General features: G+C 50.6%; 2 protein-coding genes across 2 annotated transcripts; both read right to left on the reverse strand.

The window, feature by feature from the left end:
• Positions 1-5,563: 5,563 nt before the first annotated feature.
• Positions 5,564-17,396, reverse strand: MATN1 (matrilin 1). Its single transcript, XM_049878549.1, has 8 exons — positions 17,303-17,396; positions 14,953-15,299; positions 11,162-11,384; positions 9,883-10,008; positions 8,050-8,466; positions 7,304-7,456; positions 6,431-6,511; positions 5,564-5,784 (listed from the first exon to the last, which is right to left on the reverse strand). The coding sequence occupies exons 1-8, from the start codon at positions 17,394-17,396 to the stop codon at positions 5,735-5,737; spliced, it is 1,491 nt and encodes a 496-aa protein (XP_049734506.1). The 3' UTR covers positions 5,564-5,734.
• A 13,860-nt stretch (positions 17,397-31,256) lies between these two features.
• Positions 31,257-59,575, reverse strand: LAPTM5 (lysosomal protein transmembrane 5). Its single transcript, XM_049878550.1, has 8 exons — positions 59,415-59,575; positions 41,592-41,685; positions 40,789-40,865; positions 39,402-39,530; positions 37,963-38,085; positions 36,683-36,778; positions 33,975-34,067; positions 31,257-32,712 (listed from the first exon to the last, which is right to left on the reverse strand). The coding sequence occupies exons 1-8, from the start codon at positions 59,499-59,501 to the stop codon at positions 32,623-32,625; spliced, it is 789 nt and encodes a 262-aa protein (XP_049734507.1). The 5' UTR covers positions 59,502-59,575; the 3' UTR covers positions 31,257-32,622.
• Positions 59,576-70,809: the final 11,234 nt, after the last annotated feature.

Genomic DNA, 70,809 nt, shown 5'->3' on the forward strand with positions numbered 1-70,809 from the left:
AACCCGCTGCTGTCAATTCCAACTCAAAATGACCCTGTAAAACGCCCCCTCCATTTCCTGCTTTCATGAAAAATTTGGAGGCTCAATTCCAGAGATCCCAGATCCCAACCCCCTTCAGCTCAGCCCAGACTGGGGCCTGTGCCGAGCCTGGCCAGGGCAGGAGGCACAACCACAGCCCCAGGCCACCAGCTCTAACCCGAGTTGTGGCTTCCCCTAACCTTTGCAGGTCCCTGGCACTGGGCTCTGATTATGTTACCCTGCTCAGCCCCTTCTCCAACCCCCAGCCTGCTTGGTGGGGCCCTCACTTCCTGCCTGGCCCCCAACAGTCTGGTCTTTTAGGGTCAGCTCCATCTGCCCTCAGGCACTGGCCCAGGTCCAGCTCCAAGCTAGAGGCTCCTCCAGGACCAGGTCGAACCTCGGCCAATGCTAACTGCCTGGAAGGGGGTTGGGGAAAGAGAGAGGTCCCTGGGATCTGTTGAACACCTACTATGTGCACAGAGCTTCACGTTCATTATCAATGGCAGCAAAGCCAAGTACTTGTTACTGTTGATACAAGTCTCGGCATTAGAGAAACTCAAGGATCCCAGCTCCTCCACTTACTCAGACAGGTTCCATCACCTGTAAAATGGGCGACACTAATGCTACCTCATAGGTCACTGGAAGGATTACCCAGGGCCCTCAGTGCCACCACCAGGAGAGTTTCTCACCTGTCTCTGCATATGAGGATATAAACCCAGACCTCCTGGTGGGTCAGCCACACTGCACATGGCCCAGCAGGGCCAGCCTCTAGGTCACCACACCTTCTTGAATGAGTGATATGGATGTTTGGTCCCTGTCCATCCCAGTTGCAGCCTCTTCCAAGGCCACCTTACACCCCATCTGAGTGTGGGAGCTGAAAGCATTAAGTCCTATTCGTAATAGGAGAACGTGGTCAAGTCACATCCTTGCTTAAAACCCTTCAATGGCTTCCCACCACCCTCTGGATCAAGCCCAGGCCCCTTAAAATGATGACTACTGGTCTTGAGTCTGGTCAATCTGCCTTGGGTCTCCTCCCTTGATGGTCTCCAGCCATGTGGAGGCCGGTACAGGCCCTCCAAGGCCGCACTCCATCCTGCCTCGGGGCCCTCTCACACGCTGTTCTCTCCACTTAGCATGCTCTTCCCCTTCACCCCCTGCCCCTCCCTAGCCCCTAAACAGCCCACACTTAGATCCACTTCTTCCAGGATGCCTTCCCACCCTCCCATTTTCCCACTACTTGATTAAAAGCCAAACCCATTGCCATCAAGTTAATTCCAACTCGTGGTAAGCCCCTGAGTCCCTAGATAGCACAAACAATTTGTGCTTGACTACTAACCTAAAGGTTGGCAGTTCGAACCCACCTGGTAGCACCAAGGAAGAAAGACCTGGCAATCTGCTTCCGTAAAGATTTGTTGTTGTTGTTAGTTGCCATAGAGTTAATTCCAACTCATGACAACCCCTCCAGCCCTCACACTCCCCACATACCCACCACTATCCATCTCCAGGGGCCCTGCAGGACGGTCACACACTGCCAAACTCCTCACTTCTCCAAAAGCCCTCAGCACGCATGGTTAATCCTCCAGACCACTCTAGGAGGATGGCATTAGTGCCCCAGTTTGTCCAGGAAGCTGAAGTCAGAATAGAGCACTTGGTCCAAGGCAAGAAGACACTGGGGGATTCCCCAGAGACGTGTGACTCCAAAGACAGGGCTCCTAAGCCCTCCACTATCGTCTCTGAATGAACATTTCCAGGAAATTCAGAGCCTGGTGGCTGGTCTCTGCCGGGTGGCCCTGGCACTTCTCTGTTTTATTCCATAGGGAAGCATTAACAGCTTTTAGTCCTTCAGTAGGCACCATGGGCCAGGCCCTTTGGGGATTTCCCCTCGCTCACTCCTCACCTCTGCATCATTCTCTCCATTTAACTGATGAAGCGAGGCCCACAGGGAGATGGAGTAACTGCCCAGGGTCACACAGTAAGTGGTGGAAGTGGGGCTGGAATGTCAGCTCCATGAAGACAGGGACTTGCATCTGCTTTTCTGTTTCGTCCCCAGTGCCTGGAAGAGGGCCTGGCTTAGGGGTAGGCCAAATGTTTGCTGCCTGAGTGAGTGGTGGAGCTAGGCTGGCTGTCCCCCAAGCTTGCACGCTCACACACCCTACACATCTTGCCCCTGAGCCTGGCACACTCAGATGGCACCGCTAAAAGCAGAGACAAGGCTGTTCTTGCTTTGCCTCCTGGTGAAGCTGGGGGGTAGGTATCAGTGAACACAGAGCAGGTGGGCCCAACTCCCTGTGGAGGAGCAGAAGACTTGCAGAGGGCTGTCTGCACATTTGGGGTGGTCTGCCCACAAGTCACCATGGGTAGCACAGTCACTGGAGGCCAGGTGACAATAGCATCTCAAGGGAAGCCAGCACCAAACAGGGGCAAGAAAGTTGCCAAGAAACTGATGGGTGGGTGGATATGTCCCTGAGGCCAGGAAACGACCCCCAGAAGGTGGCAGCGATGCCAGCCCCACTCTGGATGCAAGGTGTCGGGGGGCACCAGGCTGAGTGCTTCCCATTCATTATTTCATTTATGCCCCGCAGCCTCCTGGAACGCAGTATTAGTATTTCTTTTCCTACAGCCTCCTGGAAGTTGGTACTGTATTTCTTTTCCACAGGCTTGGATGTAGACTGTGAGACTCAGGGTGGTAAAGGGCATTGCCAAGCCATCAGTTAGCAGATGGGTGGGGTGGGGGCTGGAACCCAGGTTGATCTGGTCACTTTGCAGGGCTGAGAGATGAAAACCGGGACACCAAGGCCACAACTGACTCAGATAAGTCCCATCGCCTGTAAAAGGGTGACACTAATGCTACCTCATAGGGTCACTGGAAAGATTAACCAGGGCCCTCAGTGCCACCATCATGAGCAGTTTCTCACCTGTCCCTACAAGTGGGGATTTAAACCCAGCTCACCTGGGGGGGTCAGCTGCTCTGTATATGACCCAGAAGGGCCAGCCTCTAGGTCACTGCACCTCACTGGGTGTGTGACATGGATGCTGGGTCCCTGGGCGGAAGGAAATGCAGGTGAGAGGACAGCTGAGCCTGAGTGCTCACAGTGCATGAAACAGAGGCATTCTCAGCCCAGCTTAACTTTGCTGAGGTCTCTTGGGTTTCTTGTGCATGTCAAGGGCAGGGAGTACAGCCAGACCCAATGAGTGGGACCAGGGAATGACCCCATGTGGTGGATTAAAGATGGCCACAAAATTTTTATCACTGTCTCCTCATCAGGAAGTGGAATTTACCTCCCTGCCCTTTCAATGTGGGCGGCCCATAACTGCTTTGACAATAGGATGCAGTGAGAGTAACACTGGGCCACTTCTAGGCCTTAACCTTAAGAAGCTTGTGGAAGCCCAGAGCTGCTACGTAAAAAGTCCAGAACCCATGTGCAGAGGGTGAAGCCCTGAGATGACATGGAGAAAGAGAGGGGCCCAGTCTTCCAGCTGTCCCCACCAAACCACTAGTCTGTGAAAGAGCCTGGTTGGAGTCAAACACCATATGACTACAGCCCAGTCAACACCATGTGGAGCAGAAAATCACCCATCTGAGCCCAGTTAACCCACAGAATCATGACAATAATAAGTTGTTTTAAGCCACTGTTTTGGCATCATTGTTACACAGTACTAAATAACTGAAACACCCTTAGACTGGAAAGCCACCAGCAACCCAGGTAAATGCTGTTTTGCTCTTTCCTGGGAATGGAGGCCTCCAATCTCTGCCTTTTAGCACACCTGGAAGAAGACAGAGACCTCGCAGCTCTAGCACCACAGTCAGGTAACTAGGGTCCTCAAGTCTAAAACCCCAGGAGAGAGATGCTGATTGGCCCAACTTGGATCAGGTGTGGTGTCCACTGTGGACCAATCACCTGAAGCCAGGAGGCAGAGTTACACTGCACCAACATGGTACTGCCCCCTGCCCCCTCCTCCCACCATGTGTGAGGAGGGGAGGAGAGTGAGGAGAATTTCAGGAGAAAGGCGGTATGGGCTGAGCAGCCACACAAGGCGGGTGTGACAAGGAGCCGCCTCAGACAGCAGAAATGCCCTTAGCACAGGACCTGGCAGAGAGAAAGGGCTCAGTGGAAAGTGCACATAGTGGCGGTTGAATCATGGGGGCAGAGGGACGGTTGTGTAATTGTTAGGCTTCTCTTGTGCAGTTGTACTGTTGTATTGCTGTGGTTCTTGGGTTATTGTTGGTGTTGTTATTCTGCCTCCCTCAACTGCATCTAAGCAGGATTCTTTGGGATGCTCGGAGCTTCTTGTGAAAGGCTTTTACATGTTCTCAAATGTGAATCTAGTAATAACACAAAAAATGCTCCATTAAACAAGGATGGGTTCAGAAAATCATGGAAGCGCCCACTCTGAGAGGCGAGGCATTGGGAAGCCGGGGGGCACTCTCCAGAGGGCCCTGGGAGAGGTGGTGGGGGGAGGTCTCAGTGTGTGGCCAGCAGACCCGAGGCAGGGTTGGGAGGAGGGGAGTATGGGGTCAGGAGTCTTTCCCTGGTGCAGTCCCTGAGGTGGGGGCTGCAGCTGAGTCAGGGAAGGGGGTGAAAGCTGCTGATGCCCAAGGAAACAGCAGAGAGGACTCCAACAGGGGGAGCCAAAAGGAGGTACAAACCCCTGGCAAAACCTGGGCCCACTCTTCTTCTCTAGCTGGGATGAGGATGACCTGGGTGCCCTACTCAACTGTAAGTCTCTCAAGGGCAGGGACTATGTCCAATACACCACAGTCTCCCCACGGCCCGCATGGAGTATACACTCTGTATTTGTTGAATGAATGAATGAACAAATGAGTGAATGAATGAACAAGTCCTATCTGGTGCCATTGCCCTCCTTCTCGATGACTTTTTTTTTCCCCTGCAGTCCTTGGTTTAAGTCCTATCTCTCCAACCAGCCCACCGCTAGGCAAGTCATATCATCCCTCAGGCTTAGTTTTCCCATCTGTAAAATGGGAATGATACAAGTCTGTTCTGCATAAGGTTACTGAGATAATGAAATGAGATCATGTAAATGAACCTGTAATTGAAAAGGCAGAATAAACATAAGCTGTTTTTCATGTCCTCATTGTCATCACTGTCCCCACCACTGTCACCATCACTGTCCCCACCACTGTCGCCATCACTTTTCCCACAACTGTCATCACTGATCCCATCACTGCCATTACCTCCGTCACCCCTACCTCACCAATCCTTTCTCCTCATCCCCAAATAACCACACTGCCTCTAGCCCCATTCAGTGCTTATGTTATATCACATTTAATTGTTTTTCAAAGGGGAATAGAGAAATCGGGAAAGAGATTCACAGCACTTGGATTCAAGAAAGGGTTAACTAAAAAAATAGGAATATATTAAGCTTTTGATCAAAAAAATGCAAACACATTCCCTCTCACACTCATCCCTGCATTCTCACTCATACACACGCATTTCTCCTGCCATATACATGCCCACCCTCAGCCTCACACACACACACACACACACACACACTTCTCCCCTCCCCAAGGGTCCCCAGGTGCTCACACAACGGCAGAGGCTTGGAAGGCCTGTCCCAGGATCTTGCCCCTCCAGAGCCCCCCACACTAAAATGGCAAAGCTAGACTAAAGTCGGGGCTATTGAGGACACACGCAGGACCCTCTGAGCCACGCCAGGGTCAGGGAGATGGCAAGGCCACAGGAGGGGGCAGGAGGTCTTAGATGATTCTGTTCTCCAGGATGGCCAGCCGCTTGCTCACCGCTTCCAGTGGGCCCCGAGTCAAGGAGAGGCACAAGCTGGCCAGTGCAGGGCGGTGCCGGGAGTGGTACCTGTGCTTCCTGTTTCCCCTAGATTGCCCCTCTTTCAGAACCCTCTCCCACTCCCCAGGCTGCCCTATAACCCGTGTTCTCCCCTCGGTCAGAACTTACTCATCCACTGTCTCCAGAATGGTGCCTCCCAAAGGAACAGCCAGTTACGGTGAGCCCTGATGCCCAGCTCTGGCAGTAGCTGGGTCCCCCGCCTAGTCCTGACTGGGCCAGGGGAGCTGTTCACCTCAGCCGCACCTCTGAGTGGGGGCTGCACTAGTCATTGTCACCGTGAGCCTGAGAAATGGGAGTCCACAGGGACCCATGTGTTCCTGAACATGTCCAGGACTCTCTGTGTATGTCCAGGCCCTGGATCTTACCTTCTGCCTCAGTTTCTGTGTTCACCCTCCAGAAGTCTCTGCTCTTGGTAGGGTCAGTACTAAAGCTGGTGCCAATCTATCTGGCCAGATCCCAAACCTTCTTCAGCAGGAGACAGGCAAGGAGGAGCCCACCTAGCCCCACCACAGAGGGCATCCTCCCCTGCCCTCTCCACGTGCCTGCGCCTCCTGCTCCTCCCCATCCCCACAGGGGCCTCCTGCAGAGGATATACTTCCTGGTCAGAGCCTGCAGCAGTCCCTCCACTGCTGCCTGGAATTTCACAATGGACTCGCAGGCACACGGGTCCTCCTCTGTGGCGGGAGGTGAAGCAGGGACAGAGAAAGAAGATGGTGAGTGGTTGCCCTGGGTAAGGGAGGGGAGGTCACTGTCCAAGGTCAGGACTAGAGAGTTCTGGGGAAAGGGGCACTGGGAATGCTGAGGAGGCAGAGAGACATAGAGTCCTTGAGACAGAGCTCCTAGGAGTGAGGGGGAAGACATCCCAAATGTCTTCACAGTTTCCTCCAAGCCCTGATAATGAACCCCAAAAATAGCACCCAAGCACTGAGCACCTACTATGTGCATGACACCGTTGGGGGCCTCTATGTTATCTTAGTGAATCCTCACTCGAACCTTTGAGATTGAAATCATTAACCCCACATTACAGATGAAAAAACTTGCCCGTGGCCAACACTAGCTAGTGTCAGAGCAAAGACGGAAACCCAGGAGTGTCTGGCTCTGGAGCCCATGCTCTTTACCGTTAGGAACCAGTGGTCAACAGGGAGGATCAGGAGAGGCAGCAGGGCTTGAATTCCAGCTCCCCCAGTTATTAACAATTGCTCTACCCCCGGCCTTGGTTTCCCATCTGTAAAATGGGGATAATAATATTCCTACCAAATAGGATGAAACACTTCAATATTTGGAGAGCACTGGAGTAGTACTGATGGTAGTAACCATTGTACTGGCCAGGCCCTCTCCTGGGTCTGCCAACTCTTTGGGTCACCCAGCCTCTGCTTTTCCCTGCTTACACCCAGTCTCAGGATGACCGCAACCCCCACACAGCCCCTCCTGCTCCTCCCACTGATGCCAGCCCTGGCCTCACTCACCCACACAGATCTTATTCTGCAATTTCTTGCGAATCTGGTTGATGGTCTTGAAGTCGGCTGTGTAGAAGTAGTGCTCTGCCACAGGCTCTGAGGCGATTTCCCTCAACTCGTCCTCCACTGCATTGCCCACACCCACAGCAAACATCTTAAAGCCTGCCAGAACAAGATTAGTAAGGCTGACTATGTGGTCAGGCAGCCACCGCTGAGCCTCCTGGGGAAGACCTAGATGTTAGTCCAGATGGCTGACACCAGACACCTCCTGGTGGCAGCTGCAGGAATTGCAGGCACAGTGCCTAGGACAAAGAAACTGAGCAAATCAACATTTGTTGAGGTTCTACTACATGTCAGACCCTGTTCTAGAAACTTTGTAATACCACTTATCCCCTGTAACTATCTGGTCAGTGGTTATTATTACCCTCATTTAATAGGTAAAAAAAAAACTGATATTCAGTCTTGCCCCAAAGTTGGATTGCCTTCCAGCAGTTGATATATTCTTGGGAACAAACATTCGATCAGAAAAGTTGCAAGCCCTGTCTACAAAAGGATCAGCAAAACAAACCACTTTCCTGGGGCCTCAGTTTTGTCATCAGTATAAGAGACAGTTGGACTCAACAAGCCCTCCCAATTCAAATTCACCTGGGTTTAGGGCGCTAATCAGAACAAACACCAGGATAAATTACAATGTAGCTGTGCAGTGTGTGTCAGTGCCCATCAGTGGAGTCCAAGGTCAGGCAGGCAGCACCTACCGAGGTCCTTGGCCTTCTTGGCAGCATCATTAATGTAGTCCTGGCTCCGGCCATCAGTGAAGACAATGCCCACCTTCTGGGCACCAGGCCTAGCCCCACTGGACAGAGTGAAGGAGTTGTCAATGAGGTACTTGAGGGCAGCCCCAGTCATGGTGCCCTTCTCCATGTAGGACATGTTCCGCACAGCGGCCTTGATGTCTTTCTTGGTGTGGAAGCGGCCCAGTGGGAACTCCTGGCGCACAGAGCTCGAGTACTGCACCAGTCCCACCTGAGCCAACTTGTCTGACACGTCCAACGTGTCCACGATCTGGTTGATGAACTTCTTCACCAGCTCAAAATTCTCTGGTCTCACACTCTTGGATCCATCGATGAGGAAGACCAGGTCGATGGCTGAGCTGCCACCACCACCATTACAGGCTGGGGAGGGCAGAAAGGCAAGGGGATGAAGCTTAAGGGCATGGTCATCCATCCACACCACTTGCTTGGCACCCCCACCCCACGCTGTGCTGGGTGAATCACAGGGATCATCCTATTTTGTCCTCAAAACTCCCTCTATGTGTGAAATGAGTCCCTTTCTGTGGCCCTTGACTTAGTTCTTTGGAGAAAAACTGCTTGAGGGATTTTTCCCCTAATCCTTGAGGAGTTACCTTTGCCCTAGTTTTTTAATCCCAGAGGGTTTGTTACCTTTCCTAGGTAAACTATAAACAACTTGGTTTTATACTTTTTATCTGGTTCCGGGCTGCAGCCTGCCCTGTGATTGATATACACCTTGCAGGGTTAGTCAATAGGCTATGCAGATAAGGTGAGTTGTAGTCTACTACGCAAATGAAGTGTCTGAGGCCTACCAAGAGGGGATTAGTCAGTTTGTGGCCCCAGCTGGGAGGAGCCACGTCTTTGACAAGGAGTTCTGTATATAAGCAGCCAACCTCACAGAGGTTTTTTTGGAGACAGAAAGAAGCAGAAAGAGAAGGCAAGGAACCTCCTAAAAGAGCTGTAATACGGGTTGAGGACTAACACTGAAGACAGCTTGGGGCCCACCTACAGAGCCAGCAGCAACAGACAGCAGGGCCGAAAGGAGCCTATCCTGAAGGGGCCAAGAGCAGCCAGTACTCAGGGGTCCAAGAGGGGGACTGCATGGTCGAGAGGAGCTGAGAGAGCTCTCCTGCACTAAAGAATGGGAGACTGCCTACATGCTTCCCGATCCTGATTCCTGTTGATCCTGATCCCAAGTTGTACCCTGTTATTTCTTTAATAAACCACTTAACTGTAAGTATGCTCTGTAAATTCTGTGTGGCCATTGCGATGGATTACTGAACCCAGAAGACAGGTAGAGAGTGCCTTGGGAAGATGGCTGGTGTCGGAATTGGTTAAAAAAAAAAAAAAAGTTGGAGTGTGGAGGTATGTCTGACCTCCACCTCATAGGAATCAGCTTTGGGCAGATCCTGGTCATTATTCCCCCGAAAGTTAGGTTCTAATGCTATTACTACTCCCACCATTTTATACTCTATAAAGCCAGGGTTACTGTTCCCATTTTATACCACTAGAAACTGAAGGTCTGGAAGCTGTTAAATCACACAGCTCAGAAGTCATGGAGGCCAAGATTTGAACTCCAGACTGTGTGACTCCTCCCACCACACTAAACCCACCACCCACTGTGATAAAAAGAGAACTTTGTGCAGACACCAAGCTCTAGAAAGCATCTGTTGCTTTTGGAGACTGATCAGAGGCAAAGGGCAGGGAGGCTCAGTGGGCCTCTTGGGGAGTGGCCAAGGCCCTATCCTCCTTCCCTACCCCCGACCCTCCCCAGGGCTTGCCTGCGCCCAGCCCACTGACCACTGCAGGTCTTGCCATCACTGTTCAGGGTGAAGCCCTCGCGGCAGGTGCAGGTGTAGGAGCCCGGGGAGCTGATGCACACCTGCTCACAGTCATGGTCCCCCGTGGCACATAGGTCTGACACCACTGTGTGGACAAGGGAACCTCAGAATCATGGGCCTCGGGCCTCAGACATCCCAGCCAGTACCCCTCACTGACCGTAGAGACCAGGCCCCCTTGCACACTCAGGGAAACTAAGACCCCCAACTGGGTAGGGCCCAGGTCCTAGTCTCTCAACCCAGGGCCTGGCCATACTAAGGTCCCTGAAGAAGGTGACAATGCTAATGATAAAAATAAAACTTTCCCTTAAAAAAGGTAAAGACCACAAGGACAAAGCCTTATGGTGGTCCCAGCAATGAACGCAGCACATAGTGGACCCTCAATAAATATTTGTTAAATGCCATCTGTTGAGCGCTATATCATGCCTGATCTCCTTAAATCCTCAATAAGACACATGCTCTTCTTAGACCTATTTGATAAAAGGGGAAAAGTCCTTGCCCTGGCCCTGCCCTTGACCTACTCGAGACGCCACCCACCCCACCCTTTCTCACTGGTCATATCCCAAAGACCTCTCCACAGGCCCACCTTCCTTCTCCGAAGGACTCAGTACCTTCTCCTTTCCAGTGCCTAGGTCCCCCAGACCCTCCCGTATATCGGAAGATTTGGCACCCACCACCATCCGCCCCGAAAATACAAACACGCATAGTTTTTTGAGGAACCTCCCTTACTGAGCTCTGGCCTCTCCTTGACCCCTGACCGGACCCTGCCACATAAAACGTCTCTGGGCATCACCTCTCCCCACCTCCCTAAACCCCTGCCTGACGACCTGCCCCCAGCTCTGGCCCCGCCTCTGATGCCGGCTCTCTAAGTCCCCGCCCTGTACAGACCATCGCCCCGCCCAGCCCCGCCCCCAGCCGCTGCCTCACTACGGCTGGGTCCGAACCCCGCCCAGTCCCCGCCCCCAGCCCTGGCCACACCCCCTATCCGTTTATCTCAGTCGGGGCCATGTCTGAGCCCCGCCTTGTTCCCACCTCCAGCCCTGGCTCTGTCCCCAGTGCTCAGTTCCAGTCAGAAGCAAACCCCGCCTCGCCCCGCCCAGTCCCCGCCCCCAGCCCTGGCCACACCCCCATCTGTTTATCTCAGTCTGGGCCCTGTCTGAGCCCCGCCCAGTCCCCGCCCCCAGCCGTGGCTCCGCCCCCGCCCTCTCCAGCCCCACGCGCCTTCCCCCCGCCCCCCGCACCGCAGAAGGCCTCCTGGAACTTTTTGGATAGCTTCTCGATGACGTTGTAGCTCTCCACGTAGTCGACGTGCTCATCCTGCGGCTCGCTGGCGATCTGCTGCAGCGTGGCCTTGTCCACACGGCCCACGCCGATGGCAAACAGCTCGATGCCGCTGGCCTGCGCCTGCGCAGACACTTCCCGCACGCTGTCCTGGGGCCTCCCATCGGTCACCACGATGACCACCTGCGACACGCGGGGCGCGCGTGAGGACCGGGCCCTCCCCGCCTCGCTGGGCTGGGGCCGCCCTTATAGCAGGCCCTGCGGGACTGTTGACAGGAGAGGAAACTGAGGCCTGCAGAGGCAGAGTGACTTGCCCAGAGTCACACGGATAGTCCGTTGCGGGCAGATCTGATTCCCTGGGAATTCCCCCGAGAAGAGAGCTTGGCTAGCCGAAGAGGAAAGATGGGTTTCCTCTGAGGGGGAGACGTGGCTGAGGTGTCTGCGAACAGGGATGTCTGCTCCCTGGGGCAGGCAGCTGCAGAGAGCAACTGTGATCGCCTAAGGGCAGGGTCATGTCAGTCCCTCCAGATTGGGTACCTCTGACGGCAGATCTGTGTGTCCCTTTTCACAATGGAAGGGCCTCTGAGGGTAGGATCATGTCTCCTCTCTCAGACTGGGGGCCTCTGAGGTCAGGTGTGTGTCTTCACCCTTAGACTGGGTACCTCTAAGGAGAAAGCCATGTCTCCCCCCTCGGACTGGGTACCTCTGAAGTCAGAACCATGTCTCCTTCCTGAGGTCAAGGCCATGACTCTCCACTCAGACCAGGTACCCCTGAGGTCAGGGCCATGTCTCCTGCCTCAGGCTGGAGCCTCTGAGGACATGTATGTGTCTGCACCCTCAAACTAGGTACGTCTGAGGGCAGGGGAGTGTCTCCCTCCTCAGACTGGGGCCACTGAGGGGAAGTGTGTCTCCATCCTTAGATTGGGTACCTGGAGGTCAAAGCCATGTCTCCTCCCTTAGAATGGGGATCACTTAGGACCCGAAGCTGTTGGAAGACTTGCCTGAGTGAAAGCAAGCCCTCTTGTGTGGCTCAATGCAACTCCTTGCCCTGGCCTGGCAAAGTGGATCCCTACTTACCCACCCAGGCTACAAGGCTGGTTTACTCCCTGTTTGAGTCAAACATGTGCATCCAATACCATGCAGTTCTACACTTTGGCCACCAGAGAGAGGCCAAGGCTCAGGAATGGTGGCTGATGCCTCCAGTCTAGCCTTCCCTCCGTCTCCATGCCTTGGGAAGGAGGAGTTTCTTGGTTCAGAGGGTACGACACAGAGTTGCTCCCACATAGCTGCTCAAAGAACAGTAGTTCCACCTTCTTCTCCCTCCACTCCCCAGTGTGGTATATGCCCCTTCCACAGAGAAAGAGAACCTGTCTGCTCTCCCACAAGGTTCCTCTGCTTATACACTCTGAGAAGAGCGCAAGAGAAGGAGACCCTGACTCTGAGCCTCTCCCTCATCACCCCCTGCCAGAGCATGCCCTCATGACTCTGGCCCCAGTCTGGGCTTTGATGCCAGGCCCCCTTTGCTGCTTCCCTGCTTCTGACTTCTAGGTCTTCTCTGACTCCTGGGTCCCTTCTCTTGGCCCAAGCACCTGAGCGCTGTATCTTGGTGACCTGCAGTAGAGTGGTTAAGACAGTCCTGGGTCAGAAACGCAGCTCCACCAGCTACCCATCACGTTCCTGAGCCTCAGTTTCCTCGTCTGTAAACAGGGGTTATGGTGAGGTTCAGGGCAGGATAATTCATGGTAAGGCAACTCTTATTTTTAGTATCATTACCCTGGACCCCCTGGGGAGGGTTTCTGCACAACCTCTTTCTCTCCAGAGGCCTGGGGTCCTGGCACTGAAAACCCAGCTGTGACTCTCCACTCCAAGTGCTGCCACATGGACCGCTGTCTCCCTGAGTGCCCACTGCCCCCTCACCCCTGGCTTTGAGACTTTCATCTGTCTTGTGGATCCTCCCACAGGCTGAACCCCCGATGTCTGGTGCCGGCTCCCTCACCTGCTCACCCCTGGCACTGGCCTGATCTCAGACGAGCTGGTTAACTGGAGATGTGACAGCTATAGGTGCCATCGCCATCACCTTCACCCCCCCCCCCCAATTAGGATCTCCCAGGCCACCACAGCCTCCCAGCCACCACCCTCATCTACAGCACCTCACCTTGGAGCTCATAAGTGGCTGCCACAAAATAAGATTGCTAGGCCGCCTGATAGGTCATTTCTTTGAGGGGTGGTAATGGCTGGGATTACATGCTATTGTTGGTGTGACTGCTCCAACTACTTAGCAGCTGGACAAGTTGCTTAAGCCCCTCTTGTCTCAACTTCCTCATCTGCAAAATGGGGATACCACCTCCAAGCAGGAGTGTATTCATCCGGCACTCATCTCATGTTTCAGGCATCTGCTGTGTGGCAAGCACTGTGCTAGAAAGTGGGGGGAGGGGGGAATAAGGAAGAGTACTTCGCCTGGGCTGGTCCCTGGACGCATGAATAGTGACTCCTCAGGCCAACAAGCGCTGTGCTGGGGAAGTGCAGGGACCGGTGAGAGGACCTCGGGGGAGAGAAGGCACATGACCTCCAGGCCCTGGGCTGAGTCCTTAAAAACTAGAATGTGGATACCAGGTCTGTGAAAACACTCAGCACCTCGCCTGGAGCCCTCGCTGGCTATGCAACTTGGGGAACGTTGCTTCGGCCTCCTGAGCCCCTGTCTTCAAAGGATTACTAAATAAAAAAATTAACTAATGCTTAAAAATAAAAACAATTGCCACCAGGTCAGCTCCAGCTCATGGTGAGCCCATGTGTTTCAGAGTAGAAGTGTGCTCCATAGAGTTTTCAATAGTGTGATCTTTCTGAAGTAGATCACCAGGCCTCTCTTCTGAGGTACCTCTGAGTGGATTTGAACTGCCAACCTTTCAGTTAGGAGTGGATTGCTTAACCATTTGCACCATCCAGGGACTCCTAATTAATGCTTAAAACTTGTTGCCATCGAGGTGATTCCAACCAACAGCAACCCTACAGGACAGAGTAGAACAGTCTCACAGGGTTTCCAAGGTCGTAATGTTTACAGAAGCAGACTGCCACATCTTTCTCCCATATAGTAACTGGTGGGTTTGAACCGCCAACCTTTTGGTTAGCAGGTGAGTGCTTAACCACAGTGACACCAGAGCTCCTGTAACTTAACACTTATACAGGGCTTGTTAGGCACCAGGCACAGTTCTGAGGACATTAACTCATTTAGTCCTCACAACTGCCCATTGAGGAAGTGTTACTATTACTTCCATATTACAGACAAAGAAACCGAGGCAGAGTGTGATGAAGTAACTTGCCCAGGGTGACACAGATAGCGTGGTGAAACAGGGACTTGAACCTAGACAGGCTGCTGCAGGGGGCCACACCCTTAACCAACACCAAAGTGTCTGGCATGTCTCCTTTCTGCCTTCAGGGAGCTTAACTGGCTGGAGAGCAAGGTTGACTACAGGGAAATCAGGTGCTGAGCAGACTGGGGGCAGGAGGCTGGATGAAGGTGGCTCAGCAGATGTGAGTTCAAATCCCAGCTCTGCCACTTATAAACTGGTGATCTCTGCCAAATGACTTTCCCACTTTAACTTTGGTTTCCCCAGCTGTACAATAACTACCTCATGGGGGTATCGGAAAAATGAAATAAGCACGTGTAGGAAAAGCTCTTAGTACCCAGTGGGAGCCCTGCACCCTGTGGGATCCCTGCACCCAGTGGGAGCCCTACAGGGCAGGGGGCATGTACCTTGCTGATGTCGGGGGACCGGACACGGCTACCCTCAGCATCGCTGAAGACTTTGGTGATAGCGAACTGGATGGCCAGGCCCGTCATGGTGCCGGTGGACAGTGGCTGGATGCGGCGCACAGCCTGCAGCAGGTCGGCCTTGGAGTTGTGGGCCCACAGTGGGAATTCCTGCTTCACGGAGCTGGCGTAGTTGACCACGCCCACCCGGGTGGCATTGGGCCCCACGTCCAGAGACTCAATGACCTGGGACAGGAACACCTTCACCTTCTCAAACTCCACGGGCCGCACACTGCGTGAGCTGTCGACAACAAACACCAGGTCCGTGGGCCTGGTCCGGCAGAGATTCCCTGAGGTGGAGGGGAGGAGGTGAGAAGGCAAAGAGTAATGGGCAAAGGTCAGGAGGCGGACCTGAACACATGGAGGCAACGGAGCAGAGAGAGCACTGGGGCTGCTTAAATGGAGACCTGGGACCCAGACAGCATAGACTGAGGACTTCAGCCAGGCTGCCTGGGTCCTGTTTTTCTGTGGTAGACACAAAGCTTAGCCCAGTGGGAAAGACCAAGGCTCACACCCTGGTCTTGGGCAAGTCATTTCACCTCTCTGAGCCTCAGTTTCCTCATCTGTACAATGAGACGGATAATACCTTTCTTACAGGATCCTTGGGAGGATAAGCAAAAATGCCCATAGGGTGCCAACGTGGACCTGACCCACAGCAGGTGTTCAGGGGGTAGCAAAGAGGGCAACGGTCTTTCCAGCCACTTTTCAGGTTTCAGCCCAGAGTTGCTGGCTACTGCCGCAGACATCAAAACAAAACCAAACCCGTTTCTCTAGAGTCTATTCCAACTCATGGCGACCCCATGTGTTACAGAGTAGAACTGCAACATAGAGTTTTCTTGGCTATAATCTTTACAGAAGCCTTTCTTCCGTGGCACCACCGGGAGAGTTCGAACCGCCAACTTTCAGATAGTAGATGAGCGCAAACTCTTTGTGCCACCTAGGCTGCCATAAACGAGGGGGCAGCTATTTCTCCTAGCTGGGCCGGAGGGCACTGAAAGTGGGCCCTCCAGGGGTGCACACAGCCTTGAGGGTAAAACAGCACCTGCCAACATGGCCTCCTTCATCTGCGCATCAAAGTGAATGACCCAATTGAAACTAGTGTCCCTCAGCCCAGCAGAGTCTGATGGCTGGTTTCAGAGGGCAGGGGAAGGAACAGGAATTCCTGGTGGCCACCTTGGCAGCCTGACCAGGTGGACCCCAAGACAGATCCGCAGAGAGAGATGTCTCCCCAGATACCCTAGGAGATAGCACCATGTGCTGGGAAGCACGTGGAGCTGGAGTGAGGCAGGTCTGAGTTCAAATCCTGGCTCAGCCACTCTGTGGCCCTGAGCAGGTCATCACACCTTTCTGAGGCTCAGTTTTCTCATCTGTCCAGTGGGAGAATAATGCTTACTGCATGATGCTGTCACTGGCCTGGGCCTCTAGACAGGCAGGGTTCAGTACAAAGGCCCTTCCCTAAAGGTCCTACACTGAGTCTGAAACGGGCAGAGCTGCTCCCAAGTGAAGGTACAGGGAGAATCAGGAAAGAGAAGGTGTGGTGGCATGTCCCAAATCCCCAAGCCACAATGCCCTGGGCTGGAACCCTCAGCATTCCTCAAAGAACTTTAGAAATGACCTTGAAGCCAAGTTCCTGGTCCCTACTAGCTGAGGCTCCAAATGGGTAAACTGAGGCCAGGGAGAGGGAAGGAATGGCCATGCCATAGAGCAGTAGGCCCTGGGGCCATCTCACTGTGGGATCTTAGATTATCCTCCCGGCCAGCCTCAGCTTACCCATCTGTGCAGGAATCGCTGAACAGTCTAGGATTCAGTGCCTGAGGCTAAAAATCCAGGGGTGGTGCGGCAGGGGGCCCAATTCAGGATATGCTGAAGGGTGGGAGAAGGGGTGGGGCAGCTAGGTCTTAGTCCCCCAGTCTGCACTCGTCAAAGGGCCACGAGCTCTGCCCTGGGCTCGGAGCAGCTCCAGAGGTCAGCAGGCTCTGGGATATTTCTGCCCCCAGTGACCCAGGAGACCACAGTCCTTCAACATGCATGGTCCCCGGGGAGCTGAGAAACCACAGGGAAGGCTCAGGGGCTCCAGAGAGAGCCCCAAAGAGACCCACCCATGTTCCCCAGCAAGACAGACTGAGGGTCACCCCTGCCCTGGCCCTTGTCACTGTCACCACCTCTGTCTGCTCCTGTGCCAATCTGCTGGCCTCCCTGCCCCTCTTCCCATTCCTGGAACCCATTTAATTCCTCAGGCTGTTGGTCAGGGGCTGCTCCCCCAGGGGCCCCCATCTCACACAAACCCCCTCACCTCTGGACTGGGGGGCCAGGCCAAGGGTCCCTGGGGCCTGGAGCAGCAGCAGCAGGCCACAGAGTGCAAGGCCAGCTCCAGAGATGACCCTCATGGTTCTGGCAGCTCGGACAGCAGCGGGCACAGTGGTGGGGGCCGGTGGGGGTCTGGTCTTATCAACCTTGCTGCCTGCCCAGCCTCCCAGCCAGGCGGCCCCCTGCTGACGTGGGGGCAGGCGGCCCTGGCCCCCACCCCCAGGGGCGGGGCCGGGCTGAATGGAGGTGTGTGTGCCTGGAGAGGGAGGAAGCTCCCTGGCTTGAGCTCCAGAGGCGCCTCCTAACCACAAGGGCTCCATTGCCTGCAGAAGCAACTGGAGCTGCAGCTGGAATTCGGAAAATCTCAGGTGGGGTGGGGATGGCTCCAAGCTGCCTCCCCTGCAAAAAAAAAAAAAAAAAAAAACATTTGCCATCAAGTCAATTCCAACTCATGGAGACCCCATGTGTGTCAGAGTAGAACTGTACTCCACAGGGTTTTCAATGAAGATTTTTTGGAAGTAGATCGAAAGGCCTTTCTTCTGAGATAACTGTGAGTGGACTTGAACCACCAACCCTTCAGCTAGCAGCCAAGAACGTTAACCATTTGGACCACCCAGGAACTCAAGCCCTGGGGTACCTGGGTCCAATGACTTCCTGCCTCATCTCTGCCCAACACCCTCATCCAACACCCAAATTCTTCCCCTACCCAGTATTCAAACCCCAGTTTTCCCATTAAACTCACTTCCCGCCTCACTGCCCACTGCTTCACCACGTGTGGCGCCCTGTTCTCCAGCTGTACCTGGATTCTAGGAGTTGGTTCTCCTCAAAGCGCCCCAGGCCTTTGCACATCAGGACCAGCTGCCCAGGACACCCTTTTCTCCCACTAGCTCTCTGCCTAGCAGAATCTTTCAAGACAGTAATTGAAGCTACCATGTATGTTAGCTCTTAGTATCTGCAAGCTACCATGTATGTTAGCTCTTGGTATCTGCCAGTAAAGAAGGCAGTACGAGCCCAGATTAGTGAATCCTACTACCTGGGTTTGAACCCTGGCCCTACTATATATGCTTGTGTGACCACGGACAAGTTACTTCACCTCTCTGTCCCTCAGGTTCCACATTTGGAAACTGGAGAATGATAACATTGCCTACCTCATAAGGTTGATGTGAGGAGCAAGTGAGTTACACGGACTGTCTCATTTAATTCTCATGACAACCCTGTGAGGCAGGTACTATTATTGCCCCCATTTCCCATATGAGAAACTGAAGAACAGAGAGGTCAAGTAATTTGTCTAAGGACACACAGCTAAGAAGTATTCCAGGGTAGGAGTCCAGGCCCTTGCTCTCTCAGGTGTAGCTTGGTGGAGGGGCCTTCTCCAGGCTTACCTCTCTCCCAACCCCACCTGAGTTAGGCCCCTCTCCCTGCGCTTCTCTGCATTGTCCTCACCCATTGGCCTGGGTGAGGAATTCTGTCCCCTAAAAATATCTGTCAACTGGGCTAGGTCATGATTCCCAGGATTGTATGATCATCTGCCATTTTGTCATCACCAGGAGCTGGTGAGTGTCTGATTAATTCACCTCTGGAACCTGGGCCCTGCCCAGGGTCTGTATGGAGGAAGCCCATAAATAAAGAACATAGCCAGCAGGCACCCTTGCATCCAGGTCCAGCAGTTGATGGAATACAGCAGAAAAAGCATGGGCTTGGCTGCCTGACAGACTCAGGTTCAAATTCACCTCTGCTACTGACAGGCTGTGTGACCTGGAGCTGATGACTTAATCTCTCTGAGCTTTGGCTTGTCATCATGCAGTGAGAAGGGTAGCTCTGAGTTGGCCTGCCTTACTGGGATCATACGAGGAGGCAATGAGAGGACAGAAGTGGAAGTGTGGTCAAAGGGGCAGCATCTTTCCAGGCGACAGAATAGTAACTCCTGAGATCTGTACATGTCACTCTATGTAAACTACACTCCAGTAAAAGGAAATGTACAGACTTTTTTTTTTTAAGTGATTGTGGGCACAACAGACCCAACCTGCTGCTCCCACAATCCAGCAATAGTGATAACGACCTCTTCCACACTCGATGCAGTACAGCCCCTCTATCTCCTTTGTTCTCCCAACAAACCTGTGAGACCAGCAGGTCCGAGTCTATTAGCCCATTTGTTGGATGAGGTCTATTGACTCACCCAAAGTCACCCAGCCAGCTTAAGGGCAGAGCCAAGCCTGGAACTCAGCCCTCATCCCGCTCTGTACCATTTTTGGAGGACAAACATGATAAAATCACTTCCCTCTGGTTTTCCTACTTAAGTTTCATTGGTTCATAATTCATCCCCCTCCTCAATTCCAAAGACCAGTTGAGGCTGCTGATTCCTTTTGTTTCTATAACTTTTAAGTCTAATTCTCTTCTCCGGAGATGCTGTCAGGTATGGTGATCATGGCTTTGTTACATCCCAAAATAGTGTTATAAATGTGCTTCCTGCCTCCCCCAGCAGAATGCCAGTCTGTCTTAGTCATCTAGTGCTGCTATAACAGAAATGCCACAAGTGGATGGCTTTAACAAAGAGAAGTTTATTTCCTCACAGTCTAGTAGGCTACAAGTCCAAATTCAGGGCATCTGCTCCAGGGGAAGGCTTTCTCTCTCTGTTGGCTCTGGAGGACGGTCCTTGTCATCAATCTTCCTCTGGACTAGGAGCTTCTCCGTGCAAGAACCCCTGGTCCAAAGGACGTGCTCTGCTCCTGGTGCTTCTTTCTTGGTGATATGAGGTCCCCATGTCTCTCTGCTTGCTTCTCTCTTTTACATCTCAAAAGAGATTGGCTTAAGACACTATCTAATCTTGTAGATCTCATCAATATAACTGCCACTAACCCATCTCATTACATCATAGTGATGGGATTTACAGCACGTAAGGAAATCACATCAGATGACAAAATGGCAGATGATCATACAATCCCGGGAATCATGACCTAGCCAAGTTGACAGATATTTTTAGGGGACAGAATTCAATCTATGACACAGCCCCTCAGAGCGGGGGTCTTGCCTGTCTCTGTCACCACTAAATTCTGGCACCCAGCGTGATGCCCGGCACAGGGTATCGGGTGAGCAAATGAAGAAATGAATGAAAAGAAGGAACTAAAAAGTCACTGGTTCAATTTCGTTGTAAAACCAACCAGGGTCAGACTGGGGCCAGCAACGGTGACAGTGGCCTTGCTGGAGGTGGCCGAGGAGAATGTGAGCTGGGGTCTACTCCTCCTTCCCTGACGGACAGGGCTGTGCCCAGAGCTCAGTGCACAAAGCTCTCTTGGGCTGGCCGCAGCTGGGCCCGTGAAACAGCTCTTTCAGCTCTGTCTCTGAATGGCAGTTCTATGGCCTCTTTGGAGGAACACTGGCGCCTTCTCTGTATCACTCCTCTGCTCATTAGCAGAGCCACAGAAATATGCGACAGGTAAGTTTTCAGGAAGAGAGGTAGGCTTTAACATTCCATAGCAGGAGCAAGGGCTGGGAATGAGGAGATCTAGGAGTTCAGCATATACATTAAGGGAAGAAAATAAATATTTGTGTTTTTTAAATGTGAAACATTCTGCCCCAGGATTCAAAATCGGGAACAATGTGTCCAGTATTACCCAGAGGGAAAAATGTGTGCAGGGGCCTTCTTCAGGGCTGCTAACAACACAAACGGGGCTTCAGCTGGTCCCTCTCTGTTTTCACATGCCTTGAGTTTCCAGAAGCTTAAAGCTTTAGTGTTTCACCCAAGAGAGGGTGCTTGTGATAAAGAGAGAGGCCCCCGGGTGCAGGGTGGCTCAGGGGAAAAGACACAGAGCTCGCACCCCGGTGCTCCCAATGCAAAGGTCTTGTCCTAAAGAGCCCGCCTGGTTATCGCTCTCTTCCACAGTGAGAGGCACACATGGAGTAGGACAGCGTGTTCCCTTCTTTATCCTTCACCTCCTTTCTCAAGATTTTTGCAGTATTCACATCCGCCTTTTTTCTCATTTATTTAGTCTTTCTTTTTCATTAACTTTAAACGAACTCATTTTTTTTTTAATTTCATCATGGTAAGACGTTGCTGTTGTTAGCTGCTACTGAGTCAAGGCCAACTCAAGGCGCTCTTACGTACAACAGAATGAAACCTGGCCCAACCCTGTGTCATTCTCATGATCCCCAGCATGTCTGAGTCCATCGCTGCAGCTAAGGTGCCAGGCTAGCTCACCGAGGGTCTCCCTTGCCCTCGCTGGCCCTCAACTTCACCGAACGTGATGTGTTTCTCCAGTGATTTAATCCTCCTGATGGCATGTCCAAAGCAAGCAAGTTGGACAGTGTTCTGTTGTGATCCATAAGGTTTCCGTTGGCTAATTTTCTTCATTTAACTTCATTTCTCTTTATGACTGAGTAATATTTCATTGTATGGATATACCACATTTTATTTATTCATTCGTCTGTTGATGGACTCATGAGTTGTCTCCACCTTTTGACTATTGTGAATAGTGCTGCTCTGACCACTGGTGTAGGTCACTTTTTTTTTTTTTTAATAATTTAAGAAATAATAGCCTTGAAATCACCGGTTCGATGTGCACTTTCTATATTTATTCCAATACATATTTAAATAAATTCAGAACTAATTAAATTTTTCTGTCCACATATCACCAAAATGTATCTCACGTTCAGCCAATGGCATGTGTACCAGACTCTGAGGAATCCCCCGAAGTGAGAGACTCTGGTTTTGGTGAGAGCTGGGTTTGATTCCCTGTTCTGTCACCGATCAGCTGTGGTGGCTTCAGGTAAACCCCTTCACGTCTGCCCTTCTGTTTCACGTCTATAAAGCTGGGGTCCTAATGCCAATGTCACAGGATGGTTCTGAGAATGAAACGTGATGAATGTAAAACACCTGCACGGAGTAGACACGCTACATCCATGATGATGATTTTCACAATGCCTTGTTATATTAGTCAGGATAGGACAGGCAAAGTTGCAGTAACAAATAAGCTTCCAAATCACAATGCTGAACACAAGGGCTTATTTCTGTCTCCTGCACAGTGCCTTCCAAAGCTACCTCCCTCTTGCTATCTTACTATCTCCAAGTCCTTTGTTTCCAGAGAGAACAAGAGCAGGAGAAAGCACACCCACTGTTAACAGCCTCAGATAAGGTTTACCCATCAGGCAACTCCACCCAGATGCCCAGGGGACAGCACATGCGTATTTAGGGAGCAGTGAGTCTCCACCACCTTCCCAAGTGAAAAGAGCTTCCCTTGGCCCTATACCACCTGTAGATCAAAATACAAACTTAGCTGGGCATCCAAGTCTCTTCACAATCTGTTTTTTTACCACCTTTTCCAACCCATTGTCAGGCGCTCTCTCTCTCTCTGTCTTTCTGTCTCTCTCTTGCGTGCGCGCATACACACACATGCACAAAAATACATACACACACTTAGTCATATCAAACTTCTCACCTCTGAGCTTCACATATGCCATTCTCACTTCCTGGATGCCCTCCCCCTTATGTGGCCACCAAACCTCTGCTCATTCTTTAAGAACCAATTCAGAGTGGTGAACAGGGGTGGGAGGGAGGGGAAAAGGGGGAGCCACTGTTTGGGAAGCCGTGAGTTTCTGTTTCTGGTGGTGAGAAATTTGGCAAAGATTATAGGTGATGGTTCCACAACAGGATTAAAGTAATTGATGTCACTGAGTTGTGTACCTGAAAAAGGGTGAATTGGCAAACGTTGTACTATATATATTTTTTACAACAATTAAAAAAGAATGTAAACAACGACAAAAGGATGTAGAAAAACAAAGGAGAACCAACTCAGAAGCCTTTCTCCACCACAGAACGGGTCACCCCCTCCTCAGTCTTCTCATAGCACCTTTTCTTTCCTTAATTGAAGCAGGTTTCGTGTTCGCTTTTACTTATTTGCTTCACTGACTCTGGCCCCACGAGACGATGAGGGCCTCGAAGTCGGAGACTCTGCCTACCCTCTGCACTAGCACATTATTGGAGTTGAGGGTGTTAGTTGTCACTGAGTCAGCTTCAACTCACAGCAACATTATGTGTAACAGAACAAAATGTTACCCGGTCCTGGGCCATCTTCATGATCATTGATATGTTCGAGCCCACTCTGGTGGATATTGTGTTAATCCATCACATTGAGGGTTTCCTTCATTTTCACTAACCCTCTACTTTACCAAACATGATGTCTTTTTTTAGCAGTTGATCTTTCCTGATGACGTGTCCAAAGTAAGCGAACTGAAATCTCACCATCCTCACTTCTAAGGGGCATTCTGGTTGTATTTCTTCTAAGACTCATTTGTTCGTCCACATTGTATTCAGTATTTTTCACCAACATCACAATTCAAGTGCATCAACTCTTCTTCTGTCTTCTTTTTTCATTGTCCAATTTTCACGTGCATATGAGGTGATTGAAAAGTCAATGACCTCAAGTGCACCTTAGTCATCAAAGCAACATCTTTGTTTTTGGATATTTAAAGACGTCTTTTGCAGCAGATTTGCCCTGTGCAACACATTGTTTGGTTTTTTAACTGCTGCTTTCTTGCTGCTAAGATGAAAAACCACTTATTGAACACTAACTCCAAAGACAAAGTTCTGTTGTTATCCATACGTTTTACCATAGAATACTGTCATCGGAGTTAATGTTCAGCAAATGGCTACTCATTTTATTTTGGGAGCCCTAGTGGGCAGTGGTTAAGAGCTTGGCTGCTAACCAAATGGCCGGCAGTTCAAATTCACCAGCTGCTTCTTGGAAATACTGTGGGGCAGTTCTACTCTGGCCTGTGGGGTCACTATGAGTTGGAATCAACTTCATGGCAACAGGTTTGGTTTTTTTTCAGTTTGATTTGGTTTGGTTCTCCGTTTTATTTTGAGGAAATATAAAACTTGGCATCTTAGGCTCTGAGGGAATCTCAAAGGTCATCTAGACCACTGTATTCTAGCCTGGACATCATGCTATTCACCTGGAGGTATTATTAAAAATACATATTCCACCAGTGTTGGTGCCTTCTCAGGCCCTCAGGGTCAGCCCACACCCCTAGCAGCAGGTGGTGGAGCTTTTCGTGGGGGACGGCTACTACTGTCAGTCACCCTGGAACAGGAAATGAGCATTTGGAGGAGAGGGCATGGGTGTAGCACTGGGAACTATAGCAGATACTTCTGATGGCACGTCCCATGGCCCTCTGGGTTCACCTACAGCTGCAGTCTGTGGTTCTCACTCACAATGACGGTGAGCAAGGCAGCCTGGGAATTTAAAGTCCCCAGGGGCAACCCTCAACCAACGAGCAATGGGAGCTGTGGGTAAATACTCCAGTTTCTCCATCTCCCACTGGACAATTCTGAGATGTAATCCTCATGGTTCCTCAGAGGGCCCCCAAATGGGTGTGAGCCCCAGATGCCCAGAGCAGTGGTGACCTGCTCATTTACACACTTTATTTTGGCTTTTTTCCCTTCTCTGTCTCACTTCTCCTTTCACTTGTGTTTCTTGGGATCACTCCCCAAAGAAATTACTTACACTGAAGGCCTTGTCTCAGGACCTCCTTTGGGGGAACTCAAACTAAGACAAAGCTTTCTCAACTCCCTGTGGGAGTCTAAAGCAAGGGCATGTTTAGGGTCCTGCTGAGGGTGAGGGAAGGAGAGCTGGCTGGCCACTGACAGGTGGGGTAGGCTGAAAGCTAAGAAGGCAGGAGCCTGGGTCCAGCTGGGGCCACATAACAGTTGGCAAAATTCAGTTCCTTAATGGCCGTAGAAATAAGGCCTCTGTTCTCTTCCTGGCTATCAGTCAGGGACTGCTACCAGCTCTAGAGGCTGACCACAGTTCCTTGCCATGTGGCCCCCTCCATAAACCCTCTCATGCTTCAAATTTTCCTGTTTCAAACCCTCCCTCTTCAGGAAGAGCCCAGTCCTTTTTAAGAGCTCAGCTGATTAGGTCAGCCTCACCAAGAATAATCCCCCACTCTTAAAGTCAACTCTGCCATAAAACATAACCTAATCACAGGAGTAACTATCCCGTTAGATTCACAGGTTCCATCCACCACCAGTTGCAATTCATTCCATTCCACACTGGGGCCACGGGGACTCCAAGAAGTACCTTCATCTAGATCCATTTGCAAGTTATTCTCTGTTTTACATTTCCTTCTATCATTCTCAAACTGTTGATAAATTTTTGTTAAGGCTTTTCAAAGACCTCTTTAAAGTGTTAAAAAGCAAAGATGTCACCTTGAAGACTAAGGTGCGCCTGATCCAAGCCATGGTGTTTTCAGTTGCCTCATATGTGTGTGAAAGCTGGACAATGAATAGGAGAGACCAAAGAAGAATTGATGCCTTTGAATTATGGTGTTTGCGAAGAATTCTGAATATACCATGGACTGCCAAAAGAACGAAGAAATCTGTCTTGGAAGAAGTGCAGCCAGAATGCTCCTCAGAAGCAAGCATGGAGAGACTACATCTTACATACTTTGTTATCAGGAAGGATCAGTCCTTAGAGAAGGACATCAGGCTTGGTAAAGTAGAAGGTCAGCGAAAAAGAGGAAGACCTTCAACAAGATGGATTCACACAGTCGCTACAAGAATGGGCTCAAGTATAACAAACATTGTGAGGATGGCGCAGGACCAGGCAGTGTTTTATTCTGTTGTGCATAGGATCACTATGAGTTGGAACTGACTCGATGGGACCTAACAACTACAAGCCTTTTCAAATGAAAAATACAGACTCTCAGGCTCCATTCGAGACCCAGTGTATTTATATCTCTCAGCTGTTCAGGTGGTTCTGATGTAGCTAAGCCAGATCTCATGCAACCTCCCATAAGAGGCATCAAGTCTCTCTCTATCTTTGAAAAGCTGTTGTCCAGCCTACGGTGGAACACTCACAGACTGAGAGCTCAATACGCCTCAAAGTATTGCATCCCATCTTTATCCAGCTCTGAATGTGAGCAAGCCCCCTGTAGTACCATGTTCAGCAACCTGAACATCATGGTCCTGGCCCCACTGAGTCCACTCTTCCCTAATGAGAACAGCCTCATTTCCTACAACCATCCCCAGTACACATGGATTTCAGCCCCTTATCGTCCTGGTACCTGCTCCCAAAGGCATTTCCTTTTGTCTCTTTCTGTCTTAAAGATTTGAGCTCTGAATTGAACCTAATCTTCTAGGCAGCAGAACAGATTATATTTCCTCCCCTTTTCTTCCATACTCTTGTTGTTAGTTGCCATTGAATTGGACACTGACTCATAGTGACCCTAGGCATATGAGAACAAAATGCTGCCCAGTCCTGTGCCGTCCCCATGATCAGCTGTGGATCGGACCATTGTGATCATTGACTGATGTCAGAAGTAGATCACCAGGCCTGTCTGCCTAGCCTAGTCTGTCTCAGTCTGGAAGTTCCGTTGTAACCTGTTCAGCATCACAGCAAAACACAAGCCTCCAATGACAGAAGGGTGGTAGCTGCACATGAGGTGCACTGACCGGGAATGGAACCCCGTCTCCCACATAAAAAAGGTGAGAATTCTACCTCTGAATCTCGAACCTTTATTCACGCTTCCTGAAATCCCTGCTATTCTCCCCCAACCTCAAAACAGAACCACTGGAGACATGAGAAAAGCACGTGAAATGCGCAGACTTAGTGGTTAGCTCACTATTTCATCAGTCAGTTTCCAATCTCTCGATCTACTCTGACCAAGACTTAAAGCACTTAGGATTGTTGTTGCTGCCATTTGGAAGCTTAAGGAGGGAAAAATAAAACTTTCTCCAAATTGGGAAGTGTACTAGTTTTCTATTGTTGTGTAACAAATTAACACAAACTTAGCCACTTAAAATAGCAAAAATTTAACTCACTGTTTCTGTGGGTCAGAGGTCTGGGCACAACGGAGCTGGATTCTCTGATCATGGTCTCAGAGGCTGAAATCAAGGTGTCATCTGGGCTACCTTCCTTTCTGAAGCTCAGGGTCCTCTTTCAAGCTCACATAATGGTTGGTAGAATTCAGTTCCTTAATGGCTCTAGGAATAAGGCCTCCGTTCTCTTCCTGGCTATCAGTCAGGGACTGCTCCCATGCCTGACTTTCAGGGAAACCAAAGATTCCTGTCCAATCAGGCACCCTGGGAAGGCCTCCAGTTTGCAATGAAATATTTCGAAGTGTTAGTAAAAGAAATTCCCAGGGAGGAACAACCAATGGGCCTGGCTTGGGTCTCTGGGTGGCATCAGCCCCTCTACAGTGGTGTAAGAAGCAGCTCCTGTGTGTCTCTGCGGCCATGGGCCCTTGCTGCTGCCCACCAGATGGGCTCTCCAGGAGCCAGCACTCACATTCCAGCCTCTCCCGAGAGTCCAGGAGGAAGCCTCCCTAATTAGCCATCAAGAGTGTTCCCATGCGCAGCAGACTCATAGGAAGCCACAGCTGGGCCCTACTCCTGTCTAAATAAAGACAGTCCACCTAGGGGCAGCTTTGCTGCCGCCCCAGTGGCTCAGATGGTCAGACAGGACCTTTGTCTTGTAGCTTCCTCTGCTCCGTGTGTGAGACAGGACATTCAAGGCAGGAGGACACTCAAAGCAGAGAAACAGCCTGGGCAAAGACTGGAGACATGTCCACATGTCAGAGGGGACTGCCGCCTGAGGGCATTCCCGATCCCACCTCTGAGAACTCATGGCTCACAACACAGACATGATCAGCCTTGACCTTGACAGGGCCACGTTGCTAAATTTTACACATCAGTGGAGCTACATTCCTACCTGAGGGCTTTGGGAAAGTTTTTTAAAGCACCTCAGGTGGGCCAAGTGAAGAGCAAGGACAGTGGCAGGACAGTTACTGTGCAACCTGGGGAGACTATCAGGAATCTCGTGGAAAAGGAGGAGGGGACAGGGTTATACTTTCCCAGGGTTGGATGTCCTGATGAAGATGATCTTGACACTGGAACATTCTTCAGGTGTCCACGGTCACTCCGTGATAGAGCAGGGCCAGGCCTTGCTCCCAGCAGGCTGATCGCCACTTGGGGGCTCTTCCCTGCTATCGTGCATTGCTGAAGGCACCACAGAGGGGAGGGCCTGTAGGGTGTGCTTTCCGAAATGCCACGGAACATACATACGAGGGCAACCATCCTGGCTGTATTTATTTCAGTTAGCACCTAGTTCTTCCCACATTGACCCTGAAGCAGCTTTCCTTAAACTGAAAAGTGCTGTATTTCCTTGTCCATCCCTCTCCCTTTTCTACTCTTCTCCCTCACTCTAGACCTTGCTATACCATCTGTGGGAGGCAGGATTGTAAGATGGCTCCCAATGACTTAAGATGGACCCTGGATAATTCTCCCCTTGTGTGTGCCACCATGGGGTATAGGGAGTGGATGTGGAACCCTCAAAACCAGAGGTTAAAACCCATTTTTTAAAAAAAAGACCTCAGCTCAGTAGGAGGAGGAAGTACTCGGTGACCGTCGGAGCTATAGTAGGATCGAAGGGACAGTCTTGAAAGGGAGGAGTTCCCCATCAGCGGGGGTGTGCAAGCCAAGGTGACATGGCCTCCATCAGGAGGTCACATCCAGAAGGGATGAAACCAGCAGCCTCTGAGGTCCCTTCTGGTCCAAACTCCCAGGCTCTGTGACTAGCTCCAGGGGCATGTAACACCTAAAAACTCCCTGCTGCCCCCAAGACCTCCCCCAATATGTCAACAGGAGTGAAATGAGGGCTTCTTGAGGAGGAGGGTCCCTAGAGCAAGGGTGAGGTTGTCCGGGAAGTATAGAGGAATGAGCTGAGACTCCAATCAGGCCTATAGGAGTGAAACCCCAGCTCTGCAACTTGATCTGTGGGTGACTGGGGCCAGTATGTTCCCCTCCTTGAACTCAGGAATAACCCCTGCCACGGGGGCCTTCGGGAGGGCTCCCTCAGATGACACACTCGAGTCTCTATTCGTTTACAGGGCCATTCCTAGTACGATCACAGACCCGGAGAAGAGTGAGGTTCTTGGCTGGCGACCCCAGGTCTGATTTTGCGGACTCCCTTCCCTGTTGGAGACAGCCTGTCTGGCCCAGCCCCCGCCCCACCACCCTGGCCGGCCCTGCCTAGCCCCCTTTTTCCTGGGGCCAGCTCCTTTCCAGCACCCAGCTCAGACAGGCCCCTTCAGTGGGTCCAAACCGCCCAGTCCCTGTCAAAGGACCCCTGTCTAAGCCTCAAATGGGGCATTGATAGGGCTGCGACGAGGCTGCCCAGCCGATCACTGCCGCTTGGCTTGGCCAGGCCACGCGGACTTCCTCAAACCCAACTATTTCCTGCTCCTCGGCGGCCCCCTTCCAACCCACCTGGCCACAGGGCACAATCCCTCTATACATCTCAGCCTGTTCCTCGGCTCCAGGCCAGGGCTGGGAGAGGAGAAGGACGGGGAGTCACATCAGCTTCTTTAGGGTTTCCTTGGTCCCCCTTGGTGAGGACAAGATGATACCTCTCCTCCCATGACCTCTGCTCCTAATCCTCACTTGGTGGGGCCCCCTCAGCGGGGTAGTGGACCTCCACATATAGGTCTTCACGAGAATTGATGGCTCACCCAGCCTGGGGACCCATCCTCTCTCAACAGTCTCCGCTTGGAGTGGACAAAACGGCCTTTGGTTGAATCCCTGCATGACCTCAAGAAAGTCACTTGATGTCTCTGGGCCTCGATTCCCTCATGTGTGAATGGATGGAGTGGGAAATCTCTTTTCATCTCTGTTAGATTCAGGTTTAATCAATTACTTGGGGATTCGAAAAGGAGCAAATAAAATCTGTGAAGAATTTGCCATCCCCCCAAAAAGTTGATAACACCAGAAAGTTAACAACGCTTCTCGAATCCCTCACCTTCTTCCTCCCCTTTCCCAAAGGACAACTGCACCAGCCTTCTGGGTCCCTGTCTCTGGTCTCTTCCTTTCTAAAACACAAACCTGGCCCAGTCATTCCCCTCTCCAAAACCCTTCAAAGACACCATTGCCCCAGGATAGACTCCATGTTCCTTGGCATGGCATTCAAGGCTCTACTACATCTCCTTTGGTGCCAGTGACAGAGCTCAACTCACACTGCCCTTGGCTCTCTGCTGACTGCGTTCTCAAGCAGAGTACAGCTTAGTGGTAAATCTTCAGCAGTTTGGCAGCCCCAGGAGAAAAATGACAAGAAATGGAGAGATAGCATTTGAGCCCTGGATCCAACCATGCCTGAAGCCAGAATCCCTGGACTTTTCATTTATGTGAGCCAAGAAACACCACCACCATTTCCCCACCCCCACCCCCATAAACTTGTTTCTCTAAGGTTTCTGCTTCTTGCAATCATTCCCTTCCTAAAAACACCCAACTTGGCTGGAATTAGCCAGCGGGGCTTGCAGCCAAAAATCCCCAGTGTATGCAAAGGCCCTTCATGCCTCAGCCCCAGAGGCTCACCAGCCTCTTCTCCCACCCCTTCCTACTTGCAGCCACACTAAGCTGCCAACCCGCTTCCCTCCCACCTCCCTGAAGGCCTTACACACCCACCACCTTTGGCCTAGAACATCCTTCCCCTCTTTGCTTGCTGCTGCCTACTCATCCTTTAGACTTGGCTTGGTGAAACCCCCCTCAGGAAGCTTTCTCTGGCCCTTATGTCCTCTGTGCCCCCACAGCCCCCAGACTTCCCTATCATGGAGTTGGCCACGGGCTATTATACTTGCTTATGGGCCTGTCTCCCCAACCCCAGACCCTGGGTAACCGGAGGCAGATCTGACCTATTACAGTCATCCCCAGGGCCCAGCGCAGGGCTGGCTCCAGGGGGGTGCTCTCCAGGTGAAAGCAGCTCACACCTGATTTGGGAAACATCAGTGTGAATGCGTGGTACGTGATTCATGGTCACAAACGGTGTCAGGTCATGATACTGTCTGGGCACGGGGTGTGTGTGTGTGTGTGTATGTGTGTTGGGGTGATGCAGGTAGAAGGCAGCTCGCCAGCCCTGCCTACGCCATATTTCAAGAATAGCACCAGCCCGAGAGAAGCTTGTTGCTGCTTTATTGAAACTTCTTTCCTGTCCCACACTAAGCAATTACACAAGCGGGTATTAGCAGGGAGCCCCTGGCACAGCCTTCTCCCTCTGCACCCCCTCAAAGACCCCAGAGAGCCTGCCTCCATGGATCAGCTCCCTCAGGGGCCTTGGCCCCTCAGGAAGCAGGCAAGAGGGGGGATACTGGGGCCCACACCGTCCTACTCCCACCACCAAACGCAAGCCCCCACGGCAGGGTCCGCATCCTGCATCCACAAAGGGTTTACCTGTTTTGACTGAACTAACCTGTGGATTTAGTCCAACAAACAGATTTGTCTTATTTCTGGGCTCAATTTCTGCTTGACCACAAGTTTATTGGGCAGAACTGATGTGTTTATGACTGAATCAGTGGCAATCGATGGCCTGGCTGGTGGGTTTGTTTGTGATTGAGTTGACCTCCTTTCACTGAACCCACTGCTATTTGACTGCACAGACCACAGGGTGACTGAATAAGCAATTGTTTGGCTGTTAATGGTGACAACTCTTTAATAAAACAGCTAATGTCTGAGGTGACTGTTTGATGATTGAAACAACTGTTATTTCCTGGAACGAGCTATTGTGTGATGGATTGGCAACTGTTTGACCGAACTTTCATTCGACTTGACAATTATTCACTGACTCAGAGGTGCTGAATTAAGTAGAATGGGCTACCAGTTGTTGGACTAGATTGAACCATTTGGAGGCTAATTTGATTTTTTTTTTTTTCCACAGAATTTTATGACTATTCTAAATAGACTGATGGTTGGCTGAATTGATTATTGTCTAAGCAAGCTATTTGAAGAAATTGACTATATGTGTGAGTATATACATATATATATACTCACACATATATGTACTGTACATATAATATATATAAAGGGAAACGGATTACAATTACTCAGCTTAATTGCTATGTGTGAACTGACTATTTACAAAGCAATGCAATGGCTATTTGACCAAATTATTTTAAAGAATTGACAAGTGTGGTTTGGATTTGTCAATTGTTTGGCTAAACTGGTCAAGCTGACAATTGTTTAACCAAGCTCATTCAATTTAGAATGATCTGTTGATTAAACAAGTGTCGGAGCTGGTCAAAATAAACCCAGTGTTGTCGGGCTGAATTTTGGAAAGACCCAAGGAGTCATTCAGTCAAAAGGGTTGACCTAATTGTGAGCATCTTACAGGCCCCACGAAAGGACAGGCCAGCAAGGGGCACACAAGCAGATTGTCCTGAAGTCAGCCGGGTGGCCTACCCAGGCCACAGGGGCCGCCAAAGCAAAGAAGCAGATTACGAGGCTGCTCCGCTCCTCCCAGTACCAGGGCTGGGGCCTGGCGAGAGTCACACCTCCGAGTAGGGGGGTGGTGCTGGGCCCCCCTCTGGAGCCTTGGGTGGCAGAGACAGGGCTTCCTCGTAGGATGGCAGGACCACCTGGGAGAGACAGAATGACAAGAGCTGAGGATTGGCAAGAAAGATCCACATCTCAACCTGGGGTCAGGGGACCCAATGCCCACCTCTGGCAATATGAAGGAGTCAATGACATCCAACATATGTCAGGTCCTTACTCTGTACCAGGCATTGCATACCTGAGATGAAGTGCACTTTCTGTCCTCATACTGGACATGCTTGTTTTTGCCTATTCAGCCTCAAGTTCTCCTTGTTTTGATAATGCTTTATTTTCCTTGGGAAAGCATATGGTTTCAAAAGAACTGATCCCATCCCTCAGATCCAGAGGCTGGGCATGTGACCTGGGCATGGCCACTCCAAGTGGAATCCTATTTCTGTGGCTATAGTCATAGGTTTGAGGATGGGATGTGCTGCAAGCCAGTCCAACCATACTACTCCTGGAACTTTATTTTTCTGCTGGGGTTGCTGAGAGCATGAGAGGTCGGTCTAGTGGTTTTGGCAGCTATCTTGCAACCATGAGAGAAAGGCTGCTTGAAAACGGAACTAACACTGAGGAAAGTAGAGTCAAAAGATGGAGACAATAAGATCATGTTCGGGTGTCAGAACTTGGTCAGGCCTAAAGCCAGACCTATCTTGGACTTTGAAGCTCCATAAGCTAATAAATTCTGCTTAAGTCAGATGGAGTGTGTTTTTGCCACTTCAACCAAAAGTCTTAACTAATACAATTCCCATTTTACAGATGGGGCAACTAAGCCCCCAGTTATTTAAACCAACTGCACTTTTTCCCATCACTTCTCCAATCCAATCTTCTAAGCAAACCTCATTCCCTGTGCCAGGAAGACCTCCCCTCCCCTTTCCCACCTAACTTGTACTGATTGACCATCTAAAACATGGTCAAGTGTCACCTCTACCAGGAAGCCCCAGATGAGGCCAGGTGCCTCCTCTCTGTTCCCATAGCCCCTGTGCTTCACATCGAGTTGTAACTGGATTTCTGTGTCTGGCTTCACCCTGGCCTGTACATTCCTCTAGAATGGGGTGGCATCTTAGTTTTCTCTGCACCCCCAGGCCTGGATACAAGGCTGACAAAGAATCAGGACAGTCAATATTAAATGAATGAATGAATGAAGGAATAACATCCTAAACTCTCAGAGCTAAAAGAGAGCTCCACATTTCTTCAGGACCTACCCTCATCTTACAAGTGGAGAAACTGAAGCCCACAGGGGAAACAGACTTGCCCCAGATTACACAGTGAGTGAATGGCAGAGCTGGGACTTGACCAGGCTCACCTTCTGGAGCATCTTGGAGCTGTTCCTCTTCTCGGCCGAGTTCATGTACTTCACGAATTTGTAGCACCTCCACACACACTTGAACATGTAGACCTAGAAAAAGGCCCAGGTCAGTTTGTGCTTCACTGCCCTCCTTCGCACCACCCAAACAGACCTCGGGCAGACACCGGGCATTTCCTAGGTGGGCACAGCTCAGTCCAGAAGGCAGTGTCCAGTTGCTGCTATTCAGTTCCCCTACTGTGGTTGGGGGAGGGGGCTCCCCTGACAGTCACAGGCATTACAGGGCCTCCTCTTTCATTGTCTACAGGCTCTCAGTGCAAAACCAAAACCAAGCCTGTTGCAACTGAGTCAATTCTGACTCATAGAGACCCCACGTGTGTCAGAGTAGAACTGTGCTTCATAGGATTTTCAATGGCTGTGATCTTATGGAAATAGATCACCCGGACTTTCTTCCATGGGGCACTGCTGGGTGGATTTGAACCGCCAACCTTTCAGTTAGTCAACCAAACCCACTGCCGTCGAGTCGATTCCGACTCATAGCGACCCTACAGGACAGAGTAGAACCGCCCCATAGAGTTTCCAAGGAGCGCCTGGCAGATTCGAACTGCCAATCTCTTGGGTAGCAGCCGTAGCGCTTAACCACTATGCCACCAGGGTTTCAGTTAGTAGCTGAGCACAAACCATCTGCACCACCCAGGGGCCTGCTCTCAGGGCACGGGTGCTTTTCAGGGTTCTCATCTACCCTCCAGCCTCTCTGGCAATAGTCCTGCAGGTGTTGCTTGTTGCCTTGGTGACTGGGAGTTCACTATCTCCTGAGGTGGCCCCACCCATCTTGAGATAGCTCTGGGGGTAGGAAAGGTTTTCTTCAGAGTTGCTTATGGTGTATTGTTTTTTTAAAGCAGATTACAAAACATTGGCCCCAACATCTTCCCATGTTTATAAATAAAGAAATATGTACACACATATGTATCTGTCAAGATGAGATTCATTTTTCCTTTTCTCTTAGTAGTTGGTGTCAGAATTAAGACGACCTTGCTTGTCTGGAAGAAACACACTGACAAGATTTCCAGGGTGAGGCGTACAGTCCCAAGGAGCATGTTCAAGGAAGAGAGACAGCCCCGAAACTGGCTCCTAAATAAGGAGGGCATGATCTGTCATCTGGAAGGCCCCTTGTTTTACAGCGTCCCACAATGGGGGCAGACAAAAATAGGCACAGAGAAAAATAGGCATGAAGGTGTAGTGAAAATTGAGTATTAGGGAGGGGAACAGTGGGACAGAGGGGGCAGAGAGAGAATATCCCCTCCCAAGGAGGATGACAAAATAGAAGAGGGACGAGGAGATGGTGTTGTATGGTGGGACTTGGGGAGTTATTCCCCAGTAGAATGTGGCATGTAAACCACACATTGATTGCCCCCATGAAGCCTTCAAGAAAGTCCTTAGTGCACACTCATTAATGCACTTCTGCTAGGTTAGTTCTTTGAGGAGGTTTAAAAGGAGCAAAGCAGCCCTGGTGGCACACCAGTTAAGCCCTCGACGGCGAAGCAAAAGGCTGGCAGTTCAAACCCACCCAGTGGGAGAAAGACCTAGCGATCGGCTCCCATAAAGCTTACAGCCTAAAAAACTCTATGGGGCACTTCTACTCTGTCACATGGGGTTGCTATGAGTCAGAATCAACTCTACGCACCTAACAACAATAATAAAAAGGAGAAAGCTGTGTTTCTAGGTTGACGTTGGGAGCAAGGAGAGCAGACTCAGGGCCACCAGCATAGAGGTAAGACTGGAAGGAAGCACACCCAAGCATCGGCTGTGACAGTCCCCGAGTGGTTGTGAATGATGGGCTATCTTCTTCCTGCTGCTCATTTGTGTTTTCTAAAGACATTTCTATAGTGACCACATGTTGCTTTCATAACCAGAAAAGAACACTTTTTTAAAGCTCTTCCTTCTGTTGAGTTGACCTTGGCCTTCCTGGGTTTTCAGGACACAGGCCCTGGTCTGGCCTCTGGAATTCCACATAACTCTCCTAAATCCTCTTCCCTAGGAGAGTCCTTTGAGTATTTAGAGACAATGATCACAGCACCTTGAGCCATCTCTTTTCCAAACTCAATAGCTCTAGTTGCCTTGAATCCCTCAGTCAGCAGCATTTTCATGCCTCTTCACCCTCCAGGCTGTTCACATTCCAGTCCATCACCATCTCTCTAAAAACTGACCGGAAACTGGACTCCAACCTCTGGGCCTGACCACCTAGAGGAGACTAAGACCATTCCCCTCCCTCCTTCTAATCTATTAATATGACCTCAAGTCCCATCTATATTTTGGTGCCTGAATCACGTTAAACTATGACATGGGCAAAGCAAGATTTATTATGTCCATTTTACAGATGAAACATGAGCCCTAGAGAGGAGAAGTGACTTGCTGAAAACCAATGATACAGCTAATGAGGGTTAAGCTGGGATTCAAACCCACGTCTGTCTGATTCTAATTCCAGACAGAGCCGATTTTCCATCCCTGGGTCAAGGCCTCTCTGGGTTATGCATTAAGTCCCTGACACCTGAGCCTGTGCAGCCTTTGCAGATCTACTTTCTCTAGATGGAATGTCCCAGAGGACGCTGGGCGGGGTCCAAGGAGCTGGTGTGGGGAGGACTGGAGGAAGGAGCAGCAGAGGACACACTTCCCTGCCCTCTAACAGTCTAGCACACACAGCCACTCACCTTTAGAATGAGGACAGTGATGAAGGCAATGGAGAAGATGATCATCATCTTGATGAACTGGTTATGAGCCATGCCCTCCTGGCTAGGGAGGTAATTCTGCAACAGATTTGGGAGCCATGTCAGTGCCTCCAGGCACAGGGAAGATTACCCACACCTTCACAAATAATGAGCCCGTGGTCAGCACCCTCAGGAGCACAGTGCAATATATTCATTACTTTGATCGATGGCCACAACAGCCTTTAGAAGCAGGTTGCTAGCATTAGCCCCATTTGACAGGTAAGGAAACCACGTGAAATGGATGTATTGGCTCCCCATCCAGGTGCTCTTGACCAGGTTGATGGGTATCACCTGCCAGTGGACTACACCTGTGCCCTTCTCTAGGGGATTGCCTTGGTTGATGGGAGCACCTGCCTTGGTTGATGGGAGCTGTCCCTGGGACAGCTCATTGGCAGTAACAGATCAATGGACAATCTCTGTGGCCATTTTAAAATGTGTCCACACATTCTTTGACACTCCTCCCTTCAAAATGTGGAGCTTACTTCCCTTTTCCTTGAGTATGGGCTAGGCTCAGTGACTCACTTCTAACAAATAGAAAGGGCGGAAGTAAGTGTGCAAATTCTGAGATTAGGTCATAAAAGACATTGCGGTTTCCTCATTGGTGCCCCCTCCCTTGGATCATGCACTCAGGGGGAAGCCAGCCACTATGTTGTAAGATCACTCAAGCAGCCCTATTAATGTTGCACATGGTGAGGAACTGAGGCAAAGAGCCAACAACCTTGGAAACTGATCCTTCTCCTACTCAAGCCTTCAGATGTCTGCAGCCCCAATGACAACTTGAGTGCAGTCTCACGAAAAACCTTGGGCCAGAACAACCCAGCTAACCCACTCTCATATTCCTGATCCTCAGAAACTACGTAAGGTAATAAATTTTGTTGTTGTAAACCACTAAGTTTTGGGGTGATTTGTAACAAAGCACTAAAAAAAACTAATATTATTTCTGTGGTGCAATTCACCCACCAGGGCTCCCTATGGGATCAGGTAGGACTGCTTGCTGAAGCTGCATCTCTGCCTAACTCCCTCCTTTTCTCTAACCTGCTCCCCTCACCCCCTTACAAGTTTCTTCCTGAAAGTTCTCCCTCAATAAATCACTTAAACAAGAATCCTCCTCCCAGGTTCCACTTTTAGGGAACCTGACCTAAAACACTGAGGCACAGAGATGTAAAGTGACTTGCTCAAGGCCACCCAGCAATGAGTGGGAGCAGAGCTCTGCCCAGACTCACCATGTGGTTCATGGACTTGAAGTTGAGATAGGTGGGCACTTCCATGTAGGAGCTGCAGAGGGTCATGATGCTCAGGCAGAAGTCCAGCAGCTGCAGGGTCATCAGGGGGACCTTGGAGGGGCCCTTGGGAGGACAAGGATGAGGAAGAAGAAGAAAGGCCAACTATTAGACCCCACTGGAGAGCCCAGTTACTGCAGAGCACATAGTAGGCCCTCGGCTTGAGACTGTCTTAGCTACAGGGCACATCAGCCACTCTCTAGTTCTGCCCTCCTTTGTGCAGAAAGAAACAGCAGCCCAGGGAGAAGACATTCATCTGAGAGCTGGTGGCAGACCTGGGACTAGAACCAGAGAGTCGTGACTCCTGGCCCATGGCCCTTCCCCAATATGGCCCCTCAGCCTCCTCAAGGACAATAGTCAGGGGAAATATTCAAAGCAACTGTTGGGGAACTGAGCCATGGGTTGTGGCAGCCATCATGGGCCTTCCCACTGTGGATGCTCATCATTGCCTTTAATCATCTTTACTCCTTCCTTCAACTTGGTTATAAAGGAGGGACAAGACAGTGGCTGGGCACAACAGGGACACTCGCCCTCTCCTGTAGAGTCAATTCACATGCAGCGGGCATTTACTGAGTGCTTCCCAGGTGCTGTTGTTGTTGTTATTGGGTGCCATCAAGTGGATTTCAATTCACAGTGACCCTATGTGACAGACTAGAACTGCTCCACGGCTTTTTCTAGGCTGTAATCATTACGGGGGAGCCCTGGTGGTACAGTCGTTAAGAACTATGGCTGCTAACCAAAAGGTTGGCAGTTCAAATTCACGAGCCACTCCTTGGAAACCCTATGAAGCAGTTCTGCTCTGTTCTATAGGGTCACTCTGGGTCGGAATCAACTCGACAGCAATGGTTTTTTTGGAGGGGTTGATCTTTATGGGAGCAGATCGCCAGGTCTTTCTCCTGAGGAGGCACTGGGTAGGTTTGATCCACCGACCTTTCGGTTAGCAGCCCTGGTGGCACAATGGTGAAGTGCTGGGCTGCTAATCACCTGTTTGAACCCACCAGCCGCTCCGCAGGAGAAAGATGTGGCAGTCTGCTTCTGTAAGGATTGATAGTCTTGGAAACCCTATGGGGCAGCTCTGCTCTGTCCTATACAGTTGCTACAAGTCAGAATCGACTCAACGGCAATGGGTTTTACCACGTGCTAAGTAAGCCTTCACTATATATTTTCCTTGTTTAATCTTCGCAAGGACACGTTGAGGAGATACAATTACAGATACATTTTACAGATGAAGAAATTTGGGGTGGTTGGGAGAAGCTCAGGGACTTGCTCAAGGTCACCAACTAGGAAGTGGCCAAGGAAGCGCCTAACCTCAGTGACCTGGCCCTCCCACCTCCCCAGACTGGGCCTGGGCCCTGCTGGCAGGGAGAGGGCTGGGTACTCACAGTCCGGCTCCGAGAGGCGAACTTGAGGTAGGCAGGCAGCTCGATGTAGGAGCCCAGCAGGGTGAGCAGGCACAGGAGGAAGTCCATGACTTGCAGAGACAGGAAAGGCAGGAGGTACTTCTCCCTGTTCTGGAAGGCAGGTCTAGCCCTGTTAGGGTGTCCCTTGCACACCTCCAGAGGACCCCCGCCCCATGCGTCCACTCTCCCTCAGCTCTCTCTTCTCCCCCAGATAATGTGGCCCTCTCCCAGATCATCCCCCCAATCCTGGCTCAGCTCAGGGTACCCCACAAGGTCCGATGCCTTCCTCTCAGTGACGCTCTGGGGGCAGGGAGAAGCCAAGGCCCAGGCCCTGAGTCTTGGTGTTGCAGGAGGCAATCATGTAAGGGAACCAGCGCCATCTACAGGGATACATGCTTCAGGGGCTCAAGGAGTGAGGCCTGACTCAATTCACTCACAAGAACCCAATAAGAAAGGGCTTTGGGTCCATTTCACAGGTGGGAAAGGACCAGAGAAGGTTCCCTGGAGGTGGAGACACCGGGCCAGGATCTGGAAAGCTGATTAGGAGCAAGAGGAGGGAAAGGGGTTTGGAAAAGCCCAGAGGGGAAGAGAGCCTCACTGCCTAGGTGACCGGACCTTCTCCAGCACCGGCTGCTCCCTGGGATGTTGAGTGTGGTAAGCAGCCCTGGTGGCCGAGGCTGCCATTCTGGGGGCCAAGGGGTAGGTTGTTCCTCTTTTGCAGGATGTTGAGCCACAGCCTGTCTCAACTCTCTCCTCGACTTCCTCTTGGGCGAAGCAGCACTGGGTTGTCCCTGTCTCTCTGAGGGTCTAGCTTCACCGGTCAGGCCATGAGCTCCCCAAGAACTTTCCAGAGTGTGGGTCTCACTCTAGACACAGTACACGCTCACTGGACGGAATTGAACCAGAGGTGTCTACACTGGGCACTGCTTCAGCATCCTCTCGCTCATTCCAAATTTCAATACTTTCTACCCTCTCCCCATGCCTCAAAATGACCCCTCCTTTTTGCTCCATCAAAATTCTCTGCCGCAGTTGTGGTTTCAAAGAATGTGGGTCACCAACTAGTTCTTGCTAAAGTGTCAATGACTGACAGCAGCCACTGTGCAGGGCCCTTCACAGAGCCCTGTACTTTAGCACATAGCCAAGGCCCCAGCCCAAGGAGTCAGTGCCCATGTGGAAACAGTTCTAAGGTAAGCACGACAGTCTCAGTGTACAGGTGGGCTTCCTAAAAGTCCTCCCTCCCACCCTCTCAACAGTCAGTGCTGCCCAGCCAGTGGGTGTGAATAGGAGGGGACAGCAGGAGGGCAGCTGGGGTTCCTTTCCCCTCTCCAGCTCCTGGCTGCACCTCCCCTTCCCCCAGCCGGGCCCTCACCTTAACCACACCGATCAGCAGGCTCAGGCTGATGATAAAGAGCATAGTGATGAGCAGGAAGCTGGAGAGCAGGTCAGCTGAAAGACAAGAGAGAGCTGTGAGGGATCTGAAGGTGCCCCTGGGCACCCCTACTGGTCTCCAAAGACCACACTTTGAGAACCACTGGTGTAGGAGTACAATAGTGAACAGAGCCCAGGTTCTGCCCTCAGGAAGTTCTCAGTCTTGAGGGGATACAAAGACAATAAAGAGAACATTTCAGGGTGCCAGGGTGGGAGGGCAGCGTGGGGTTGGGGAAGGCCTCTCTTGAGGAGGTGACCTGCGAGCTGAGTGACAAGGAGTCGTCCATGAAGCATGGGGGGGAGGGACCCCAAGACAGGGAGGAGCTTGGTGTGGTCTGTGTGGCTGAAGCGTGATCACTGTGGAAGGAGCATGGTGAGTGGGGGAGTGTGCAGGGAAAAGCCTCGATGAGGAGTTTTGACTCTATTCTAGCATGATGGGCAGCCATGGATAGGATTAAGCAGGGAGTACTATTGTCACCCTTAATAGTTGGGATTGCAAAGTGCCAACCCATCTGCTCTCACGACCTTGAGACTTGGGTGGAGACAGGTGGACTATTCCTATTTTGCAGATGGAAAGCCTGAGGCTCAAAGAGGAGAAAGGACTTGCCTGGGGTCATCCAACCAAGAAGTGGCAGAGCCTGAAGCTGTGGCCTGTGTGCCCCAGGCCAGGACTTTCCCCCTGCCCCACCTCTGCCTCCCCACCCTTCTCCCCCACGCACCCCCACTGTCCTCCCCTAGACCTACCAATCCTGAGATAGCCTGTCTTCGAGAATTTGCAGGAGGCCTTGCCGTGAGCCACCTCCACTGAGTGCTCAATGAGCAACAAGACACTCATGATCTGGGGGAAGAACACAGCACTGGTCAGCCAGAGACTATGCAGTTTCCACCACCACCCATCCCACCCTGATGATGTGCCGTCAGGGGCCTATGGGGAGGGGTCCTGGGGGAGATGGGATGCCAGGTAGGTGTGACCTTTACAGTTGACAGCTTGAACTCATAATCTTGGTTCTTCCTCTCCCTGGCTGTGTGACTTTAGGCAAGTTACTTGGCCTCTCTGTGCCATGGGGAACATCTAGAAAATCTGTTGCTGTCAAGTCATTCTAACTCATAGAGACCCTATCAAAAACCCAGTGCCATAGAGTCGATTCTGACTCATAGGACAGAGAAAAATTGCCCCATAAGGTTTCGAAGTCTGTAATCTTCACAGAAGCAGACTGCCACATCTTTCTCCACGGAGCAACCATGAGTTCAAACCTCCGACTTTTCCACTTAGCAGCAGAGCACTTAACCACTGCACCAGCAGGGCTCCTCTTCCCCATATTAGTAGCTACCTTAGAAGGCTATTTCAAGGACTAAATGGGAACATCCGAGGGAGCACTTAGAAATTCCGGGTTCCCATAGCGGTAACTGTTACTGTTCAAGGTCAAGCTTGGGGAGGTGGTGGGAGAGGGGAGGGGCTGAGGGCTCTTGCTGGTGACTAAGACCCTCCTCTGCACCCCCTTTTATAACAACAGGCTCTGGGCATTGTAGAATCTTAGGTCACAGTATCCAAGCATGCCAGAGCTTCAAGGTCCTGAAATCATCAAATACAGGATTGAAATCCCAGCTTCTGGGACACAGACCTGGGAGGGTTCTGGAGAGCATCTGATCCAAGCCCCCTGGGGTGCCTGTCAACCCCATCCTCCATGAGATCTGGACTGAAGCTCAAAATCAGACAAGCCCAACCCCCATTCCATATGCTGGTTTTATAAGCTCAGGAAGGTTAGGTGGCTTACCTAAGGACACACAGCGAGTCAGGTACAGAGTGGAGACTGAAGTCTAGGTGTCCCAGGGCTATCCTCCTTCTTTTCCACTCCCCTACCCTCGAAACACCTCAGAGCTCCTGCTAGCCCCAACTCCAGAGGGCTCAGGTATTTTGATCACGCACCTATGTCAGTAAAGCTTTTTGAACACACCCCTCTACATATTTTTACTTCTAATTTATATACCTATTCTGCTGGTTTATCATGAACACCATAAAACATACATGGAAAAAATTCCAGAAATTAATAAAAAAAATATGATTTAGAAGAATTTAGAAATTCTAACATTATCTGAAGGAGCCCTGTTGATGCAATGGTTAAAGCGCTCAGCTGCTCACTGAAGGGTTGGCAGTTAGAAACCACCAGCCACCGCACAGGAGAAAAGACCTGGCGATCTGCTCCCCTAAAGATTACAGCCTGGGAAACCCTATGGGGCAGTTCTACTCGGTCTAAAGGGTCTGTATGAGTCAGAATTGATTTGTGGGCACACAACAACAACGATATTGTCTTCCTGCAACCCCAGTCATCACTTTGGACATCACCCCCCTTAGGAGATCACTGCTAACCCACAAAACCCCAACCCTTCAATCCAGGCCTGAACATCTCCCACAGGTCCGCCACCCTGTCTGCAATCCCATCATTAACATCCCACTCCCCCTCTCCAACCTCCCCTTCCAAATGGCAGGTGACCCTAGGAGGGGAAGGGATGGGACCTTTGTACAGCCTGCCCCCATGCCCAGTGCATTAACCACACCATCTTGGTGATCTCCCCATCACCCAAAGAAGAGACTCTTCATAACATCCCTCCCATTTCGCAGATGAGGAAAGCGAAGCTCCAAGAGCTAGAGAAGCTTGTTCAGGTCCTCCCAGCTGGTCGTCTGTAGAGCCAGGATTCAAACCCAGGCCACCGGGTCCAGATCCCATTCTCCTCACCCTTCCACAGCCTCCCCGGCACCTCCCAGCCTCCTCCCATCCCCACTCTCATGTCAGGCATTCTGTGACCCAGGAAGGGGCACCTCTCTCCTGTCGCCTCCACGGTCTCCTCTCCTTCCCCACAGCAGGAACCTCCGCGTGTGCAAGAAGCAGCAGTAGGCACCAGAAGCTACTTCTACTTTCGTAAAAACCACCTACATTTAGAAACCACACTCACCCGTCATCCATTTCATCTTCTCAACCACGTTGTCAAGGGTACAGGGTGGGGAATGATTCTGCCCCCGTTTCCCAGATGAGAATGCTGAGGCTCAGAGAGGGCAAGGACCTGCCCAAGGACACAGAGCAAGGCAACCTCAGAGCCTCACTTAGACCCTCTGTCTGACTCCCAATTTTTGGCTGGAGACACCAGTCCCAGGAAAAAGGAGGGCGGCTCAGCCCCCAGGGCCCAAACAGCTCCCTGGAAGGTGGAGAGGGGCTGACATGCATTGAGCACCTGTTGTGTGCTCACTCCTCTACAGACAGGCTTGCACTGCAATCTCCTGAGGCCCTACAAGAGAAACGATATTATCCCCATTTTTACAGATGAGGAAATCAAGGCTCAGAGAACTCAGGTGCCCTACTTCACACAGTCAGTAAGTGGCCCAGCTGGAATTTGAACTCTGTTGCCTCACCTCCAGAGTTCAGGACTCCAGTCAGGGCTGGGCAGTTTGCTCTGGGATCAGCTCCTGATCTCACCGACCAGTTGCCCACCCTACCCTGGCAGCCAAGCCCAGGCCTGTACTCAGCGCCCAGAGGCAGCAGCCAAGGCATATGGGCAGCCTCCTCCACTGCCTCCCTGCCATGTGGTCCTGGCTGGCTCTGGCTCCTCCCTGACCTCAGCCTCCTCTCCAGTCAATGAGGAGAGTCACCCCCATCTGCCCTGAGAGTCGTTGGGAGGACCAACCACAGAGGAACAGGGAGGTCAGGGAGCAGAATTCCTGCAAACTGCAGCGCCTCACAGCCAGGCTGCCTGGTCTTCTGCCCTCCTGCCCACCCAGGGCCTGCACCCTGCTCACCAGGAGGCCCTGGCTGCTCTAGCAGGGCCCCATCCAAGGGCTGTCTGTAGTTCCCGGAAAGTACCTGGTTTACTAGACAATGCGTGCTGCAACAGGTCCAGAAACCCCAAGAGTCTAGATTTCCCAGGCTTCGGGCCCTCACCTTTCCTCGTTCCCAAGCCACTAACCACTCTGGGCTTTAGTCGCCTCATCTGAGAAATGGGGATAATAGCCAGACCTGCCTCATGGGGTTGCCATGCAGATCAAACGACATGCTGTGCACAGATCAGGCACACAACAAAGGGCCAGTGTTCGATTGTCTGTGTGGGCATTAACTCACTCCCTTGTTTGTTCATCCTTAAACGCTTTCTGAGCACCTCCCACCTTCAGGTCCTATGGGGGTAAGCCACTGGCCCTGGCCTGCTGGTATCACAGTCTCCAAGGCAGCCTGATGGGTCAACAGTTATTCCCATGTCTTAGGGGAGCTGCTTGGGCACCAGCAGCTGAGCCTCCTTCCTTTCTCTTGGATCAAAGACTGCTGTCTTCTAACCTTTGGTGTCTTCTAGCCTCTGGCACCACAGGTCAGCAGAGAGTGTGAGCCCGGCGTTGGCTTGCTCTGTGTCCTTGAGCAGGTTCCTGCTCTCTCTGAGCCTCAGGGTTCTCATGTGGCAAGTGGAAACAGAATAATTTCCTGCCCCGTACTGTGCGCAGGATTGTTCAGATGATGAAGCAGGGGGCTTGGGCTTCCTGATGAGGGAATGATCACTGTTGTCAAGAAGTTTCACAAACAGGCAAACCTTGAGCATGGCCTTAAAGCATAATTAGGAGTTTTCCAATGGAGAGGTGCCTTAGTTATCTAGTGCCGCTATAACAGAAATACCACACAAGTGGAAATTAATCCCTCACAGTCTAGGAGGCTAGAAGTCCAAATTCAGTGTACCAGCTCCAGAGGAAGGCTTTCTCCCTCTGTAGACTCTGGGGGAAGGACCTTGTCATCAATCTTCCCCTGGTCTAGGAGCTTCTCAGCACAGAGACCCTGGGGTCCAAATGGCACCGTCTACTTCTGATTCTTCTTTCTTGGTAGTAATGAAGTCCCTCTCCTCTCTGCACGATTCTCTCTTTTATATCTCAAAAGAGACTGACTTGAGATTCAACCTAATCCTGTAGGTTGAGTCCTGCCTCATTAATTAACTGCCTCTGATCCTGCCTCATTCACATCACAGAGGTTAGGATTTACAGCCATAGTATAATCATATCAGATCACAAAATGGTGGACAACCACACAGTACTGGGAATCATGGCCTAGCCAAGTTGACACACACTTTTGAGGAGACACAATTTAATCCATAGCAAGAAGAGAGGAAAACATTCCAGGAAGAAAAAACATCACTTGCAAAGGCCCAGAGGTCTGGCGGTGCAAGATATGTTTGAATCCCTCCAGGGAAACTCAGAGGGTAGAAACTGAGACAGGAGAACATGACTCCCAGATCACCAATGGGGAAGTGAGGCCCAGAGACAGACAGTGACCAACCTGAGATCACACCACAAGACCATTGCAGAGCCAGGGCTCAGACTGTGATTCCACCTCCGTCCTGGGCCCACTCAACTCACTCCATTGCCACCCACATTCTCTGTTCCCTTTTTTTATCCCTTCCTTCTGCTTCTCCCTGGTTTCAGTTCCCATTCCCATCTCTTCTTTTATAATAACAAACACAACTTCCTTAAATGGTAAGAGAAGTGGCCATGAGGGTAGGAAAATTTCCCCTTCTTTTCCTGGTGGCAGTGAGAGGCAACTAACAGCTTGAGCTGAAAGGGAGGAGGTGGGGAGCGGTAGGAGGAAGCGGCAATGTTGAACGTGGCCGTGGTAATAACGGCGCCGACGGGGAGGCTGAGTGCAGTGGAGGAGATGCTATTCAGGCGGGGGATGACAATGGTGCCCACGCTGGGAGGCAGAGGTTGGCTGTCATGATGTTGCTGTGTGGACTGTGGTGGTGACGGTGATGACCATGTGCTGGGGGGGAGGGTGAAAACGGATGTGACACTGGATGTGGCAGGGGTGGTGGTGACAGTGGTGACAGCAGCAGCAGAAATGTTAGGAGGTGTTAATTGTTGGCAGTAAGAGCAATGATCATATGCTGAAGATGGTGGTGATGATGCTAATAACGTTGATGGGGTGATGACGATGGTAACATGATGGTGGTGATGTTGATAATGTTGATGGGGTGATGACGATGGTAACATGACGGTGGTGATGTTGATAATGTTGATGGGGTGATGACGATGGTAACATGATGGTGGTGACGTTGATAATGTTGATGGGGTGATGACGATGGTAACATGATGGTGGTGACGTTGATAATGTTGATGGGGTGATGACGATGGTAACATGATGGTGGTGATGTTGATAATGTTGATGGGGTGATAATGGTGGTAACGTGATGGTGGTGATGATGATGAAGATCATAGCCATGGTGGTGGTGACGCCAGATAGCTCAGTTCTGGGGTTCCAAGGCCAATCTCTCTCCAGGAAGGTAGGCCCACTCTCTCGGACCTCCATGGGGATCAGGACCCACCTCTCAGAAGCAGGCAGGCAGAGACACCCCCTGTGATGTTTCCATGGAATACACCTTACAGAGGAAGGACACTGGCCTCAGGGAGCCCCTGCTAAATGCTAGCCATGCCTGGGCACTTTCTGAGCCATGAACTTCATGGAGCCCTCATCACAAACCTCTACTTTGCCTATGAGCATCTGAATGTGACTTAGCAGAGGCTGCCCAAGGAGTCAGGCTCAGGCTTGTCCCCAACTCCTCCCCACAGATAGTGCAGTTTGCAAAGTGTGTCCCAAGTGCCACGTCCTTCCTGCCACCAAACCTCCCTGTTCCCCTTTCAGAGCAGCTCCACGCTGACCCTCCTTCCTCCCCTTCTGGTGGCCTAGGGACTCCAGGGCTCTCCCACACTTAGGCCATTTTTGTTATTATCACCCCCATCTCCAAGCTCAGTCCCCCAGACCCCACCTGCCCACCCCTGGGGCTGTCTGGGGGGAGGAGGGGAAAAGAGAACCAGATGTGTCAGCATCATGAGGGAGCCCCCCCCTTGACATCCTCCTTACTTCCTGTCACAGCTTATCACGGGCTGCCGGGTAGAGTCCATTCCCCCCAAAGTGCTATCTCCCCAGCCACCTCCCCAGTGTTAAACAACTCCCCAGAAAACTGCTGGGTATCTTATCGTTAAATACACCCCTATAGTCCAGCCTCATAAGCCTCCCAAGAATGCCTCTTCTTGTTTTCCCGAGGACCTTGCTCACTTTGAAGTAACAGACGTTTAGCCTAAAAGTTTCTTTTTTCCAAAACCTGTCTCTCTAGAATTTTATGTATCCCATGTGACTTGTTCTTCTGCACTACTGTATAACCTTCCAAGAACCAACAGTACATTCTTTTATCACAAGATTATAAATGGTATATAAGCAAAAAACCACTTGGCAGTAGTCACAGTAGTTTCTCTAGAACTGACAGCCCTTTTGCAGACGTCTCTCTCTTTCTCTCTCACTCTTAATAACCAGTTGATCTCTTTAATTGTCAAATTCTTATCGTTTTCAACACCAGCCAGCCCTGATACCGTGGCAGTGTCCCGCCTCAGGAGCCACACGCTTGCTCAGCTGCAGCCCCAGCCCGGCTGCCTGCACCTCCCCCTCCCAGAGCTTGGGCTACTCTCTTGAGGCTCCTGCCGTTCCCATCCTACCCCCCAATCCCCGCTCCCCACTGCCCCCACCCTCCTGCTGTGTGTGACTGTGGTCCCCTCCTCGCTCAGCTGGGCTTCGGGGCTCACGGACCTCGGGTAGAATCCATGCAGCCACTTATCCCTTGTGTGATCCTGGGCGGGTCACTTTACTTCTCTGTGCCTCAGTTTCCTCATCTGGAGAAAAGAAATGAAAATCCACCCACCTCATAAGTGGTTGAGAGGAATAAATGAGATGACACATGTCAATACTGAAGATGGTGACTCAGAAAGATGGACTGGCCAGCAAAAGTGCTTGTGTGTGGTATTGAAACACCGTGGCTGTGGCCGTGGCTGCTCTATTCATAGTTGTGACCAACTAGAAACAACCCAAATGTCCCTCAACTGTAGAATGGACAAGCGCATTGTGGTATATTCATGCATTAAAATCTACACAGCAACAAAAAAGAATGAATTACTGCCACACTCAACACCACAGAGGAAGCTCACAAACCTATGGTGAGAGAAAGGAACCAGTCACAAAAAAGCAAGCGCTGCATGACTTCATTGCTATGAAGTTCTAGAACAGGCAAAGCTCATGTATGTTGATAGCAGTCAGCTGGAGGTGACATAGTGACAAGGGGGGGGCACTGGGGCCTCTGGGGGCTGGTCCTGCTCTCTGTCTTGATCTGAGTGGAAGTGACATAGGTGGGTTCACTTTGTAAAACTTCATCCAGTTGTGCACCTATATGGACACTTTTCTATATGTACATTATATATCAATCAAAGGTCTTCCCAAGTCAAACCCAGTAAATATTGGCTGGCACCTACTATGTGCCAAGTCCTGGACCAGCCTCCAGACCAGAGGACAGGACACATAGGGACCCAGCAGTTCAGGGTCAGGAGCTCTCCTGTGATGGAACCCAGAGTGAGGGCTCAAAGAAAGCCTCTTAGGACAGTTGAGTCTTAAAAGATTTGTCCCAAAGATGAGTGGAAAGGTGTTCCAGGCAGAGGGAACAGCACAGCAAAGGCAAGAGTGGGTGAGGCACATTCAGGCAACTGCAAGCAGTTTCTCTGAATAAACTGTGATTTGGGGCCATCTGGAACCCCTGGGCGGCACAAACGGTGAAGCACTCAGCCACTTACTGAAAGGCTGGTGGTTCAAGTCGCCCCCGAGGTACCTCAAAAGAAAGGCCTGGCAATGTACTTCTGAAAGGTCACGGCCATTGCAAACCTTATGGAGCATAGTTCTACTCTGACACACATGGGATTGCCCTGAGTCAAAATCGACTCAATGGGAACTGGTTTTCTGTGCCTGGCAGGTAGTAAGCCCTCAGAAAACGTTAACTGTTATGCGGCTACGGTGGTCACAGGGGGCCAGGTATATGAGACTCTGGGTATCTAAAAAAGAGTCAGCATTCTGGCTGGCAGAGAAGGGAGGAAAAGCACTCCAGGAGAAAGGGACAGTTCACACAGATGCCAGAGATCACAGAGAGCAGTGTTCAAAGGGTACTCTCTGCACCATGCAGTGCAGGGGGAACGCTGTGCAGGGAACCCCTGACCCTGACTCTCCGGGGTCTGGGAAGGCAGCACTTCATCCTCTGAGGTCTTCCCTCCCCCTGCCTGGGCCTGGTGTGTGGAGGCCCACCGACCTGTCCCCATGAGAGAAGACAAGGAGGCAGGCCTTCCCAGAAGCTCCGGGTCTCTGCAGGTGGAATTCCTGGCCAGTGACTCCCAGTGGTGGGGGTGTATTTGTAGGGGTGGGAGTTCATCAAATCTCTCTTTATGTGCAGCCGCTGGGGGGCTCTGAGTTGGCCTCCTTGGTCTGAACCCTCAGCACCCCCTGCTTCCTGACTTCCTGGGGAAGCCCCTCCACCCCCGAACTATTCCCATAGACCATCACTTCCCTATGTATCCTCAGAGCATAGGCCCACAATAATGATGGTAATTATTATTACTCTCATTGAGCATTTATTAGATGCCAGGTCTTCCTTCTGAATACTTATATACACCTTCTCATTCCATCCTCGCCTCAGCTTTGTGAAAACCCATTGCCGTCAAGTCAATTCCGACTCATACAACCTGTAGGACAGAGTAGTACTGTCCCATAGGATTTCCAGGGAGAGGCTGGTGGATTCGAACTGCTGACCTTTTGGTCAGTAGCCAAGCTCTTAATCACTGCGCCGCCAGGGCTCCCAGCTTTGTGAGGTAGCTTCTATTACTGTTCCCATTCTTCCTCCATTTTACAGGTGAAGAAATTGAGCCCGAGCCTTTACACAGGGCCCACGTGTGGGCTGTGTGTTTCTAAGAACAAGGCTCTTCTCTTCTCCAGAAGACTCCCACCCATCGCTGCAAAGAAGAATGTCCATCCACCACACCAGAAGAGCCTGGCCTGGGAGCAAGACACTGGGCTCGTGTTCATCTACCTCAGTCCGCAAAGTCGCTTGGTCTCTCTGAGCCTCAGTTTCCTCTTCTGCAAAATAGAGGTTCCAGTGGCAACTGTTCATGGGGTGCTCGCTATGTGCCAGGTATGTTTCCCACCCACATAGCCGAGTGGCTTTTATTTAATGACCCTGCAGGTCAAGGTTATTGACCCCATTTGACAGAGGAGGAAACTGAGGCTAGAGGAGGAGTGCTTTGACCTGGGGCCGGTCCAGCAGCAGGGTGAAGACTGAAAGGGCAGGAAGCCAGGGCCCTCTCCCTACACAGCTCCTAGCTCCACTTCCTGCCTCAGTCATAGTTCTGCATTCCATTCTGCTGCCCCTGGTGGGGTGGGGTCCCCTGGGAGATCAACACCAGCCTAACAGTACACTCAGAAAAAACTCCTGGCTCCAGGCTGCTGCCCAGGGCTCAAAAGCTTTGCTTCCTAGGCAGCTCTGGGCCAGCAAGAAGAGGTAGGGGCCTCAGCCAATCCAAGCCCTTCACCTGGGAGGACCCCCACTCCATTCCAAGATGGCTCCTCCTGAGCTATGCCCCTCTGAGACATAGGCTGCTCTGACGCAGTGGGACACGCCAACCACATTGACTCCTGACGACAAAGACCACCACCCACCTCCTGTCCCCTGAAGCCCCTTTCCTCTCATGTTAGGCCTGCAGTGGGGAGGGGACAAGGCCAATCTGGTGTCTTGACTGTCCTGGCCCACCCCACACAGCCACCACCACTCAGCCTCAGCCCTGGTGCAGCAGGAGGAGTCAAGTTTTGTCCCCACCTCCCCCCACTCCCTCATCAATCCAGTGGGGCCCGCTACCACCTCAAGGGACTGTGTGGGCCTCCAAGGCTTTATAAGCTGGAGGGTAGGGTGCACACCGCAAAGATGAGGAGCACAACTCAGTTCTGACCAGGGTCCCTCAGCCATGGTGCCAAGGACAGGCCCTGACTCCTGCCCGACCCCCTCCGACCTCCCCTCCCCACCAGGAGGGGCACAGAGTGGCAGTGGCAGAGAACAAGTTCCCTTTGTTTTAAATGGGGGCATCAGGCGTGAAGGTGACATGTTCTAGGAGACTCACACCCAGGGGGCTTTCCCCACTTGGCAGTTGGGACCTATTTTTAGGTTCCAAACAGATGAGCTTTCAAAAGATGTGGCCTCTTAGGCAGTACTGGCTGCAGCCCCTCATTCCACCAGACCACAAAGGCTCATTAACTCAGAACTATCATCCTTAAGGCCGCAACACTAATTCTATTTAACAGATGAGGAAACTGATGCCCAGACAGCAAAGGGGCTTGCTCAAGGTCACGCCACCAATAAGTGATGGAGACCAGTCTGTGATCTTTTCAATCCTAACTCACAGCCCGACAGCAGAGCAGAGAGAAGAGACCTGGGAATTCTGAGGGGAAGCTCCTTACAGACTGGGTAAGGAATCCATTTGTTCACTCACTGGCTCCTTCCACATACTCGTGTACTGTGGGCGGAGGCGACCTGGAGCAAGCCCCTGTCTAATCTCTCTGTGTGACCTGGGGCAATTGAAAGTCCTCCCTGGGCCTCTGTTTCCCCATCTGTAAAATGAAAGGATTGAGCCAAGCAGAGGTCCTCTAACATCCTTTTACTTAGGTAGCCTGAAAGAATCGAGGGTCTGGAGCCAATCTCACCTCTGATGATCTCTCTCTCCAACCTCCTCCCCCAGCACACCTCTCTCCAAAAAAAAAAACAAAATTCAAACCCATAGTTGTCTAGACAATTCCAACTCATAGCAACCACAGAGTAGAACTGTCCCATAGGGTTTCCAACGCTGTAACCTTTTGCAGAAGCAGACGGTCACACCTTTCTCTTGTAGAGTAGATAGCGGATTCAAGCCATCAACCTTCTGGTTAGCAGCCGAATGCTTAACCACTGCACCGCCAGGACTCCTTACCCCATGCCCAGCCCTCCCTAAACCTCAGCTTTAGGAACCTCTTAGCAGTTAGTTCCAAGGCTCGCATGGTCTTTTCTACCTCCAAGCTGTTGCTCATGCTGTTCCCTCCGCCTAGCACGCCCTTTTTCCCCAGCTTAGTCAAGTGCCATCCTACTCATCCTTAGCACTCAGCGTCCTCCAAAATGCCTTTGCTGAATCTCCTCCACCCAGGCTGGTCTAAGGTACCTCATCTGTGCCCCCATAACAGCCAGCACTGTCACTATCAAATTCCATTAGCACAGATTTTCCTTGGCAGACAGGAGCCCCTCGAGGGCGGAGGCGTGAATGGGCCAGGCCTGCGTCCTGGCCCAGCACTGGACAGGTAAAAACATGTCTGAGAACTTAACTGCATTCAACCTAGGGCAATAGAGACTCCTTTAAATAATAAAGGTTGCTTTACGTTGTTATTCCCAACTTAAAAAACAGTACACCTGAGCAACAAAATAAAGTAGGATTGGATTATAACCCCAAGCATAAAATAAATAGCCATGAGTCCATGCTGCTTAGGTAAATAAATAAATGGGGAAGAAGCAGCAAATCTCCCATGAAGAGTTCCAAATAATTAATGCAGATCCACCGCCCTCAAGAAAGTGGAGCGTAACTCTGCACCTCCTAAGTGTGGGCTCTGCATAGTGACTCTCTTCCAAAAAGCACAGTACGGGGAGGGAGGAGGGCAAAAGAATAACGTTACAGTGTAGAAGTCCGGCAAATGCAGCCTTAGCCAGGTGATCAAGGTCAACGTCAACAGTGATAAGTCATGTTGATGGTATGTATCCTTAATATGACGTGATGAGAATGACACTTGACTTCTGTGGCCTTCCTCCCCAATACCCATAACCCCAGTCTAATCATGAGAAGCACATCAGACAAATCCCAGCTGAGGGACATTCTACAAAATGCCTGCCCAGTACTCCTCAAGACTAGCTAAAGCCATCAAAAACAAGGAAAGTCTGAGAAACAGGCACAGCCCAGGAGTCTACGGAGACATGACAACTAAACGCAATGTGGGATCCTGGAACAGAAAATGGACATTAGGGAAAAACTAAGGAAGGATGGTGGAAACAGTTAACGTGTTCAGCTCCTAGGTGAAAGGTTGGAAGCTCGAGTCCACCCAGAGGCACCTTGGAAGAAAAGTCTGGTGATTTACTTCTGAAAAAAATCAGTCACTGAAAACCCTATGGAGCACAGTTCTACTCTGACACACGTGGACCTCCATGAGTTGGAATCAACTCCACAGCAACTGGCTCGGAAGAAAGGCCTGGAAATCTACTTCCAGCCAATGAAAACCCTATGGATCACGGTGTTCCAATCCAAAACCCATCTTGGGAATGGCATGTGACCAGATAGTGTTTCATTCCATTGTACCTGGTGTCACCGTGAGTTGGGTTCAACTTGATGGCAGCTAACAATATGATATAAATAACGTATGGACTTTAGCTAATAATAAAGTATCAGTGTTGATTCATTAATTGTGACAAATGTTAATAAAAGGGAAATGGGGTGTGGGCTATATTGGAACTCTCTGTACTATGTTCACAATTTTTCTGTACATCCAAAGCTGTGCTAAAGTTAAAACTTTACTTAAAAGAAGTAACACATGCTCATTGTACCAAATATGAAAAATATAGAAAAGCAGGGAAAAAATGAGAGTTCTCAGTCCTATAACCCAGAGACAACCACAGTTAGCCTCTGATGCATTTCCTCCCCGTCTTGTTTTGAGGAATCCTCTTTCTACATTGTTGAACTCATAGCAGGGCTAAGTTTTTAATCATGACGATGAATTTCTCAGGATGGAACTCCAAGAACCTTGGGGAGGAGAGGTGAGAGAAGGACCTATTTGAGAGCAAAAATGTGTTCTGGTGGTCCCCACCTTCTGCCATAGACTTAGGACTTGTTTGGGGTTGACAGATAAGCCAGGACCAAAGAAACCAATTTAAGAAAGTTCTCTGATTTCCCTACTTGACCCAGAGAATCATCTACACAAACCCAGAGGAATTCTGAGGAAGGCTTTCTAGCCAGAAGCTGAAGCCCCCAGCTTCCCCACTGGACATGCAAGAGTCCTCCTGTGATATAACACCCCAAAGACTCATAAAGCATGCCACTGTCTCAGGACATCAAGGAGCCCAAATTAGCCCTCCCTAGAGGGTCTTAGTCCATGAATAGCTCACAGTATGCAGGGTCGTCGCCCATGGCTGGCTCCAGATGACACACCACCCTGGGTAATGGACACATCTGTATGTCAGCTTCTTTTTTTCCACCCAGATGTTCGAGGCCCTGTCTGCACACCTGCCACCCGATGGCTGCACCCCAGGAAAGCCCCAGCTCTGTCTGGGAAGGAGCAGGGGCCTCTCACCAAGGGGGCAAGAAAAGGATCCCCTACTGGAATCGATGGAGGGCCCCGGCCCAGAGACGATGGTCTGGGCCAGTTGTACAGTTTCCAGGCTGCTCCTCAGTTTTCACGCCTTCTCCCCATGGCTCACATTGCAGCTACATTACAGTGACCGCATCTCACGTCAATTGGAAGCAATTCACTCCCTCCCCAGGGAGCTTTTCACCACATAGCAGTCACCACCAGTTGCTGTCTCGCTGATTCGGACTCATGGAGACCCCGTGTATGTCAGAGTAGGAAGTTGCTCTGTAGGATCTTCAATGGCTGGTGTTTTGGAAGTAGATCACCAGGCCTTTCTTCGAGGTGCCTCTGGGTAGACTTGAACCTCCAACCTTTCAGTTAGCACTGAGCACATTAACTCTTTATGCCACCCAGGGGCTCCTGGAGACATTTTTAGTTACAACTCCAGAGTGGGGGTGCTGCTGGCATCTAGTGGATGCTGCTAACCGTCCCACGATGCACAGGACAGCCCCCTATTACAAATAATTGTTGTCGTTAGGTACCGTCAAGCCAATTTTTGACTTACAGCAGCCGCATGTGACAGAGTAGAGCTGCCCCATAGGGTGTTCTAGGCTGTAATCTTTATTGGTGCAGATTGCCAGGTCTTTCTCCCGCAGAGTCACTGGGTGGATTCTAGCCACCAAGCTTTCGATTAGCAGCCAAGTGCCCAAAATGTCAATAAATAGTGCACTCTAGGTAACGCCCAAACTCTTGCTTTTCATTCAAGTCCTCCTCCCCCACCTGAAGCCTCCAGGTTGTTCTCTGTAGTGCCCCTGCACAAGCCTCCACACCTCTGCGCACACGGCTCCTCTGCCCATGTATCCTTCCCCATCCATGCTCCCCACAACCTAACTCTTCTGCCAATGGCTTCACCTCCAAGAAGCCTTTCCTGGTCACTCAGGCCATATCCTTCCTCATTCATGCTCCCCACAATCTAACTCCTCCTGCCAATGGCACCACCTCCAAGAAGCCTTCCCTCATCACTCGGACCATATATTCTCCAGCTCTGTTGGTGGAGACCTCAGACAGTATGATCCAGAAGGAATCTCTAGAGTCTCACAGTGCAGGGTAGGTGGGGTAGCTGGGCCCAGGCAGCCTGCACATGGATTCGGCTGGGCCTGCACAGGAATTTTTGTTTTTAATTTGAATCTGTCACCAACATCAGAAGATGTCACATAAAAGCGTACATTTTCTGCTTCTCTACGAGTCAGAAGAGCAGCCACCAGGGCCCACAGTTCTTCGTGGTGAGAATCGGTGGAAAGGATGGCAGCCACCAGGGCCGACCAAGTGTGGGCCCCCGGTCTTCTGACCCCCTACAGCCAGCTACATGACCTGGACCTGGAAGCACTTGAGTTTACAATCTGTTAGACAGTCCACACCTCTTCACCTCCCGTTTTATAAATGAAGCCCAGAGAGAGGCTTGCCCATGTTAGCAGCGGGGCTGGGGTAAGGACCCAGGGCCTTCTTCCCATGGGGGTACATTGCACACCACACCATCCCTCAGGGAATGCTGCACCGTTTCAGAATTTGAAGAGGCCCCCCAAAACTTGGCACAGGATGACCCCAGTGTCCTCCACCCCCCTCAGGGTGAGGACTTTGAGTGAAAAGCCTGCAGAGGGGGCGGAGCAACTTTGGAGCCCCCCTAGAAACCAGCATTCTAGATCCCCCAGCTGGACTCCAAGCACCACGTCTGATGCACACTGGGCCCACAGCGAGCTACACAGGAGCCACCCCGTGCTCCAGGGGAAACACAGCAAGGACTCGGACAGGCTGTGTGGCCGCGGGCCTCCCGGCACCTCTCTGAGCCCCCCACCATACTCATGTCACAGGCATTATTGTGGCAACTAATGAAAGGGATGGCACCAAATGGCAGTTTCTGTCCCTGCCCCGTTTTATCATACTACTACACACACACACACATCACACACACCACGCACAGTACACACATAAATGCAACACACATACACACAACACACATGATACACATACCAGGCATAACACACACCACGCACTACACATCCTACATACACCACACATGTATACACCTTACAGACACCCCACATACATATACCACTTGACACACAACACACATACATCTCATGCATGCATACGTCAGGTGCCTATCACATGCATGTGCACACACAGGTGCACGCACACACACGCTGTGCAGATTCCTTGGGGGCAGGAACCACACTGGCTCTTCTTTCTCCTGGCTCCTCTTATCCCTGCAGTCAGGGTCACTAACAACAGAGGGAGGGAAAACCCAGACATCATAGCAGTAAGACCCCGGGGGCTGCTCCGTCTCAGCCCCCTCTCCAGTTTTGAGGTCCGCAGAGGGAAAGCGACCTGCAGGGACTCACTGCCAGCCAGGGCACAGCCAGGCTCACTGTGGGTGCCCATGGAGTCATTGTTGACCATGGCTTCCAAGTTGCTGGTAAAATCTGGAGTCCACTCTCCCCAAAATTCTATTGTTCCTCTACCCCTAGACCTCCCAACACCAACTTCAGTTACAGAATCAGGAACCCCAAGAAGGAAAGCACCTCAGTCACTCAGTCATCAGTCAGCAAGTACAGAGGGCCTACTATGTGTAGGCACTGTGGGCTCCTGAAAGGGAAGGGAAGTTTTATAGCCTTGACTAAGCACTGACTGGAAACCCTGGTGGCGTAGTGGTTAAGTGCTACAGCCTCTAACCAAAAGGTCAGCAGCTCGAATCCACCAGGCACTCCTTGGAAACTCTACAGGGCAGTTCTACATGGTCACTCTGAGTTGGAATCGACTCAATGGCAATGGGTTTTTTTTTTTTTTTTTTTCTGAAGCACTGACTATGTGCCAAGAACTGCACACCTAACTTCCCAAGTGCTCGGAACCAGCAATCACCATCCCCAGGCCACAGGACATTGAGCTGCAGAGAGGGGGAGTGACCACGCAGGCTCACACAGCTAAAGATGGCAGAGCCCAGAGTCAAGCTCAGGCCTTTCTGGCTCCAAATATTAATAACAACAAAAATAAAGCACTTACTAGGTGTCAGGCATTGTTTCTGATATTAACTCCCTTCATCTTTCCAACAACCCTGTGGGGTAGGTATTATTCTCATCCCCACTTTCTAAAGGAGGAAATTGAGGCTCAGAGTGGTTCAGTAACTTGCTCAAGGCTGCACAGCTAGAAGTGGTGAGGCTGGTATTTGCATGCAGGAGCCTGGAGCCAGAGGCTGTGCGCTTAACCACTGAGTGGCATTGCCCCTGGGAAGGCTGTGCTGTCGCCCCAGCCCTGTTTTCCCTGCCTGCGACAGGAAGCAGATGCAGCCAGGGCTAAGCAGTTGACAGCAGCTGACTGTAACATGCCAGATTTAGGCTAGTTTTGAGGAAGCCTTTCCAGGCTAGCAAGAGAACTGTTAACCACAGGCCTGAGTCACCCTAGGAGGAAGGTGCCTGAGTCCGGGGGAGCTGAGTATAGCCAGGAGTTGGGGGTTAGGGTGGGAGGAGGGTCTGGATGAGACAGAACCAAGACCCCAACCTTCAGCCACCCAAACAGAGGGGAGCCTGCAGCCCTGAGGGCAGGTGCCTTGCCCAGAGCCCCACAGTGGGCCAGCAGGAAACAAAGCCTTTCACTTCACACCAGCAGCCTCCAAAGAGGAACTGCTAGGGTCGTTATGTCCTCAGTGTTGCCCCGCTGCAGCTAAAGCCAAGCAGGTCGCCCTACTTAGGATCACAAGGCCTGCATTTTTCTTTGGTGGGGAGAAGGTCGAGGTTGCACCCAGCCACAAGCTAAGAGGGCTCGGCCCCCTCTCCCTGCTGGAAGCACAAAGGGGAAGCCGCAAGCGGCTCAGACCCCATCCAGGCCCAGTGGGGAGAACTGGAGCTGGGCCAGCGACTTGACCCCACATCCTGGCACAGCCCCAGCCCCACATTTCTCACAGATTCCTGGCTTCCCAAAGCACTTTCACATCTGCTCCTTTGTTTGCTCCCAGATAACCTTGTGGCTGTAATTTTGCCCCATTTGACCAGGCAGGAGCTGAGCTCCAGAATGAATGGTGCAGTGAAGGCTCAGAATGAGGGCTGCTACTCCCACCACTGCTCTGCCCCAGGGGCAGCTGCAGAATCCTCTTCTCCCACTTGACTGAGGGAAAACTGAGGCCCAGAGCAGAGAAGGGGTTTGTCCAGGGTCACACAGAAAGGTGGTGAACAGTGATCCTCACATTTGAGGGGGCTCAATAGGTCAGAGGCTATGCCACCCTTCCCCACAAACACACACACAGTTACACACACTCACACACACGCCTCCCTCCCTGAGCCTGCCAGACACTCACCACGTGGTAAATGGCCAGGGCGGTTGTGGCTATGCGGACGTTGAAGCAGCAGCAGGTCTGGCGGACGGCAGCTGTACGGGGGGCCATGGCTCTGCTGTCCCCTCCTCTGAGGCACTGAGGGGGAAGAAGCCCAGCGCCTGGAGCAGGGCAGAAAAGGGGAAGCTGCCGGCTGCCCTCCTCACTTCCTTCCTGTCCCTTAGACAGGCAGGGGCAAGGTCATCACAACTGGGGCGGGGCAGCTGGAAGGATGGGGGGGGAGTGCCACAGCCTGCCACACTGAGAACCACTGCCTGGGCCTCCCCCACCCCAAGGGGGCTTTCTGAGGGAGGGCAGACCCTGACATCATAGGTGCCTAATGTGCACTGGGCCTGGGGTCCAGCACTTTCACAAGCCCTGAAGGTTCACCACCAACCTTGGAAGCAGGGGCTGTGGCCAAACCCATTTCCAGATGAGGAAAGAGGTCCAGAGAAGACAAGGCACTCATCCAGAATCATACAGCCCTGGGTGCTGGTAGTGAGACTGAAACCCAGATCCAGCTGGTGGCAAAAATAGCAATTGTCCACTAAGTATTTCCCACATGTCAAGAATCATCTTAAGCACATTTCTGGATCAACTCCTTCATCCTCATCACAACTCTTTGAGGGAGATACTATTATTATCCCCATTTTACAGATTAGGAAACTGAGGCACAGAGAGAGCAAATAACTTGTCCAAGGTCAAATACGCATCTGTGGAGGAATGGGGATTTGAATCTAGGCTGACTGGTTCCAGAGCTTACCCCTTGGTGCGGTGGTCTTCCTACTCTACCACCCCTCCTCAGAGAAAAGCATGCTGTTTCTGAGCTCTGAAAGGGTGTGGAGGGCTCCAAAAGGGGACAGAAGAACACTTACTTCTGTGTTTTACTCTGCATCAACCATATTCCAGCCCCGGGGCCAGGCCCGTCCCCCGACTGAGTCATTAAATCGTTACAGCAATCTGGGAGACCCTCAGTCAAATACCCCTTTGTGGGCCTCAAGAAGCCGTGACACTTACATGCAATCAAAGATTTTCCCCCTCATTCTGGGGGAAGTTGGAATTAATAAACCATGAATATTAAGCAAGCTAGGAGTCCCTGGGTAGTACAAAAGATAAATGCGCTCGACTGCTAACGGAAAAGTTGGAGGCTCAAGTCCACCCAGAAGTGCCTCGAAACAAAGGCCTGGAGAGCTACTTCTGAAAAATCAGCCCCTGAAAACCCTATAGAACACAGTTCTATTCTGACACACATGGGGTCACCATGAGTCAGAGCCGACTTGATGGCAACTGTTTTTTGTTGTTAAGCAAGCTACACTGGGCTCTATATCCCCTTCTCATTTGATAAATTATCCATGTTGTAATAAAAGGAAGGAAACATGAAGCACTTGCTAGCTTCCTGTGAGAAGTCCTGCTTTGTCCAGAAACTGAGCTCACTTACAATGTAAAGCTTCTAGGGAGAACAGAGCAGGGCCTTTCATGAAGCCCTGCCCTTGCATGAGATGCTGGAGCTGGGATTGGACACTACCATAGCCCCTCATTTCTGCCCCAGGAGAAGTCATAAAAGGTCTTCAAGCTCCTCCCGCTTGGCAGGACTTGCTCCACTGAACTCACAAAACTTGACTGGTGAAGTTGATCAAACCTCTTTTTATTTCCCAGCAAGACTAAAGGGGCCCTGTAGGCTTGGGGCTAGGAGCTGAAAGATGCCAGGATATGGACTCAGGCCCTGTGGCTGTGTAAACCACACTCCTAACCGCTGTACTGCACCCTCTTTCTGTGACTTCAGATAGCAGCAAAGCCTAGGAAGAAAGCTAAACAAGGCTTGAAAGTGAAGCAGCATTTTAGATGGTCAGGGATGCCTCTCAGAAGAGGTGCCATTTATGCAGAGACCTAAATGAACATCCCCCTCCACCTGCACAGAAGTGGGACTCTCTGGTGGCAGGTGGGCCAGCAAGTGCAAAGGCCCTGAGGAGGGAGTGAGCTTGGCAGTGTTCAGAGGCAGCAAGGCCAGACTGGGTGGACATGAGCAAAGCAGGGGCCAGTAGGGTCCTGAGGCCAGGCTGGGGAGTCTGAGTTTGATTGGGATCTTGCCGGGAAGCCATTTAAAAAGGCAACGCTGCAATAAACAGTGGCCATTAATGACATTATTATTTGGCAAAACCAGAGCAGGTCTGGAGCCATTTTCCAAAGAGAGGGAAGTACCCCACTGACGTTGTGTGAGCTTGTTTTACGTGGTCTATTTTTTTTTATATATATGGATGAACATTTTTCATTTTTATAGTGATAAATTTATTTTAATGTGCATTATAAAAATATGCATAATGAGCCCATGAATCTTGTGAGTTTCCATTTATGAGTAATATAAAGTCTCATTTTAAAGCAGATACGCTTAAATAAGAAAGCAGTAAGGTGATTTGAAGGAAAATATGCAGAAAGCCACAGCAAAGAAGGCGGGTTGATATGGCAAATGCACTCAGAGGTGGTGTGCACATCGCTGCCTCCTTAGCTGTGTGATCTTGGACAAGGCACTTGCTCTCTCTGAGCTGTTGTTTATACACCCAGAAGAGCAGAAGTTCTGTCAGCAGGGCTGCGGTGAGGACCAAATGAGGTCACAGGCGACGCACTGTTTGTTTCCTCCCTTCCCCTCCTATCTTAGTTATCTAGTGCTGCTATGACAGAAATACCACAAGTGGGTGGCTTTAACAAACAGAAACACATTTTCTCACAATTAAGGAGGCTAGAAGTCTGAATTCAGGGCACTGGCTTTTTGGAGGGGAAGACTTTTTCTCTCTGTCAGCTCTAGGGGAAGGTCCTTGTCTCTTTTCAGCTTCTGTTCCTCGGTTACTTGGCAATCTTCATGTGGCGTGACATCTATCTTACCCCATCTGTGTGTCCTGCTTCTGTACCTAATCTGCTCCTTTTATATGTCAAAAGTGATTGGCTTAAAACACACCCTACACTTAATTAACATAACAAACAGAACCCTCTTCTCAGATGGGATTACATCCAAAAGTATAGAGGCTAGGATCCCAATACATATTTTGGGGGGGCACAATTCAATCCATGACACTGCTCCACCACACTCACGCTGCTGGGAGGAGGTAGGGCAGGGATTCTGTCCAGTGTTCAGAACTGGGCTACGTCTCCAGAGAGGCCAGAGACAGCCCCTTCCTGGGTGAGTGGCATCTCCCAGGCACCATCTCCCTCCCAGAGGCACCATTCCCCTCTGGGTCGCCGGTCCAAGCACAATGCTGCTCCCCTGGCTATGGCCCTGGTCACAGCCTATTGGAATGGAAGCCTGACCATCTTTGTTTCCATTCCCACCAAACCTCCTGAGAAGGATCTGGATGCTATCTCCAAAGATCAGGTCCCTTGGCCAAGGCCACTATGGTGGGCAGAATAAAAGATGTTCCCAAAACCTGTGAATGGCAAAAGGGACTTTGTAGATGTGATTAAGTGAAGAATGTTGAGATGGAGAGATTATCCTGGATTATATGGGTGGGTCCAGTATAATCACAAGAGACCTTCACAGGAGGACAGAGTCAGAGAGAGATTGGAAGATGCTAGCTTTGAAGATCAAGGAAGCCACAAGCCAAGGAATATAGGCAGCTTCTAGAAGCTGAAAAGGTCATGGGAACAGATTCTCCTCCAGAGCCTCCAGAAGGAATGCAGTCCTGTCACCTTGATTTTAGCCCAGTGACACTCGTTTTGCACATCTAACCTTCAAGAGTGTAAGATAATTGTAAATTTGTGTTGTTCTAAGTCACATCGTGCTTGGTAAAGTAGAAGGTCAGCAAAGAAGAGGAAGACCCTCAGCGAGATGGATTTACACAGTGGCTGCAAGAATGGGCTTAAGCGTAACAACGGCTGTGAGGATGGCCCTGGGCAGGCAGTGTTTTGTCCTGTTGTACATAGGGTAGCGGTAAGTTGGAACCAACTCGACAGCACCCAGCAACAGTAAAAAGCTACTAAGTTTCTCGTAATTTGTTACCGTAGCCACAGGAAACTAACACAGCCACTCAGAGGAGCCCACAGGGGATCCCAGGTCCCTCTGACACTGGAGCCCCCCCACCACCACGCCAGAAGACCACAATCCCACCCCCACCCAGAGAAGTGTAGCCCTTGACTTCCTCACTGTGTGACCTTGGGGAAGTCAGGAACTTCTCTGAATTTCTCTTTCCTCCTGCATAAAGTGAGTGAGGATAGGAGCCCTGCTGGCACAACAGTTAGGCATTTGGCTGCTAATCCAAAAGTTGGCAATTCGAACCCACCAGCTCCATGGGAGAAAAGACCTGGTGATCTGGTCTCATAAAGATTACAGCCTAGGAAACCCTATGGGACAGTTCTGCTCTGTCCTATAGGGTCACTATGGGTCAGAATCGACTCAACAACCTACAGCAATGAAGTGAAGATAATGATGGTACCTATCTCCTTGTTGGTGAGGACTAGACAAGAAAACATGTGGAGGTGGCAACCCTTCCTGACCCCCACTTCTAGGCTGGCCTTTTCCACTACGTGTGATAAATTCTGAACTTCCCCAGACAACGTTTTAGACTCTTGGTTAACTGGTGAAACCCTTGAAAATTTCAGACCCTCTGAGCTCATCAAGATAAAGGAGAGGAAACATTCTCCCTCCCCCCTGGCACCCATAGCCACAGCAGGGCGGGTCTGCTTCTACAACTGTGCTCGTAAATGTTATTTCTGACAAAGGAGTCTGATAAGACTCCCTGACTTCAGGGATGATTCCTACGGCCTGGAAAGTCATCTTTCATCTCGAAAAAGTCTGTAATTCTGGTTGACTGTCTTGCTTCATAATTGGAAGGTGTGGTACATTAATATTCGAACAGACATCTCAGGTTCCTCAAAGGCAGCACGGCTTGTGAGTTTTCTTTGTTAAGCCTTGGAACTTCCCTCTTCAGCCACATGCCTGGAGGTAAAAATAAAACCCATGATTCTGCCAGGTTTCCTATTTAAACAAGGAGTTTGAAAGTCATTTCAATAAACACAGGTAAACTATGTACGAGCGCCTGGCTCTTAGTAAGAACTCAACATGGGAGCTATTTTAATCACGAGTATTGCTATTATCATTCCTGCCCTTGGACCCTTTCCCAGCTGGTATCTCAGCTGAGCCTCTCCCAGTCCGAGCCCAAGAGGAAGGCAGCAGAGAGGTGTGGATGTTACCTGGCAGACCAGAGACGGCAGCAGCCTGAGACAGGTCACACAGCTGGTCAACAGCAGACCCAGAAGCAGGAATGGCTGCTTGGGAGGCTGCTTGGCAGCTAAGGGTAGCTCTGGGGCTCTATGCCCCAGGGGCTCCTGGACACCCTCTCCTGCACCCCTCCTTCCCCAGCTGAAGGTCAGCTTCCTGCCAGACCACTGGCCTGTAATTACCTCCCAGCCGCCCTCACCACCTCCATTCTGCCTTTGGGACAGGGACCTGTATGACTGAGGGCAGCCGCCTAGAAAATCTAAGAAGCCAGATGGCACTTCCTTCCCCTTCACCTGCCCCTGACCCGGCATGCTCACCAGGTGCTGGGTCCTGCAAATGCAACCACAGCTGCAGAGGCTGGGCCCAGTACTCTGGGGTCCCTCACCCACTCCCCTGTCTTGGGCCAGTGGTGGAGGTTTCAGCCTCTGAAAGGGAGCTGGGCCTTGACCTCAGAAGGTCAGGCTGACAAGGGCAGCCCACAGGCCTCAGGCCTGATGCTCCAGGCAAAGCCAGACAGGCAGAGGCCCCTGAGGCTACCTTGAGACACAATCCATCCAGGAGGCTGCCCATCAGCCATTAGCAGCTGGACCAGGTGCACAATCCCACCATACTCTGGTCTGTGGATGCTGCCCGGGCCTCTACAGGGAGAGAGCTCAGGCAGGAGGCTCCAGGGGTGATAGAGTGACTGTTGGAAGGAATGCTGGCCAGAAAGCACCTGAATGGCAGTGCCAGTGCCCTCTGGCTGAATATCATCGGCTTTGGGCACTCCCCAGGGGCCAACATTTTGGCCCATGGGTGCTGCCGATGCTGCTTGTGTGGAGCTGAGCAATTGGTCCAGAGCTGGGAGACCCAGCTCCAATCTCCACCCAGCCACAGCCTCTCTCCTAGGCTGCAGGGTGCGAATCCCCGTGATGTGTCCAGGGTTGCCACAAGGATGAGAGAGCAATCCCTGTTTAGTGTCCACCTCTGATAGCCCTTTCCTCCTCTCAGCTATTAACCCTCACCCTTGGAAAGAACCTCAGAGCACCTACCTCCTGAGTATTGGTGGCTAAAGTTGCACACCTGCCAGTGGCTAAAGTAACATACCTGCCATTAACACCACAGTGAGGATTATCTCATTAGGGCATTTCCCAAAGATAGGGGATTTTGATTCAATCAAATTCAAAAATACAGACAACAACCAAATGACAAAAATGATAGTATGTGCTAAAAGCCAAGTCTGGGGCCAGACCCTGGGAGCAGATTTAAAAAAAAAAAAAAAGACTGAGAACTACCATTTATTGTTCTGGCCATTCTGGCCAATGTATTATTAAGGAACTTCAAGGAAAACTACTAGTATCCTGATTAAAAAGGGACAGACGCCATAAGCACGGGCTTTATGCCTTTTGCCCTAACTGCCTTCTTCCTGCCAGGAATGCAGATGCAATGCCTGGAGGAACAGCAGCCATCTTGGCAGCATGAGGACAAAAGCCCCACCCTAAGAATACTGGAGGAGAGAGACAGAGCGAGCCTGGGTTCCTGATGGTATCATGGAGCTTCTGTACCAGCCCTCAGTCCTCTCCCTCTGCATATCCTAGAAATCCTATCCAGGTCTTCTGATTTCATTCATCCCTGCAACACAAGGCCTGTTTTAAAGGCTGGGGGTACAGCAGTGAACAAGGCAGATGAGGCTGCTGTTCTAATGTTACAAACATTCTAGTGGGGGAGACCGTAAACAAGGAAACATGTAAACAAGATCTCAGTGAGTCACAATTCCCATCGCCTTGCTTTAAGGCTTGCCCAAGTCTGGCTTCTGGTCTTGACTGGAGCACAGATTTGCTGTGGGACTTCAGGACAGTCATTTCCCCACTCTAGCCTCTCCTATCTGTAACGTCAGGAGGGGTCCTAATCAATGCTCTCCGAGGCCCATCTCCCCTGGCCAGGCCCTGGGGCCAGGCAGGTTCCTGCGGGCAGCTGCACCCAGCGCCTGGGCCCCAGCCAGCCTGGCCAGGCTGTTGCTGCCCTCAAGTTCCTTGGCACTGGGTAAACAGCTGGGAGGCCCCCGTCAGCCAGCTCAGCCTCCTGACTGCAACCCTTTCAGGGCTACCAATAAATCTCCAGCAGCTGCTAAAAGATCTGTCTCTGGTCAGCTTTCGGGCTGAAGAGCTTGATTGTGACCAAGGCCAGCACTGGGCAAGGCCTCTGAGCAAATTGGGAGGCTAGGCCAAGGGGGGTTGGGGGGCAGGCTGTACTCTGCAGACACACTTTCTGCTGTCCTGGTGCCACTTCCCCTACTCTGGGTGCCCCAGCTGCTGCTAGCCCCCTTCCCAGGTCAACCTCTGAGCCTCAGCTCCCTGCATGGCACGCACACACACACACACCTTCATCCACCCTGTACTCACTATGCCTCAAACTAACCCCTTCTGCTCCAGCGTCCTCCTCCAGGGGGCAGTGTAGATGCCCTAAGCTGGCAGGCGACTGCTTCATTCACTTATTCACTTATCAAGAATTTATTGAGTGTGCCAGGCACTGTGCTGGGCCCTAGGGACAGAGCAGTGAACAAGACAAAGGCCCAGCCTTCAAGGGGCTGCATTTGAACAGAGTGTCTGCTAGATGCCAGCCCTAACTCACAAAAGCCAGGGATGGTGTTCATTGCTACTTTATTCACAATAGCAAATAAATAAAACAACCAAAGTGCCTATCAACAGACAAACGGACAAGCAAATTGCAATACATACACACAATGGAATAGCACACAACCATAAAGAACAATGATGAGTCCACGAAATATATTATAACGTGGACAGACCTGGAGGGCATAATGCTAAGTGAAATAAGTCAAGTATATAAGGACAAATAATGTATGACCCCTCTTTTGTAAGAAGACAGGAATAAATACAGACAGACCAGTGTTCATTGGTGGTTATCAGGGAGAGGAGGAAAGAGGGGAAAGTATGCTTTAAATCACAGGGACTTGTTATTTTTGGTGACGGAAAAAATGGCACCAATGTGGATATAGTGAGCACAGCACACCCAAAGTAAAAATGAGTGTTTGAATACATGTGGATGGGTATAGGCATTCAGTTATACCAGTAGATACAGGTGTAAACACAGGTAAGAACAGATAGAAATACCTATGTTGTCGTTGCTGGGTGCCGTCCAGTCGGTTCCAACTCATAGTGACGCACTGCACAACAGAGTGAAACACTGCCTGGTCCTGTGCCATCCTTACAATCGTTGTTATTCTTGAGCCCATTGTTGCAGCCACTGTGTCAATTCATCTCATTGAGGGTCTTCCTCTTTTTTGCTGACCCTGTGCTCTTACCAAGCATGATGTCCTTCTCCAGGGACTGATCCCCCTGGATAACATGTCCAAAGTATGTAAGATGAAGTCTTGCCATCCTTGTTTCCAAGGAGCATTCTGGTTGTACTTCTTCCAAGACAGATTTGTTTGTTCTTTTGGCAGTCCATGGTATATTCAATATTCTTTGCCAACACCACAATTCAAAGGCATCAGTTCTGCTTCGGTCTTCCTTATTCATTGTCCAGCTTTCACATGCATATAAGGTGATTGAAAATACCATGGCTTGAGTCAGACGGACATTAGTCTTCAAGGTAACATCTTTGCTTTTCAACATTTTAAAGAAGTCTTTTGCAGCAGATTTGCCCAGCGCAATGCCTCTCTTGATTTCTTGACTTCTGCTTCCATGGGTGTTGATCATGGATCCAAGTAAAATGAAATCCTTGACAACTTCAATCTTTTCTCCATTTATCATGATGTTCCTTATTGGTCCAGTTGTGGGAATTTTTGTTTTCTTTATGTTGAGGTGTAATCCATACTGAAGGCTGTTATCTTTGATATTCATCAGTAAGTGCTTCAAGTCCTCTTCACTTTCAGCTAGCAAGGCTGTGTCATCTGCATAACACAGTTTGTTAATGAGTCTTCCTCCAATCCTGTTGCCCCATTTTTCATATAGTCCAGCCTCTTGGATTATCTGCTGAGTATACAGATTGAACTGGTACGGCAAAAGGATACAACCCTGACACACACCTTTCCCGACTTTAAACCATGCAGTATCCCCTTGTTCTGTTCGAACATCTGCCTCTTGATCTACTTACAGGTTCCTCATGAGCACAATTAGGTGTTCTGGAATTCCCGTTCTTCGCAGTGTTATCCATAGTCTGTTATGATCCACACAGTCGAATGCCTTTGCATAGTCAATAAAACACAGGTAAACATCTTTCTGGTGTTCTCTGCTTTCAGCCAGGATCCATCTGACACCAGCAATGATATCCCTGGTTCCACATCCTCTTCTGAATCTGGCCTGAATTTCTGGCTGTTCCCTGTCGATATTCTGCTGCAGCGGCTTTTGAATGATCTTCAGCGAAATTTTACTTTTGTGTGATATTAATGATATTGTTCAATAATTTCCTCATTTGATTGGATCACCTGTCTTTGGAATAGGCATAAATATGGATCTCTTCCAGTCATTTGGCCAGGTAGCTGTCTTCCAAATCTCATTGCATAGATGAGTGAGCACCTCCAGTGCTGCATCTGTTTGTTGAAACATCTCAATTGATATTCCATCAATTTCTGGAGCCTTGTTTTTTCACCAATGCCTTCAGAGCAGATTGGACTTCTTCCTTCAGTTCCTGATCATATGCTACCTCTTGAAATGGTTGAATGTCGACCAATTCTTTTCAGTAAAGTAACTCTGTGTATTCTTTCCATCTTCTTTTGATACTTCCTGCATCGTTTAATATTTTCCCACTATTGCGACTCAAGGCTTGAATTTTTTCTTCAGTTCTTTCAGCTCGAGAAACACTGACCGTGTTCTTCCCTTTTGGTTTTCTATCTCCAGCTCTTTGCACGTCATTATCATACTTTACTTTGTCTTCTCGAGCAGCCCTTTGAAATCTTCTTTTCAGATCTTTTCCTTCATCATTTCTTCTTTTTGCTTTACCTAAAGGAAGAAATGGAAACGCTGGTGGCGTAGTGGTTAAGTGCTACAGCTGCTAACCAAAGGATTGGCAATTTGAATCTGCCAGGCGCTCCTTCGAAACTCTATGAGGCAGTTCTACTCTGTCCTATAGGGTAGCTATGAGTCAGAATCAGCTTGACAGCACTGGGTTTGGTTTTTTGGTTTTGGTTAAAGGAAGAAATGAGCAAGAGCAAGTTTCAGAGTCACTTCTGACATCCATTTTGGCCTTTTCTTTCTTGTCTTTTTAATGACCTTTTGCGTTCTTCATGGATGATGTCCTTCCACAACTCAACTGGTCTTTGGTCATCAGTATTCAACATGTCATATTTATTCTTGGCATAACATAGTTCACAAAAATCATGTTATTCATCCTAGTGAAGTGAGCATCATCTGGGGTCTTAAAAGCTTGTGAGCAGCCATCTAAGATACAACTACTGGTCTTTACTCTCCAGGAGCAAAAGAGTAAAAAGTTAACCAAAAGCTCAGAGAAGAAACAACTCTACATGAGCCATGACCTCATCTACCCTGAGACCAGAAGAACTAGATGGTGCTTGGCTACCACCACAGACCCTTCTGACTGGGGTGACAGTAGATGGTCCCAGATAGAATGGGAAAAAATTGTGGAGCAGAACTCAAATTATTTATAAAAAATTTAAAAAGCTAGACAAGCTGAGCAGTAGAGAACAGAAGACACCCCAAGACTATTGCCCTAAGACACTCTTTTGAACCTAGAACCGAGCCTATCCCCTGAGATCACTTTTTAGTGAAATAGCAGAGTGGAAGACAAAATAAAGGATATTACATGTAAGACTGGTGCTCTACTTTAAAACTATCTATATGAGGCCAAATGGTCAACAATTACTAAAAACCGAAGAGGAGAAGATAAAAGGTCAGGGAAACTAGATTATTGGAAATGCAGCAAACAGAACACAATTAAAGAGTATTGACACACTGTGATAAATGTAACTGTCGCTGAACAATTTTTGTGGAAATTGTCAAATAGGAACTTAGCTTGCTGTGTAAATTTTCACTAAGAACTCAGTAAAATATTATTTAAAAAGGAAAAAAGTTGGGATCACGGAGCTTCTGCCCAGTCAGGGCTGGCTCAAAGATGGGTGAGGCTGGGACCACAGGTAGCACCCCGATGACTCCAGCCAAAACTCAGCAGGGGGAGGCAGAGGCTAATACTAGTCATAACGTTAGTAACAGAGTC

Source organism: Elephas maximus, chromosome 3 (assembly GCF_024166365.1).
Source record: "Elephas maximus indicus isolate mEleMax1 chromosome 3, mEleMax1 primary haplotype, whole genome shotgun sequence".
NCBI classification, from domain to species: domain Eukaryota; kingdom Metazoa; phylum Chordata; class Mammalia; order Proboscidea; family Elephantidae; genus Elephas; species Elephas maximus.

Excerpts from the sequence above, each read along its gene's own strand:
- LAPTM5 (XM_049878550.1), bottom strand. The coding sequence starts at position 59,501 with ATGGCCCCCCGTACAGCTGCCGTCCGCCAGACCTGCTGCTGCTTCAAC. Across the intron at positions 41,686-59,414 it reads CCCTGGCCATTTACCACGTG|ATCATGAGTGTCTTGTTGCT; the intron begins GTGAGTGTCTGG and ends TTCTTCCCCCAG. Across the intron at positions 32,713-33,974 it reads GCTCCAAGATGCTCCAGAAG|GTGGTCCTGCCATCCTACGA; the intron begins GTGAGCCTGGTC and ends TGTCTCTCCCAG.
- MATN1 (XM_049878549.1), bottom strand. The coding sequence starts at position 17,396 with ATGAGGGTCATCTCTGGAGCTGGCCTTGCACTCTGTGGCCTGCTGCTG. Across the intron at positions 10,009-11,161 it reads GTTCCAGGAGGCCTTCTGCG|TGGTGTCAGACCTATGTGCC; the intron begins GTGCGGGGGGCG and ends TTGTCCACACAG. Across the intron at positions 6,512-7,303 it reads GCAGAATAAGATCTGTGTGG|AGGAGGACCCGTGTGCCTGC; the intron begins GTGAGTGAGGCC and ends CTCCCGCCACAG.